This window comes from Ruditapes philippinarum, unplaced genomic scaffold (genome assembly GCF_026571515.1).
Source record: "Ruditapes philippinarum isolate M1 unplaced genomic scaffold, ASM2657151v2 ctg5244_1_1_1_1, whole genome shotgun sequence".
Taxonomy (NCBI): domain Eukaryota; kingdom Metazoa; phylum Mollusca; class Bivalvia; order Venerida; family Veneridae; genus Ruditapes; species Ruditapes philippinarum.
In genome coordinates, this window is record NW_026866343.1 from 13,847 (window position 1) to 73,904 (window position 60,058).

Consider the following 60,058-nt stretch of genomic DNA (forward strand, 5'->3'; position numbering starts at 1 on the left):
CTACTCTAACATATCAAAATAATTGATCATTGATTACTTTCTCTTATCGTTTTAAGTAATTTTTATTAATTTATATTGTCATTACAGTATTGAAAATCATTGTCTTGAAAAACAAATACGTATCACATAAATATTTATTGTTTCGATATTTTATTCAATAGCTGTGTTGACTGTACAGAAAGATCAGACCCACAATGTTACTGGTGTAATGATGCAGCAATGTGTATGTCACCAAATTCTTTGTGTAAAAGTCAATTGATAGATTCAGTAAGTTTTTATACATTGTTTATAATGAAACATAATTTGCAATGTGCTAGAAGATATTGGCATATCATGTAATACTTGTATGAAATAATGATATGATGGAATCCAATAAGGTATAATGGCTTGCTGAGCTACGATAAGCTTATGCTGTAATGATGTACAATGATATATTGCAATTTCTAACACGCTTCACACTATTTCCCTATCAAACAGACAGGGAAATTAAATGCATTATCACACGATTTATGATCAGGCTAAAAAAGAAATGCTTACAGGTCATATAACGGCATAATTATATGACGCCAATATTTCAAATGACGTCTGTGAAATAACTTTTTCACGCAATGTAGTTCAGCATTTCTTTTCAATTCTTTGTTTTATTAGCTTGTTAGAATAGAAATAGATATTAAGAGATTAATACACGACATAGTAGGACCGGAAGGTGATATTCGACCCGCAAAATGAATAATGGCCCCAAGGGCTTCAGCCCGAGGGCATTATTCATTTAAGGGCTGATTATCACCTTCAATGACCTTTATTAATTTTTTCACGTCTTTTAATGTTTTTAATACACTTGATATATCGAACAGAAGCAGTTCTGTAGATTTCAACTATACTGTAGGGTAAATCCCGATAAATATAGACATACATGTATTTTGAATGACGTTCGTTAGGAATAAAAGTTAAGCTATCTGTTATTCGTCGATGTAACCATTTGTAAAATATATTCCTCGGTCATTATCGTTTTGAACCGACCAAAACGTTGATGTATTAATATGTTTATGCTTCATATAAAAACTGGTAAATACGGTCAGGTGGCCCGTAAAATAGGGCCATATTAATTAATGATAAGGAACATACAGATACTCTTGTCGTTTTTTTTTTTTTTACAAAAATAGGAAACAGAAAAAGAACACATCTGCATATATTCACAAGATATATGATTTCATTGACAATAGAAAATTTCATAGGGCATTACAAAATATGTGCAATTAAACATCATTTCTCTAATATTAACATCTAGATCTAGTTTAAATTTTCCAACTAATTTGTTCGTTAAGTACAAGTATTACTATAGGGAAAGTAATTCATTTGTCTTTTAAACTTGAATATCAAATACACAAATATCGGATCAATCACTGGCTGATTCTTTCATAAACTTCAAGAGCCTGGTTGTACAGTAATATTAAAACCTCTTTGTCAGTTTATTTCTATAGATTTATCAGTTCTTAATTCATTCAGTATTAATCTGTTTACAAAATTCAGTTATTTTCCCTTTTTTTCAGAACACGGCCTCTTTTTCTTTTCTTTTCTGCTCCAAAACCTTTATGCTTGTAAGCAAGTTATGACTTGTCTGCTAAGAGCGACGCTTTGCTACAGAATGTTTTTCAATTTGTTGTGGCAGAAAAAGAGCGTCTTTGTTGCTGTTTACAGAAATTTCCTCTCCTCCAGGAATAATATCCATAACATCGGCATCACCGCTAGCAAGCAGACTCATTAACTGACCAGGTTTACTTATGTCTAAACTTGAAGCAGGTGGGTTATCAACTTGTTCCCAGAAGAAGACAGATCGTCTCAGTCGAATGAGACGAGACATGAGTGAAATAGGCAGCGCGGTTACATCAAAGGGCTCATTGATTGGAGCTAGCAGATTCACTTTCTCTATGGAGATATTGCCTAGTCTTAAAGCAGGCTCTGCTGGTAGGACAATTGGTACGTAAAACTATTCCGAAACGATTACAGTCTTGAGCGAAGTTATAACTTATTTAAATGACATATTTTCCGATGCATTTATAGGCTCGGGCTCGTACAGCGTTTTCAGAGGAGATATTTGCTGAAGCTAAATCAGGTCGAGTTACCGGCAGATCAGTAAGCTAACTTGGACAGAAAGCCCTTGCGGGCACTGTACGCCTATTTAGAGGTACAATACCACAGACTCTAAAAGCATTATGGACATTCGTTAATGATACAGCTTTCTCCAAAGCAAGTGAGAATGGAAATGTCCATTTATCAACTACATGAAGAACATTTTCCTAGCAAAAAAGAAAAACATGTATCATTATATACCTTTTCAACAGTCGAAAGAATGTGCGGTCTAAGGGTTGTAGAAAATTAGTACAATTGGTAGTAAACTCAGGAGGACAATATTCTCTTCAGTAGCCTGCTGTATTACAGCGAAACTCTCACGCAAGCCATGACTGGGTTATGTTTAATGTTAAGTCACGAACATTTTCCTAGCAAAAAAGAAAAACATGTATCATTATATACCTTTTTAACAGTCGAAAGAATGTGCGGTGTAAGGGTTGTAGAAAAATAGTACAATTGGCAGTAAACTCAGGAGGACAATATTCTCTTCAGTAGCCTGCTCTATTACAGCTAAACTCTCACGCAAGCCATGACTGGGTTATGTTTAATGTTAAGTCACGATTCATCACTTTGACTCAACTGTGTCAGAGTAGTTTTCCAGAACTTTATTAATAACATGCGTGCCATGACAATTCTTCGGGCTTTCTCAAAACTATCCCGTAAATCGGCTCTTCAAACCTTCGACTCATGTTTTTCCAGCTTTCAAATCATTATGACCGGACTTGATCTTACGTCGGTCGCACAATACATGTGTTCCTCTCAATATCTGTTTACGGCCAAGGCCAACTCTAAGTTAACCAGTTGCCATTATGCTACTTACACATTTTCCTTCTACAGCAGCAGGTAACGCTGGTGGTCTGCCATGACTTGTATTCAAACCATGCACCAATCGTCGACCCCGGAACATTAAACAGTTTTGCCGCATTTTGTACGAACATGCCGGCTTCAACAGCTCTGAGGGCGTTTTCAAGGGATGCTTGATCATATCTCATAGTTACCTCTATTATATAAGTATACTTTTTCGGCATACTGAAAAAGAATAAATGGTTAGAGATGTTGGTTATGCAATTAAATTTGTCAAAAGGCATAGGGAAAAATGGCGTACTTTTGACAGGCTAAGATATAATGACAATGTAATATGTTTTATTGAAATGGGTTTGATTAATTCGTTTATTACACATTAAAAAGGAACTGACTAAGATGTGATAAAATTTACATCTACATGAAGTAGCCATGTTGTTATAGACCATGTTTAGGATACTGTTTCAAATCTAAATAGCGTGTGCAGTTATTATAAAATATAAATACATTTATTTTTAAAGAATAGTTAATTGTTTTTAATTAAAGTTAGTTCTATGCATCTGGAGAGAACGTCTTCATTTTTCTTTTACATTTGAATATCGTAACTGCTCGCCAATCAAGTGGTCCATATTTTAGTACTGAAGAAAAATGCGTAGGGAAAATACGGACGATTTATTTTTGTAAATAAATATTCATTTAATCTAGACATTGTACAAGTTCATTTTTCTAAAGAATATATGTCATTTAAGAAAAACCTATTAGTCTAAATAGTTAGATAATGCATTTAAATTAACTAAAGGTTTAGACCTCAATACCAAGGTGACTGCTATATCTTCGATTTGAATGTTGAAAAAATAATATGGAATCAAAGATGATTCTTTCAGAGAAAGAATATGACGTCATACATACCTTATGATACCATCACTAACATGAATATTAAAAGAAGCGACACATGAGGATATGTGTAGCGCTGACAATGATGATATGCAGGTTAATCGCGTTTGTATTAACCGGGATTTTCCCTACAGTATCTTATACAGATTTGCTTTTCTTATTTGTATCCAACAGAATTTAGAAACACGATTTTATTTTCTCGGAATGAAATTAAGCAAGTATTTTGTTTCTTTATATTTCATTAAAGCTGTGTTTGTAGAAATTTCGCCTATGTTCTTATTATAAAATCATGCTTTTTATTTTTACAGCTAGCTGATATTTTGACGTAAAATGTGTTCACCGGGCCGATTATGATTATCAGTATTCGGCCCCGGGCTGCAAAAACATAATCTGTCACGTGACACTCATAATCAGTTGAAATCAAATCATAGGCAATTTTGTTTCTATTTATAGTAACAAGTGTATTAATTATTTTTCTTGCATTATACTTTCGGCGTTTGTGATGATATTCCTGCGCATTTGAACTCGAACCGTATATTGCATATACTTGGACATTAGAACCTTTTGAAAATATCTGTAAAATACACTCAACTTAACCTTCATCAATATATGGCAGACATTTTTGATAAATTATTATGAATAATTGAATTTTTCAAAATTGCTACAAATTTTCATTTTGATCTAAAAAAAGAAAAAGACTTAGATTCATAAAAACCTGACATTTAAATAATTTAAGTACGACATTGATCTTTAAGTGGCCTTGACAGTCAGAGAAAATAATTATTTTCTTAAACTGCCATTACTTTGTTATTTATTTTTGTACATATGTAATTGATATATGAACATAACTATAACACTTTCAAACGGATTTATTATATATTATTATATGAAAGACCTTGCTTAAACATTTGTGAGTGATGGCTCCTGTGTTTGAAATTAAAGCTGTATGCAAGAATATAATTATGTTACCTTCAGTGATATCTTAGGTCATTGTGATTTCATAATAGCAGTTTGTTGTGCATTGCAATTATTATGTTGTATCATCTTCCAGAAAAGGTTTTGTCCACAATTGATAGATTCACGCGGGCGCATTTTTGTTCATACTGGCACGTTGACCCCTGTGCTCTTTCAAGGAAAACATCTGCCAAAGGTAGGATTATTGTTTTAAAAATGAAAACATTAAGTACCATGTATAATGTAGGTTATTATCTATTTAATGATATTGTATAACATTAAAGACAACTAAGAACAATGATATAACATGTTTGAATAGTTTTATAAAGAATTAACAATTAAAAGTAAGGAAACAATTTCTTTTAATAATGGAAATTAATGTATACTCTAGGCAGGGAGAATGCTTCCTAGTTTAGCCATATATTTTGACAAAAGCTGATCAACTATTATAAGAATCATCATACTTTGAAACAAAGTAAAAAAACAAACACAAAAAACATCAAAACATTGATTGCATGAATTCACTTGTGCTTATTCATCAGAACTTGGGTGATATGCTTGTAATTAGATTCGATGAAATATGATTGCATGATTGTTTTATGATTATTCGAATTCTATGTTTATTTCTTTGAACAAAAGAAGTCCAGTGTAGCTTTAGCATTTTTTAAAACTCATTAAACGCCCTTACTGAGTCGGTCCAATTCACAAAATATCAGTAAAGTAACTACCCTTATAATACAAATTAACACCACATTCTTCATCAACAGTAAGTTGTTATCGTCTGATAACATATTTCCATGAACATGTACTCATTTGTGTTACAAAATGTGTATGTGTTTTCACGGGCGTCCGTGGCAGAGCGGTTAAGGTCGTTGACTTCAAACCACTTGCCTTTCATCGGTATAGATTCGAGCTGCGCCATCGCCTTGCAATTCTGTTGGAAAGCAATCTTGCTAGCCTTCAGGCTAATAAAGATCAGCTAACGGGTATTATGATTTTCTCATTATTCGATAGTCCTAAAACCTAATAGGTTTCACAGCAACAAGTACAATCACACTATTAAAAGAATAAAACATTAACATCTGTCACAGAGGTCAATGGCCTCCTACTGTTCAACTGTGTGTGTGTGTGTGTGTGTGTGTGAATGATCGCCTGATCTAGTGACTGCAACCTAATTGTTTAGTTAGCAGAAAGACATTTCACATTTTGTAGCAAAATACGATCGATCTGTGCAATAATTCCGGCACTGTTCCTAGATATTAAAACTAATCATAAATCTATTTACATTCAGGCTAGGTAGATAGAAACAGTCTGCATTTAACTACACTTATACTTCATTTCTGTCATTCATTTTCACACTGAATTGAAATGAATTTTCTTTTTAGCATTTTAATATATGCAGGCTTTAGTTATTAATGATAACTTTAATGTTATATTAGTCTGATTTCCTTAATGATATTGATCGTATTTTAGGTCTCCATCGCGAAGTTTTGCTTCTAAAAAATTAATAATCACAGGACAGGCACAATTCAAAATACACAGTCAGAATGTATCTAACAACAGTTGTTGAAAAAAAGCTCAGTCGTTAGCATAGAGCGGAATGGAGAAAAAAGAAATCCCTAAAGATCCCCCAAAACGGCAAAATGAAAAATGTTACAGACTCGGTTTGATTGGTCCGGTCGATAAATAGTACTAGAAAGTGCAAGGTACTGCCCAAGACCCCAGCACTGGCTTATGCAGAATACAACATTTTACTTGAAAATAATAAACTTTTGAATTTAGAAATATCTGTAGATGTGTCCGTATACGGTCCTAATCATAGAACCTACAATGGGGCAATCTAGTGCTTTCCATGAAATGTTGCGAATGGTCCCCAATGTGTTCCCTGAATGAGTAAACAACATCACAAAATACAAATTCAAAAAGCAGGCAGCATATCCTTAAGGTGATTATACATGCCTTTCTTATCTATACAGCGTATTCGTTTTTTATTTAAAGTTGGAAAATACTAGCAAGTTCTACTACACTTGTAAGATGTTTACAAAGGCCTTCAGAGCGTTTGCAGTCAACGACTCAGTCTTCTGCATTATAAATGTAAGCTTTCTCAATTTCATTAAAACGAACTTCCAAAGAATTCCACAAGTTATAGCTTAATCAACGATCCAATCTTCTGCATTATAAATGAAAGCTTTCTCGATTTGATCACAACGAACTTCCAAAGAATTCCACAAGTTATAGCTTAATCGCGACATTTCTGAAATCATTTAACATCTGGTCAAAGTTTGATTGTCATATTAAGTTCACATTTTGCTTTAGTAACGTAGATAAACCTTTAAATAACTTAAATTATAGTTTTTCTATGTGACATTTTCATATTTTCGTGATCATGTAAAGGCATTGTTGTAGGAAAGTTATATTTTACAAACAAATAACTGAGAATTTATTGTTTTGCAGGCACCTCATTTGTTGAATAAACCGCTTCAAAATGAATCAACTGAAATTTACTATGGTTCATCTGGTAAAGCAACTTTCAAATTAGAGGATCAATACAAACATTATGGTATTTTCATGCTTTTGACTTCTATAAAATTGAAGTGAAATTATAAAAAGAGAATAAGATTTAAGTAACAAAAAGAATTTATTATATTGTGTAAACTGTTAGGTCGCGTTTCCTTGGGTTTGTAATGGTTTATGTACCTATCAAGCAGTAACAGCTGTGTGGAGTTTGATTGCGAAAGTTTCCATTTCTTATCTATTATCATGATGTATTAACGGGTAAGGATGGACTATCGGTTAACTGCATTGTATTAAAAGAAATATTCAATACCCCCGAAAAATGGTTGGCATATAATGTTTTGCCCTTGGTGTTTCGGCTGTTCGTCTTTTGAGCAATTAAAGAAAATTTAAAGTACTTGGTAGAAATAACAACCATGATTAAAAAGAAAAAAAAAACATGTACAATTTTGGCAGAAGAAAAACACAAGTAAACCATACAAGTCTCATACATATATGCAGCTCTCCAAATTTTAAATTATATAGGAGAAACTTAATCTCGTCTCCTTTGTGTACATGTGGCGCTACTGACACTGACTCTCACTTTCTGCTTATTTGTCCTTAATTGGTATCACTCCATACGTCAGCAAAGTACGAACATAAAATCAGATTCTGCACTTGTCCATGCTTCATTGAAGCATTAAAGCGTTTCGATTCATAATTTCCGACATAGCATTTTTCAACTTCTTATTCCGGTGGCAAACTGTGTGACACAACTGTTTTATTATCATTACATTCATTTTTATACAGTTAAACTTTTGCACATTTCACTTATTTCACCAGTGTTATTTAAGACGGCAAATAACCAGTATTATCATAACAAACAAAACGGTTACAAAACACCTCTAATTTTATGTCTATTAACCTTAATTGCCTTTATTACGATCAAGGTGTTAAAAACATGTGTCGCCTACTGTCACATTCAGAACATGTCAGCCCGCAACTTTTGTTGTCTTTTTGTGTTCGACCGAGAAGGTGTGATTTTCACTATATTTCTGCCGAAGGGACCAGAGATCAGGTTAGAGAGATGTTCCAGAGAAATTTTGCCGATACTGCGCGATGAGTTCGAGCGAAGGGATGTATTCGAGCGATCCGAGTTCGAGCGCAGGAAGTTTAACTGTATTTGGCAGAAAATTTACCTCGAAGAATTGATGCCCATAGTGATGGTTTGAACTTTCTCAGGACAAAGTCACAATTTCCTGTTTAAACCGTCGAAAGGAACTTTAAACTAACGACGGAAGTATAATTAGTAATAAGACGTCATCCAGAACACATGTTTGGGACTGCTGCTATATTAAATTGCTTCGCCAAGCGGATCACTTAGTTTACATAGACTTATATAGTCAAACACATTTATTCTAATTCTATGCAATTATTTAAAATGAGCTAAGCTATTTGGCATGTCTTGAGGACTACTACCAAAATGGATAAAAACATTCTCCTCGGATCAATATTGTCCCACCCCACGGGCCACTTATCTTATAAAGACTTATATAGAAAATATATTTTAAATCTTAAATGTCCAGAGCCAAATTGACAACTAATCTTAGATAATTGGCATGTTTCACCACCTGGCATACCTTTCTATTAAGTGACAAAAATCGTTAGCCTGGTGTTAAAATTAGCTCTGACTGGGAACTGAATCTTAAACTACAGCAATTTATGTAGAAAATTTCTCTTAAAAGTCTATCTAAGTTTTCCTTTATAAAATATCACGTTTATTTTGGAAACGACTTTGCTTTCTGGTGCATATTGCCCTACATTCGCGGTGCTCTGGTTTGAACTTAGAAATAAGGGTTTTTCGAGTCGATTTGAAATATAATATTACAATTTTCCTTAATTGCATTTTTATTCCAAAAGACAAAATCTTAAACATATAATTTGCCTTCATAATGACTTTTCTTTCCGTTGTAAATGTTCATATCCGATATTTCTGAGAAAACATGCATAAAAAAGATATTGTTTCGATTGGGAAGTTTACCAAAGTATATACATGTACATGTATTATAAAACGTGACTGTATATGAAGTATATTTAGAAATCTTACAATTTTAGTGACGGTTTACAATTGTACAATGTTGGCCACAGATTGTACGCAATGTAAAGCACTTAACAAAACACGATTTCTTTGTGACTGGTGCACCAACACCAACAGATGTGGCTATAAAGATCAAAATTGTTCATCGGTAAAATGTCCGGCTCCTTCTATAACAGACGTAAGTGTCTAGACATTTTAAAAAACAAATCGGTACGTTATCGTTTAGTATATTACTTGCTGTTATTACAGTGTTATTTTAGTTAGTTGGATATTTATTCGGGGGTGAAAGAACATCATCTGGATTTGTTATGAATGTTTTGTTGTTGTTTTTGAATTAATATTGAAAAATTAAATATTTATATATAATCTAAATTGTATATTTAGAAATGGACCAATTTTATTTTGCCGTCCGTATTTATCAAAAAGAGCATTATATAGTTTCATCTTGAAAAATCTACCATTTCAAATAATTCCAGAATGTGTATCTAGTTTACAGATATTTAAGCCATGACCGACTTATTAGTTAAGATGTAGTATTTAGTTATGATTGATAGTTATTAACTATTTTACAAAATGCACTAATATTATCAAAGGTCATTCCAATGGACGGTCCTGTAGATGGAGGAACAATAGTTACTATTTACGGATTAAATCTGGGCTCAAGCCTGTTGGATATCAACAGCGTCGAAATTGCAAACATTCCTTGCAAAATAAACTACGATATGTCGCAAACAAATGACACACCCAACGGAATTTTTGAATCAAAAATTCCAAATCGGTAAGATAACTATTATATGACTCTCTTATTATATTGGACCAGGTCTGTGCATTTCTGATTACCCCACTTGTCCTCTTTAAGCTTAATCAGTTTTAAACTTGACAAAAATGATAAAAAATATACTTTACTCAAATTATTTCACTTAAGATAAGATTGATATAAAATGCTGTTGATATTTTACACTCTTTTTCAAGGATAATATGTTTGACTGGATCTTCCAAGAACGAGACATCAGGACCTGTCATACTGTCAGTAAATAGTCGAATGTCTAGCTCTACTGTCACATTCTACTATCGAGTATGTATATATGTGATATTTTTCCATATTAATATAGCTTAAAATACCCTTGCTCTCATTTATCAAACTTTCCCTGTCAATATACTGTTATATCTCAAAGCCGTAACATCTGGTTAACATCTCTTTAATTCAAAGGTCAGCTTGTTTAAAATGAAAGATAGAGATTCGCCTTTAAACTAACTGTTTATGACATTGATACCTTTTGAAAGATTTTGTTGTGTAGTATGGTGTAGTGGATATCTCTGGATGTCTAAAATGAGTTGCCCCACTTGTATTATACTTTCTACTTTTACATTCACTCGGGGGAACTGCTTGGGTCTATTGGGACCTCGTACTTGTTTATTTTAATTGATGAATAACATTATTATTACTTTAAATTGGAAATGACTGACTATAAACTGTATACGTTGTACACGAGTCAATACGCTACGCATTTCCCGCTTAATTTTGTACATGTTACTTTGACCAGTGATGTAGAATTTTATTATGAAAAATGTGGTCATTTAATGGACGGGGGGATATCTGATAAGTATAGCAAAAACATCTGCGAACGTGTTAAAAATCAGATCTGGACTAGTTTGAGTTTCAAGTTCGCTATAACTTTTGTTTACATGATAGTTTTGTTTGAAGCATGTACCAGATAAAGCGGGGGGAAACTGGATTGTCTGTTTTCATATATATATTTCATTAGCAGTCATTTACATGTATAACAATAAAGAAAATAGATAAAACATAACTTTTTCGAGTAAGGATTGTTATTAAAAGAATACCTTTGCAAACTGATATAACGTAATCAAGTTATTTTATACACTTTTTATGAAATGTCACTCCGTAGGTTCCAATTGTGACGGACATTTTACCACATTACGGACCGGAAGCAGGTGGGACCCACTTAACTATATTCGGCAAGAATCTAGGAATTGGAAATAGAAATGTAAATGTAAAACTTGGCAATTTCCCATGCTTAAGACCTGAAGTGAGGCCAGAAGTTCCATTAGAAAATATGTAAGTTAAATGTTTTAGAACATTAAAGCAGGAAATAATTTTTTTTCTCATGTATCAAACGATTTTAAGATACAGAAAAAGAAATGCAATTATTCGTCAATCCATTTGGTAATTTTACAAATAGTCTACTTACTCATAGTGTAAGCCATACCTTTCCAGGTGCTATTCTTTCTGTCAAAAATATAGATTGCTGTCTTTGACATACTACTCTGTCGTTTGAGACAAATCGCGATTTTGACATTCCCTTGTTTTCTAAGGTACGGCGAGCACTAAAGTTTCTTTGCACTCATTTATCGCACAAGCTACAATATTCTTTTCGCTTGGCCACAAAATGTAAATTCATTAACCATACACCACGCCAGAAAACACCAATCATTTTATCGCGCACTAAAGGTTCAATGTATTTAATAAACCTGCCATAAAAACATCAAGCAACACAAAAGGCACTAAAAGGTCTAGTGTATTTAATAAACCCCGCCTAAAGACATTAATCAAGTCATCGCATCATGAAAGGGATACTGTATTTACAACGCACTATTATACATTTGTCAATACATCAAACTCTTTCTTCACACTGCAAAGTCAGCATTTACTGTTTATATATGTCTTGTTATTTTTTTCAGGGCATCAATAAACTCTACAATTGTTTGCACGGTTGGTAAAAGGGGAAATAACACAGCGAGCAAGAAAACAGTTTATGTCGGAATGGATCGCCGCATTCTTATTATACCCGATTCATTTACATATGTCCACGATCCGACTCTACAGCCTTCAGTTCCCAAAAAAGCATTTCTAAGGTATGTTTAGCTTCTAAGTACACAAAACTTAATATTATAATGTTGGATATATGCAACTTAATTTGTCAATCGCAAAGAGATGGAAAGCGCTTATCTTCTGAAAAGTTAATCATTTGCAGCTCAGATTAGAGTGTTTTATTGTACAAATTCAAATTGATTTGTCTTTAACTGCTTTACTGAATATGCTGCAACTATAACAATCTTTTTATTGCTTTTTAGAATGAATTAGTATCATTTAGTTTTAATATAAAACATCTTGTTTTTTATTGTTTAGATTTTCTTTGGTAATTTAACATTTTGATGACTAACATTTTCGGTTATGACTGTAGTCCTAATCAAATTCAGATTGAAGATAATTAGTATAACTAGATTGCGTTAAATGTCACTGTTTGGTCTTTCTTAGTGGAGGAACTAAAATTACAATTGAAGGAACACATTTAGACAACGCCAATAGTGCAAGATTAACAATAAGTTTCATGCAAGACATTGAGGTAATTTTATTTACTATTTTACACTAGACTTATTGAAATTAACTTTAATTAGTATTTTAATTCTTTGCCCAAGTTGGTTAATGCAAAAAGTAGCCTCTTGATGCTCATATCACACAGCCCGACGGAAAATGTAGCTGATGTTATATTTGTACTTATGTATACCTTGAATCATATTGTGGGTGTGTGGTTTACCGAGTCTGCAATTTTCATATCATTTTGTTGTGATTAATAGTTCCCTTTTCCTTAATCGCCCTTTTTCTAGATTTTTATAATTTACAACAGCAGGTGTCAAGTACCGTGTGGCAAGTGTAAAGATTTGTCACTTTTTTGCTCCTTCGGAATCATTGATTCCATCACTGAAAAAGTTGAAAATCGAGTAATTGCTCAAGTCGTTCTGGGCATGAGGGATGTTGTACTTTCTCATTATCCCTCATGAACAGACCCAATCAAACCGAGTCTGCAATATTCATGTTATTTTGTTGTGATAAATGCAAAAAGAATCACCCTTTTCACTATAATCAAAGAAATTCAATACAAAATTTCATTTCTTTTTCAAATTTTAAACTTACTTAGGACTGCTGTTTATTTATTCGCCTCAACTGCTAATGATGAAACCAATCCTGTGAGGCGTTTAACATCATAATGGTACAGTTCTTTACGTGCAAAATCCACGACAAAATCGTCATTTTGAATAGGCTAACAGTTTTTTGAAATATGTAAACAAAAAGGTTAAACTATTCAGAATTTATAGTCTGTTGTTTCAATAAATCATAATCATTCATGTTCCTTTTTGTTTATTTTTAAAATTTTTTTTTTGGCATTTGTGAATTTGTAACTGTTAGATAATAATTATTTAGTTTTGCATAAAGTTTTAAACATTGTCAGTTATACATCAAATACCTTTATACTCAACATGCTGTTTATATTACAGACTGGCGACTGCATTATACTGTCAGAAAATTTGGCATCATGTGAAACTCCAAAAGCGCCAAAAACTCTTGAAGAAGAATTATTTAAATTCGAAAATTCAACTGATCGTTTTTTAAAACATGTTACAGTAGTGTGTTCTATTTTTCTGGATAACGTTGAAGGCAATATTGAAATAAAATACTATCAAGATCCAATTATCAATCAGCTAGCTGAAAGTGACCATGTCGTAAAGTTTGAAGCCGATGAAAGGCTTCTGAATATTACTGTACGTTTTGATCAATAAATAAATATCACTATCATCTTTCAGCGTTCGATTTAAAAAAAAAAATTTGTTCAATTTTCATACGTTTGAAGATAAATCAAATTCAGAGAAAATTGATATAAATGCTTTGAATATATATGTTTAAATAGATTTTATCTTAATGTCTTTCTCACAGTTGCCTTAATTGAAATCTAATTTTCATTGAATCATTGCTGTTATTATTATGTTAATTAAATTGTACATTCCCTGAACATTATTGCAAGAATTATGTTTGGTCATATATTGCCGCTAATATAGCTACATTATAGCTTTTAATTGTGAGTTTAAAAGGCAGGCTTTCCATTCCTTTTGCATTTCAGGGTAATATGCTGAACCTTGTTGCGACAAAATGTGATATAATTGTAACAGTCGGCGTAGAATTATGTGTTGTAGTGGAGCTAAATCTAACGTGTATAACATGCATTGCTCCTATAATCGAACCAAGGAGTAGAATACCAAATGCAACACGACCGGAGGTTAATGTAAGGAAAATTCTTTACCTGATAACGTTTTGGCTTTTTAAATTATAAATCAAACAATCAATTACCGGGAGCTGTTTTAATTTAATTTCTGAAATTAAAAAAAATATTTAAATAAACTTGTCAGTGTTTAAATTATTTGTAAGTGCGTATGTAGCTTTATATTCTTGACAGTTCATCGTGTAAAACTGTTGTATTCATTTCCCGTGTATCACTGACTGTGTAGAGCTTGACATACTGAATTAAATATCTAACGTGATGAGAATATATATCTGTGTAAGTCCCGAACGTATTAGCTGGAAAAAAACTGAATTTTGTTCTGTATATTGTCAGTTCAATAGGAGTGTACACTGAAATATGAGAAACAGCCACATCCTTTTATAGTTGAGCATATAAACGCAGTAAAAACGCCACTACTACAAATGTGACAGTGCTAACGTAATAGAAAACGAAAATCGTGTGCCTATAAAACTACCGACACGTTTACCTTCTTGTCTCCTGGTGCTCTGTGATGCTTTATGTAACCATAACGTATTTGCTACTATAAACTTGGCACGCTTGTAAAAAAAATATGTGCGTAACCGTTTACTTCTAGGTAACAATAGGAAACATACACAAGATGATTGGATATGTTGAGTATATAAAAAAGTCGCCGGACACGATCAGAAACTATTCAAGTACTCCTATTACTTCCGTTGTACTGTCGGCGACTGGAGCGGGTGCTGCGCTCATTTTTATCAGTGCAACAGGTAAAATTATCGCATATACGTGTACATAATTTCCTTCTTCGTTGATTTTTTTGTGTATATGTAAATTGAATTTAGCTATGTTTTGAAATCCATCGAGATTTTTACGAAATAGTAAAAAAAAACACGGAATCCCTAAAGGATGCCCAAAACGGCAAATTTGAAAAGGCTGCAGACCCGGTATGATTGAGCCGAGCATTAACGTCATTTATGTGTAACTGTTTATTTACTGTCGCCACTTGGAAAAATGTTAGTCAAAATACTCCCGTGAACAAAATGTTTTTAATTACACGTACATTTCTTTTCTTATTTAGCACATGTTTATTTCATGTTTGCAATCGATTACTGTAAGATATACTTAAACCGATGTGTTCGCTGCTTATTTCAGAGAATACATAAACGATTTTAAATCAATTTTGCATTCTATAAAGTGAGATGCATTAACGATTTAGAGTAAATATTCAATGGAATACAAACAATTTCTAGGTAGTTTGGCACTCTCTTCATAATCTTTATAACGGCGGGAAAAGACAGTGGGTTGTTGGTTATGCAGCATTTGTACGGGCGTTAAAGATTTCAGGTAAACGAAAGGATTGCATTATAGGCAATACCGAAAGAAAGTCATATATAATGTCACGTTATTCTGTCAAATTATCTCAATAAATTACATATATTTCATTTTTACAGCTGTAGTTTTGATATGTCGACAATACAGAAAAACAAAGTCAAAATTAAGAAATATTGTAAAACAGAACAGTACGAAAGAAGAAATTCCTTGTGAGTTACGTTTGAGCAGGTACATTAATTCAATACAATTCAATATTTTCAGTTTATGTTTTTGTTAAGGCTGTAATGGATTTTATAACTCCGCATCATCTTGTTATTTATAATTGATACAATTATGAAACTACGTGTGTTGCATTAAAAGTGGTTATGAATTCTTCAGGGAGTAAATTAAGTAGTGAAGTTCATATTTGGTATCCTTTAATTAGTGTCTGTTTTTCCCTCTACCAAAGTACGATTAATCCAAATTAATCCGTATCGTAGTTTTATATTTCTAGATATAAACTCTAAATTGAATACCAAAGTGATAAAGTCACTCTGCATTATTGTCAGTTATTGTGTATTTGTCGTTATTGATTACCGGTTAGGCCGCCGGTGGGGGGGGGATGGGCAGCATGAGAGATGTCGTATATTACATTGCCTCATGAGCATACTCAACTAAACTTTTGTTTAGGTACATTCCTCCAAAAGTATAAAAAATATCCAATTTACATGTAAACTTGGAGTACTTGTTTAGTATCAACTTTACAATGCATTTCGGTGTGTGTGTGTGTTGGGGGGGGGGGGAGTGGTAGTTCATCCTGAAAGCCATTTTTGTTAAGTTATTTCTCTTTTTATACTTAGTATACTAGCTTATATTTAAAATTGATTGTCCGCTTTTACACTCCGAAACCTAGAACTTAACTATCAAGATCATTGTCTTTTATATCTTATTAGCAAAACAGATTTTAGGGGAAAAGCAATACACCAAAGCATGTGAACATTCAAATAACATGGTCCTGGTATTCAAAGTTATACTGTTCTCTATTTGTGTCCATTTCACCGCTATTTATATCCTTATACATGTAATTTTATCTTGTTTATAACAGAATTGCGGGTTCGTCGTGTGAGATGAACTACTCCGAGGTCTACAATGACCAATATGAATCTGACCACTATGACACTATCGCATCAGACAACATTCAAATGGATAGATGCGAAACTAATGATAATTCTCTAAATTGTCCGCGCGAGAGCGTTTTGGAGGCAAGAACTTCAACCAGTGAACAATCCCAAACGACTAACCATATTACTGTAGAAGTTCAGCTAGAAGAGGCAATAGCAACGAATGTTAAATCCGAACCCGAACTAGCTGGCGATCAGTTGTATTTACATGTTATTAACATTAGTGACCTTTCGGACTAGCTTCTTGTTTTAGAAAGTTTCCGACAATCCGTTCACAGACAAAATGCTGGAATACGAAACGCAAGCTTAAATTGTTTTTTTTAATTGTTTTTTTATCATTGCTGTTTTTCGCGACTTTACTAGTTTAAGATACACTCAAATTTGATATTTGAAAATACTGACAATTTCTATGAAAACTCTTTTTAAATGTAAAATAAACATCTTCGAGTACACACAGAGAAAAAAATATTGTAATGCGTTTTTAACTCTACACACTATAGTTAAACATAATATGGATACCTGTCGTCATCAAAAACACGCACGTGCACACACACACAACAACAACAAGAACAATCATTTTTATTAGAAGCCACGTCACAATAGTAACAATGTGACTAATTAACATAAAATAAAGAGTGGGTTACATGATCATACTTTAAATGTTATTTTTATGTTATTTTCAATTCATGGGGACAGAAATGATATTGTCAACAAATCCTGCAATGCTGTTTTTTTTTTAATTATATATATTTAGGACTTATTGTAAGTTCAAACATGCACATGTACAATATATTGCATTCTCCTATTCTGATTACACATATTCAGTAAAAATTTCCTAGATTTCAATAATTTTTTTCAGTAACGTACAGTATTTTATATTGATAGGTATAGATATATCTATATAGTATATCTAACAGAAACAGGCAAGAAACATTTTTTTATATCGAGTAATGTTCCAATATTTATATGACGTAGTATATGTATGTATATTCAATATGTAAACAGTTTGTAAAGAAAACATTTGTGTTTGAATTATACTCTTTCAAGAACATAAAAGGATATTAACTTTTGATGGAATATTTATACATGTATAACGGTGTAAATACTTCTTTTCTTTTCTGTTATAATCATCTGTGTTTATTTTCAATCATTAGGGGACTATAAGAGTTGTAATTTGCCCGATATTTCTTTTCCAATTATGACAATAATTATCACTGTTTATTAATCAAAACAAAAGCTTCTCAATCATTATGTCCACCCAAAAACCAATGATTCATAGGCAAATAAACAAAATGCTTGTCATAGGTATGTGTCCTACGAAAGACGTAATCAAATGTTATATTTAAAGGAATCAACCAGGAAGTCTTGGATGCGTAAAACACATAGGTCTACAATATTCTGATTTTAAGTAAAAAGAATCTTAAAATGATTTATTATTGAATTTGATAGAGATTGATTTAAATTTCAATAAATTATCGTACAGGTGCCTATTTCTTTATCATCATTTTGTCGCAAATATAAGTTACTTTCATTTGGAGGGTTTTGAAGCCACAATATTGATAAGGCGATTTCCAGCTTTACTGATGGAAAAAGACTTCAGATGCTCTTCCGTATAATACCCAATTAAGTCACGTCTGTGTAACTGCCATCTTTCTGTGTGCCATCTTTGGAAGCCACAGCGACTTAAACACCTTGGCCATGGAATGCAGGACTTTGAAAAAGTCTACTTGTGTGGCGTATTTGTATAAAATTTACAAATCAAATTGATACTGACATTGCAGTTGCAGATAATGATAATTATGTCACCTGATAAAATGATACAATAAACATTCTGTGTTTGCATCATGTTATGTTCCAGTTGAAATCATTATCAGATCCATTCTTATCAATTAAGGTTCATTATCATTTTCACGATGGAAAAAAGTCAATGCCAAACTTGTATTGTACTGTTTTCATTTTTCGAGTCCAAAAATCCATATCAAATTCATATGTTACTCCGATTATTCTTTTTATTATGCTTTCATTTTATAAGGTATGAAATATTATGTCAAACCTATGTAAAATTCTTTACCTAATCTTCGTTTACAACAAAAACTTAAAAAAGAAAGAAAATAATAAAATAAATCGATATGTTGATGAATAAGTATGAAATATTTACACACGAGTATATATAACTGACATATAGGTCAATAAAGTTAGGTAGGGATATTCCTACGTCATCAGTAAAAAGGGTGTTGGAAATTACCGATTGCGTTACAAGAAAAAAAATTCTTAACTAATTATTTGTGGTTTTGGTGGTTGGCCTGTCCGTGCCCTTGTGCCCTGTCCTGTTTTTGTTTGGGGTCCTCCTGGGCTCCTTGCCACTGGCTATTGTTGCTGGGTCGGGTGGGGGTTGCGTTCATTGAACGCCGCCTTTCCTTGTTGATCTTGTTTATCATATTTTCTAAAAAATTTTCCCGGCCGAAGACAGTCTGTTTTTAGTTTGATTTCCTGTACAGGGAAGAACTGATTATAAGAAGAGTTTTATTGGTCGTTTTAAAGTTTAAGAAATTAAATGAAATCTAGGAATCTCATTGGCCATTCTAAAATAAAATGCCAAAAAAAAGTTTTAAGCTAAAATGCAAAGAATGAAATGATAGTGCTTGCCATTATGTAATAAAATGTAAAGGATAGTTCTAAAATAAAATGTACATGACAGTTCTTTAATTAACTTTCTAGTTAAATTGCTCAGATGTTTAATTTCTGTTTAACCATATCTCTTGCATTCAGATCTCATTACATTTTCTAGGGAACAGTTTATTTTACGTATGAAGTTACTGAGTATATTCATGGAGTTAAATACATGTATATGTCTGTGGTATATTTTACCCAACAACTAACCCAATTCAAGTCAAGTCAAATAAATTTTATTTATAAGTATTTACGATACATCAACAATAAACATAAGATCTGGTGAGCTTTTTACACCGACTAGCTTAAAATTTTGTTCAAAATAATGAACTTAACAGGTACGGGTCCTTAGTTTACGATGTTCAATAGGTGTCTATATATAAATATAAATATGATTATTGATGTGTTCAATTGATATAATGTTTATAATTTTTTTATATATTTTTGCATATTAAACAAGTATTTATAAAAATAATTGCCTTACCGACTTCGTATATGTTGGTGTTCACTTACCAAAACACGACAGGTTTGTTTCAAACACCATGGAGCTAAATATAAGATTGTTTATATATCTGTGGAAACACATACGGTACATCTTAACACAGGTGGCAGTATCAGTGTTTGGACACCCCACCCCTATCTGCCCCTGGACCCCTACTACAACCCTGAAAATAAAAATAATTGAACACTCTAAGGCTTACTATAAGGTACCAAATACAAAACCACCGATGAAATTATATAAAAAAAAATTGTCCACTATCAAAATTATAGTTTTAGAAAATAACTATAATTTTGATAGTGGATTTTTTTTTATATTATTTCATCGGTGGTTTTGTATTTGGTACCTTATAGTAAGCCTTAGAGTGATGAATTTTTTTTTCAGGGTTGTAGTAGGGGTCCAGGGGCAGATAGGGGTGGGGTGTCCAAACACTGATACTGCCACCTGTGCATTTTAATAGAGTATTCCATTTTTCAAGATTACTAACCCTACAAGTATGTCATTGAACATTATGCAAGCTATGCTAACACTTCTATATTACTTTGCATGGAAAAATAAGAACTACCAATATGAAAGTTAACCAGTTTTATTTCGGCCGAGATACCTCTTGTTTCATATCAGCACAGTTTGCCAGAGATGCATATAATAAATATTTAGTGTCCCATAACCTTTTCTTCGGGGGGGGGTGGGGGGCAAAATTTAATAATATATCGCGGAAAGTAAACTTTTTATTATATTAAATGTGAAAAATATTCAATTTTTTAAAATTTGTGACAACATAATTAATGGCATCATCATTTTGTTTACATTTACGACAACAAATTGCTTTTTGGCAGTCACCTTGTCAAAACAATGGAAAATTCACAACTTTCTTCCCACGATAAAGACGTTTTAACGAGGATTTTCAATCCAAGTTTGCCTTATGGTGATAACGTTGAAACAGATGTTCCACTTGAAGAAATTCCAGGTGATGACAACGCTTACAATATGTGAAATACGTTCGCCAAATTCGGAGAAAAATGCCCATTGCTCTATGCATGAACAGGCACTTGGAGTGTAGACCCCCTGAATATTAAAAACGAAAAGTATTATTTATAACAAGAACTAGTTTTTTTAATTTTTTGCTGGTATTAGTATAAGACGGTTTAGTGTCTAACACTGAACAAATATGAACAGAATTTCATAACAACACTGTAACAATATTTTACCCCGACTCTAATTTCCTGAAGATACCAAGCTTTGAAATGTAAACATGAATTTCAAGCATTTATGTTATCGCATGTCATTTCTTTCTGGTGTCAACCAATCGAGGTATATATTCTTCTAATAAATAAATTTATGTATTGATCGTACATTATAATACCTTAATTTCTTCCAAGTTTTGCACATTTAATTTGATTTCTCTAAATGTGAAACATGTTTGTATGCAAATTCAGTGGAAAATCATAAGAAAACAGAAAATTTCATATAAAATTGAAATGAATAAAAATGCACGTTGTAATCATCACTGATTATCTCACGCATCTGCGCATGACCAATATTTATGCAAGTGAAAATACAAAGGTAAACAATTAACAATATATAACAATTCTATTTCTGTTTACTTTACTTTTACATTTAGTGTTTAAATATCAGTTTTACTTGATTATGATTCTTAATAATTTCACAGTATTCACATGGTTTGGATGTGATGAATCCGTGATAAAAAGAGTGCGCATGTTTTATTCATTACAGAATTTTTTCAGGATCTCAGCATAAAATGAAAGCGCAACAGTCAGTGCCAAAAAACCAATCTGGTCGTCTCACATCAGACATGGTGTTTACAAGTGCGGATCAACATGGGGATCCATGCACATCACCCAAAGTGTCTGTGTGCTTAATTACTCAAGATGAGCTTTCGTAGTTATTGTTTAAGTGCCAATTGCCCCTTGATTTTGCATTTGATACTGATTTTAAAATGCTACCTTTTTTTCAAATCTCATTAAGTAATGTTGGTACATAAAGAATCGTGAGAGCCTTGTTCTCTAAACATGTATTAGACGTTTCACCCTTATTATTAAAGTAAGCTCGTGGAACTGGCCCAAAGGGTAGGTTCTCGTTTCACGATATCCTTTTCCCAAAATGGAATTATTAACCCGAAAATTGGATTGAAGTGAATTATGTTCTCTGACAGGTTGATTCAATTTAGGTATCATATAAAACATGAAATGGCTGTAATGCGAAAGTTGAAAAATAGTGTGTGGTTGTGTTGTGTGAATTGTGTACCCAAAAGTGTGCAGTTCTAAGTGTATTGTACTCAAAAAGAGCTCACTTTTTGGCTTTGCCTTATTCATATTGCAAATAAATAGTTTATGATGGTCAAGCCCAATTTTAATAGATTATGCTCATCAACACTTTGGCATGTCTGATTCAATGTGTACATATTCTTGTACATGCTAGAAATTACTTCAATACAGTACAGAAAATAACTCTTTATGTACAAATACAATTTGTCAATATCACTTAATATTTAAAAAAATAGATGTCTGGTAATTGAGCCTGTCAAAAGTCTGCTGTTAAAAATGGATTTCTTTTGCAACTCATTCTGGGACTCGTTGATTTTGCTATGGGAAATATTGTTTTCTAACGTGTATCTTCATACTCAGTATGACAACTTTAAGTAAACATCATTTAATCAATGTGGACAAATGAGTGTAATATGTGGAAAATTTCAATAATATGAATGAATATTAATTTATTATATTGTGTTTTATTTAAAAAAAAAAGGAATTGTAGACAGAATTATGATAAATCTTTCCAAATATAAGTACCCATGACATCAGATTGTTAACAAGCGAAATGCCATTATGAATTGTTTTTCAAGTATAGTACAAAAATTTCAAAGTTTTATTCTGAAAAAAAAGCCTAGTTTGTGTATTTATACCACTGCAAAAATGAGAGACAGATGTTATGATGTGATTCTCATGCACTGACTCTGCTTGTTGGTTTTTTACATGCCAATAAAATACTATGGATAGGCATGACTTGAAGGTAGTTAGCAGGATGGGACGTTCCAGCGTTACTGGTGGAGGAAGACCTCAGGTGCCCTATTGTGCATTATTTCAGGCACGAACAGGCACCTGAGAAGAACCACCGACGTTCCGTAAGCTAGGTGGATACCTTCCTGACATGAAATAATCCAAAGTCCCTGTCGTAATTCGAACCCACAGCGGTAAGGGGCAAGTGGTTTGAAGTCAACGCTTAACCACTCAGCCACAGACCCCACTTACATTGTAATCATGCTGAAATAAACATGTTTATAAAAACTAACCATAATATGCTTGTTTGTTTCAGAGGTAGAGACAGATGAAGTTAAGGAAGCTAAAAGACTTGAGATTGAAGGTGTCAAAGCAGCAGAATCAGGAAATATTGACAAGGCACTTGAGTTGTTGAATCAAGCTGTAACCATAGCACCAGACCATGCTTCAAGTTATAATAACAGAGCTCAAGCTCTAAGGTTACATGGTGATGTGTCAGGTATATAATGGTGTTCTTTTTTCTTCAGTCTTTGCCTGTGGTCTATAATAGATGTTTTCCTGAACCTGGGCCTTCCCCAGCTATTTTGGGAAAAGGCCTCTGGCTTAAAGTGGCATTATGCCCATCCAAGGGTATATAGTGAGTGAACAGGTGAAAGTAAAAATAAGATTTCATTTTGCCACAATTCCTATTAATCTAATGATCAAGTTTGCATAAAAAATAAATAACTCCAAACGAAATTTCTGTAAATATCTATTAGGATTTACCTATAACCCTTAGTTTATAAAAAAGAGTTGGGCAGTCTTTTTAAATTTTAGACAGATTTATTATTTTATCCTAAACCTTTTTCCAATATCAACTGTTGGTCAAACACCATTTTGACAGCCAATCTTTTCAAATATAAAGTCAATTCAGCTCAATTTGACCATGAAAATATGAGTATAGTGTGGGAAAAATTATAATGCATTTAAAGAAATTTTGAAATTAAAAAAACTCTTTTATACATGCCTTTACATTTTGGTCATGTGTATGATCATATACCGGTAATCTGTCACTTCTTTTGAAGAAACAAATCAAAACAGTTCAATTGTTGTCAAAAGTTGAAACAGTTTAATTTTTTTGCTGCTGTTCACAGTTTGGCAAAATAATATGTGTTTTTTCCATCTAATCGAGGGTTCAAAAAAACTTGTACTGTATAGCTTCATGGTGAACTACTGTTCACAATACAGAGGTCAATGCCTTGCTATTATGATCAATATACTTCCCAAGTTTTATCTGTAGAAGTTTGTTTGTACCTCAGAATATGATAGAAAAAAACCCATATTTGCTGAGTTCTGAAGTATCTCTATTTCTATTATTCCTGTTGATTTTATTTGAAAATATCAAGATGTGTTGTTTTTCCCAAAAATTGAGTTTTCATGCATATAAAGAAAGTTTGTAGTTTCAAGTCTGCTTCCTGTTATATACTTATATATAATATACGCTTGTTATTTTAGAAGACTGATTTTAACAATTTATATATTTTCAGGGGCTTTACAGGATCTAAATAAAGCCATAGAGTTGAGTGGGGGACACAGGAAGGTAGCTTGCCAGGCGTATACTCAGAGGGGAATTATTAAACGTCTTGAAGGTAAAAATCATTAAAACATTCTCATCATTAAAAATACATGTCACATCTTTGTTTTGACTATTCTTTTCTGGTAATGTTTGCATTGAGTTGTAGTAAGTGGTCTGCATGCCTCTCGTGAGAGTTATTTTCAGCTCACCCAATAGCTTTTACAAACAAACACATGCAAATGTTGTTGAAGGGAAAACATTTATAACAGACGAGCTGTAATACTGTGAATAGTTATGTTGACAGTGTTAAGTATCCTACATAAACACCAAAGATAAAATTGAACACAACTTGTGATTGTATGCCCTTTATTTATCTCCCTTTTTAAAAAAAAAAAAACATTTATAAACAACAGTTGATATCTTAAAACACACATGCTGTGTATTAAGCTTCAATGGCATGCATACATGTAATTATGAAATACCTATTTTTAGCATCATAGCTACATGTATATATTAGACATATGTACAACGTAAAATGTGGGTCAAATTGACTATCATTTGAATGATTAATATTTGTGACAAGGGAGACAACTTTAGAATTATGAATACCATTTGTGTCATGGTAGACAACTGTCATTTGTGACAAGGGAGGCAACTTAAGAATTATAAATGTGATTTGTGACAAGGGAGACAACCTTAGAATTATGAATACCATTTGTGTCATGGTAGACAACTGTCATTTGTGACAAGGGAGACAACTTAAGAATTATAAATGTGATTTGTGACGAGGGAGATAACTTTAGAATTATAAATGCCATTTGTGACTTTACAATTATAAACGCCATTTTAGACAAGGGAGACAACTTTAGAATGTAAATGCTATTTTAGACAAGGAAGACAACTTTAGAATTATAAATGCCATTTTAGACAAGGGAGACAACTTTAGAATGTAAATGCTATTTTAGACAAGGAAGACAACTTTACAATTATAAACGCCATTTTAGACAAGGGAGACAACTTTAGAATGTAAATGCTATTTTAGACAAGGAAGACAACTTTAGAATTATAAATGCCATTTGATACAAGGGAGACAACTGTACAATGTAATAAGATTTTTCTATAAATTGATATTAATAAACGGTCCTAGAACAAGATATTATCATTTTTATTACAAACAAAGTTATCAAATAATACGGAATGGCATATTTTCTTTAGGGGTTATTTAATAGGAATATCTGAAAGATATATTTTACAAGTTTTACATTGAAAGTAAATGGTATCATGTGATACAAATTTATTGTAGGTGATGATGATGGCTGTAAAGAAGATCTGAGGAATGCTGCAAATCTTGGTGGACAGTTCGCTAAACAGCTTCTTGTAACCATGAATCCGTATGCTGCTCTGTGTAACCAGATGCTTGGTGAAGTTATCGGAAAATTACGGAGTGGAGAAGGGGATTTGCCGATGGAATAGATTTCATGATCGTAATAATTGTTTATGATTTGGTTGATATTAAATCCAACAATGAACAAAATAGTTCAGACTATGATGTGGAAAATGAAATAAAATTTTATGAACTGATATTTACAACAACTGTTTAAGGTTTGCTCATTTATTTAGAACTGAACTTATTATTGTGCTTAGTTTTATTATGAGAATGGTCAGTATTAAGCGTATAAAGAGATGATAAAATTTAAAACCAAATCTTTATAAAAGGTGCTGCTATTATCAACAGTTGTATATTGTAAGTGTACATTGAATCTCAAGATTTGTTTATTTTATTTGTACATGTATTAATTTTTTATATTCTTAAAAACCCTCTGTGCATTAACACATCGTAATAACACTTCAAATTAAGACATCGGAAAGAAAATGCATTAATTTTAATGTCAATGTGATACTATAAAGTCGAGTGGATGTGGGCAGATTAGGATGGAAGGTAGAAAGACTGTCTTATTTTAAGGTTTCATTAGCTCACAGAATTGATTCTTCTAAGTTAAACAATATTATATAATTTTAATCATTTTCAACCTAATTAAGTCATTAAGTCAGTTATATTTTAAGATTTTATGACACCTTCTTAGGGGATCAAAAATATTTTCTAAATCATTTATATTTTGTATGGGAAGCAACTGGCTGGCTCATTTTCCTACTCCTTATACTGTATATTTTCTCAAATTTTACTTATTGATATGAACTGACATCTGGAATTTTCTTTCCTGGAGAGTGTAGTGTTTATGTAATATTAACTTACTTGTTTGATTTTGTTTTAACTGGGAACAGTTACTGTTGTTTTAATTGTCAAAAGGAATCTCATTTTCAAATTACTAATTTTATACATGTACATGTATATTGAAGTCATTGATAACATAAAACTGGGAGATTTTCATTTTAACATATATAACCTTTGTTTTGAAAATCTTTATTATTCTGTAAATGTGACTAATTTTGTTATTTTTTTAAACCAGTATGAAATGGTGTTATGAACACATTGATAATTTAAGGTCTTGGTGCATAATGGTTGTAATTCCTTTTTTATGTTCTATGAAATTACAATTTTTTCATGCCAAGCTCTTTGTTATATTTGACCTGGGACACAATATGATTGGACAAATGGCCACAGACTTTATAAGAGCGTTTATAAATTTTCCTGTTTATTATTTGTATGCATACTGAGATAATCAAATGAACTTGGAAACTTGGCTTAAAAATATCGCAAAGAAAGAGGTCTTATGCTGGTGTCAAATTGACACCTGATTGATTTGATTGATAATGCTATTGTTAACTTGCCTTTATTAAAAAAAATTAAATTGAACAATTTTCATAATGTCGATTTAGATTCATAATGATTGTTAGAATTTTCTGCCAGTTTGCTTATTTTGCTCTTATTTAAACTGTTTACTTAGGACAAAAAAAGATATTTCACAAAAATCAACATGTTTTCAGCTGAGTGCAATAGCTGATTAACTGCTATTGAATTTAGAAGGACTTATTTCCATTATTGCACTAAGGCCTGATTGGACAAAAATAACAATACAGGACTGATCTGCAGTTGCTTGTTATATTTTATCGCAGGTTTGACATGTCTTCCATTCCATTTGACACTTTGTGTCCTTATTAGCTCGACTATTCGATAAGAATAAGTAGAGCTATTGCAGTCACCCGAGCGTCGGCGTCCGCGTCGGCGTCCGCGTAACCACTTATGTTAAAGTTTTTGTAATAGTTCAAATATTTTCAAAGTCCATAGACATATGGCTTTGAAACTTTGCACACTTGTTCACCATCATGACCCCAACCTGTAGACAGGAGAAGGTAACTCTATCAAGCATTTTGACAGAATTATGCCCCTTTTTCGACTTAGAATTTACGTTAAAGTTTTTGTAATAGTTCAAATATTTTCAAAGTCCATAGACATATGGCTTTGAAACTTTGCACACTTGTTCACCATCATGACCCCAACCTGTAGACAGGAGGAGGTAACTCTATCAAGCATTTTGACAGAATTATGCCCCTTTTTCGACTTAGAATTTATGTTAAAGTTTTTGTAATAGTTCAAATATTTTCAAAGTCCATTGACATATGGCTTTGAAACTTTGCACACTTGTTCAACATCATGACCCCAACCTGTAAACAGGAGGAGGTAACTCTATCATGCATTTTGACAGAATTATGCCCCTTTTTCGTCTTAGAATTTATGTTAAAGTTTTTGTAATAGTTCAAATATTTTCAAAGTCCATTGACATTTGGCTTTGAAACTTTGCACACTTGTTCACCATCATGACCCCCAACCTGTAAACAGGAGGAGGTAACTGTATCAAGCATTTTGTTTCCTATCAAGCACTAAGAATAGTCGAGCGTTGCTGTCCTACTGACAGCTCTTGTGAATTACATGTATTTATGTATGTCTTTCTTTTATTTTAGTTTTTGCTTCTTGTAAGCTACATATCCATACATCTAAGAACATTTTTTCTCATGCTGAAAATTGTTTTTCTTTATGATCTTTATATTTTTGGCTACTTAGTATAGTAAGAAGGTAGAATTGCAAACAAATCAACACATAATTTATGATATTGATCCAATAACATAACCATTACATTGTTAGTAGTAACGGATAATTTCAAATGATCCAATAAAATAACCATTACTGTGTTTGTAGTAATGGATAGTTTTAAATGATCCAATAACATAACACTTATAGTACTAGTGTTAGTAGTAATGGATAGTTTCAAATTCAAACGGTTAATTCGAGTATATATTATAGAATTTTTTCAACATTCCTAGTCATAAGGTGAAAGAGGTTTATTATGTATCATTTATGTTTGTTTTTTGACATCTAAGTCTTATTCATGTTCATTGTTATGTGCTGCATTTAGTTTGTTATTTAGACGCAAGAAAGACTGTTTAGTATGAAATTGAAATTTGAATCAAGGGAAACAATTTAGTGAAGAATTGTCTCTTGAAACAAGGGACACAATTTAAATAAAGAATTGCATTTTGAAACAAGGGAGACAATTCAAGTAAAGAATTGCCTTTTGAAACAAGGCAGGAAGGCAGTTTAAGTACATGTGTAAATAACAAAGGGGATATCCGCGCAGTCTGATCAGGATCCATGCTGTTAGCTAACAAATCCTATAACAAGTAGAGAAACTGATATCGAACAGCATGGATCCTGATCAGACTGTGCGGATGCGCAGGCTGGTCTGGATCCATGCTGGTCGCAAACGCATTATGTTGGTTTTGTCATAACGCGGCTCAAATGGAATATTGATTTTTTGTGCAGTTCATAGCCTGATTTAAGCACTGCAACGCTTTTCATTTTTTGTGTCATTTTGTACAATATAAATGATTATTTTGGAAAAATAGGGTGAGAGATTGATTTATTTCCGAAAAATAGGGTGAGAGATTGATTTGAAATTTTTTTACACATGTAACTGGTTCAGACTACACAAATCTTGGGAAAAAATTTCCAGTCCCCTCATGTCAAAAACCTCAGTGGATTCTCTTTAACTCTATTTATTATCCCATCTACAAGTTTTTAATTAAACTCTAAAATTAAATTTAAGCCTCCTATGAATAATTATGCACATGAAACTGTATATGAGCCGCATCATGACAAAACCAACATAATGGGTTTGCGACCAGCATGGATCCAGACCAGCCTGCACATCCACGCAGTCTGATCAGGATCCATGCTGTTCGCTTACAAACCCTATTACAAGTAGAGAAACTGATAGGGAACAGCATGGATCCAGATCAGACTGCGGGGATGCACAGGCTGGTCTGGATCCATGCTGGTCGCAAACGCACTATGTTGGTTTTGTCATGACGCGGCTCATATATCTATACTTATTATATACATGTATATGTTTGTTACTGAGTATGAAAAAATATTTTGTAAAATAAAATTAAAACAAACTTGTTGTTCTTAGGTTATATTTTACATATGTCATGTGGAGAACTGAAATAATGATTTTCTACATACATACAAGAGAGTCAAGTTGAGCCCTTGATACTCACCTGAACATCATCTCAAAATGATTATAAAAATGGGATGTTAACTTGGACATAACATTATACATATTGATGAAAGTGTTCTGTTTTCATTGGTTTAGTATGGAGCTATAAGGTTGTAAAAGAAGCAATAAAATTCAAGTTACACAATATGATGATGTTTTATTAAATAAATAACAACAGCACAACAACATATAAACAACTGAGCAACAATGTTCATGATGGAAAATTCATTGATCATAGAAGCTTAGAAATATATTCGTTTCTTTTATATGTAAAAATGTTTATTCAGAATACCTGGGTTAAATTAAAGCTATGAAGCCGATTTCTCAGCTTTGAGACAAGACTAGGTTATTTCAGACATTAGCAGGCACATTGGTGTTCACCAAATTTACGAAATATAGCCGGACAGCTTCAACCGGTTAAAGAATTGTGGATGGCTGGATAATATTGAGACTGAATGTCGCTGTCATTTTGTGATCGTCGTAGGCATAATTGAAAGTGGAATAAGGGGCTTATAAGTGAATTGTACAGTGGCAAAGAGGGGGCATCGGATTTTTTTTCTCACTTGCGCCTACAATACAGTTCTTAAAATCAGAGATATATTATGAAAATTAATATCCCTGATAAAAATCGAAAAACCTAAAAAGAACTGAATGCAGAGGCCATTGAGAAATTAGTCTCTTGCTGTAAACATGGTGTGTACCTATAACTCATAAACAATTCAATGCAAAATATTCTTTTTACCGTATTTCAAATTGGCTGATACATATGCAGTACGTTACTAACATTTACACTTCTCCAATCTGTGTGTAATAATCTGTGTGTGGTTAACGTTGTTCGGAAATTAAACTTTACGGTTTAAACTTTTAATGCTTAAAGTGCAACTAAATATCATACTTCTAATGCTTACTGGGTAACTTTTAATGTTGACTGGGTAACTAAAAATTCAAAATTTTAATGCTTACTTAGTAATATTTATTGCTTAGTGTTCAAGCTTTTAATACTTACTGGGTAACTTTTATTGCTAACTGGGTAACTAAAATTCAGTCTTAATGCTGACTGGATTAGCTCCTGACCTTATACATAAAATAAAAGAAATTCGAAAAGTAATGTGCAAGATCAGTCATTAATTTTGATGAAATGAATTTCTGTTTTGATATCTTTTATTAGCTACTACAGCAACTCAATTCTCATAAAAATAAAACGAAATAATTCTTCCCTAATTACGAAAAATCAAGGGTAGAGATGGATTTGAGATTTAAGTGTAAGAGTAGTTATAATTTCACCTTTCTGTTTTAGTGGTTTCATATCCATGTGCCTACTAGTACCTTGAAAAATAATGTCTGGTCATCTTTACCCATTGCACAAGACTGTTAATACAGACAGTCAGGCAAGTTACCACATGACCGTAATAGTTCCAGTGTACGGTGAAACATAACCAAAATAAGGTCAAAGGTCAAGGTGATAACCTGACTTAACTGCATTATTTGGTTAACCTTTAACCTCCTGAATTTATGTAATAGATTTGTCCTGCAGTCCATTGAAAGTTTTAAGCATTTCATTTTCAATATACATAAAATTGAGCTTCCAACAGTGTATAACCCAAACAGCAAAGATATCAAAGGGTAAACAGTTTAGAAAAGAAGGTCACGACTCTGAAGTCTGTGTCATTAAATTATCTCCCTTTTTGAGAAACAGCTATTAAGCACAAAGAATTCTCAAATATATGAGAACGGGTAAAGTATATATAAACATAACCATTTGATGAAGTCCATTTCCTAGAATCTATGTTCACAAATGTACATATGTTCACACATATTCACATATATTCACGTATGTTCACATATATTCACGTATGTTCACAGGTTAAAGTAAAATCTACGTCCAGGAACTTTTAGTTTCTGGGGGTCTTGGAGTTGTAAAATTCTTTACTTGATTGCCACCACCGCAACATAAAAAGCGGTACCATCTGAAAATAAATGAAATATTCAATATTCTTAAAATGTGTAACAGTTAAAGCAAAATGTGACCGAAGTTTTGAAAAGGATTACTCTTTAATTAGTTTCAAACTATTTTCGCTTGTAGAAAACAATGTTATAGGCAAACTGATATATAAAGAAGAGGTGGTCTTATGGTAATGGCGTTTTCCTCTCTGAAAAAAAATAATTAAGGGATGACATAGTATAATTTAGAGAGAATAGAGTTCTAACTCAATCGAAATCCTTGCAGAGTTATGAGTCTTGTATAATGACATAAACTTATGACCTGGAAGACATGTGTTATGTTTACAGTAAATATATGCATTGGTTGTTGTGAAATAAAGGTACTTCAAAAATCATTGCAAAATGTTGCATCAACCCCAATGTCCAAAGTAAGATGTGTCCACAATGTCCCCATACTATAAGAAGCCTCACTTACAGTTGTGTTTGTCTTTTATTCTGCTTTATGCTTTCTTCCTTCAATTCATCCTCTTTTGTTCTATTTTTGCGAGAATATTTTGGAGTTGGCAGCTCCTTGTCTGACTGGGCTCTGGACAATGCCTGCATCCATAATCTGTTGATACAAATATTCAAGATTTTAGAAACGTTTAAATATAGTAACTATGATTAGTATTTGTCCGAGTGAGGTAATATGATCTTATACCTGTAAAATAAAGACAGAGTGAGGTAATATGATCTTATATTTGTAAATTAAACACCGAGTGAGCTAATATGATCTTATATTTTTAAATTAAACACCGTGTGAGCTAATATGATCTTATATTTGTAAATTAAACACCGTGTGAGCTAATATGATCTTATATTTGCAAATTAAACACCGAGTGAGCTGATATGGTCTTAAATTTGTACATGAAGTACCGAGTGAATGGTATGGTGTTATACTTGTAAATTAAGCACCGAATGAACCTATATAATCCCATACTTGTAAATCAAGTACCTACTGAGCTGATATGGTCTTATACTCGTAAATTAAGCACCGAGTGAGCTGATATGGTCTTATATTTGTAAATTAAGCACCGAATAATCTGATATGGTCTTATATCTGTAAATCTAGCACCGAGTGAGCTGACATGGTCTTATATTTGTAAATTAAGCAACGAGTGGGCTGATATGGTCTTATATTTGTAAATTAAGCACGGATGAGCTTATATGGTCTTATATTTGTAAATTTAGCACCATGTGAGCTGATATGGTCTTATATTTGTAAATTAAGCGGGGATAAGCTGATATGGTCTTATATTTGTAAATTAAGCACAGATGAGCTGATATGGTCTTATATTTGTAAATTAAGCACCGAGTGAGCTGATATGGCCTTATATTTGTAAATTAAGCGGGGATGAGCTGATATGGTCTTATATTTGTAAATTAAGCACGGATGAGCTGATATGGTCTTATATTTGTAAATTAAGCACGGATGAGTTGATATGGTAAATTAAGCACCATGTGAGCTGATATGGTTTAATATTTGTAAATTTAGCACCGAGTGAGCTGATATATTCTTATATTTGTAAGTTAAGCACCGAGTGAGCTGATATGGTCTTATATCTGTAAATTAAGCACGGATGAGCTGATATGGTCTTATACTTGTAAATTAAGCACCGAGTGAGCTGATATGGTCGAAACAGGAGACGATAAACAGGAAATTAAGACAGAATTAATTATATCCCGTGCTTAACTTATAAATCCAAATTATTATATCATGATTTTAACATAAAATTACTTTGCACTATCAATATCTTTAGCACACAGGCTCAGTTTCCTCCCTCCAGTGAAATGTAGCTCAAATAAACAGTTCGTATCAACATCTGCTGGGGGTAACAATGTCCGGCACTGAAAAATACATGGGTTACAATGTCCGTCACGTTATAATACAGTATATAGTTAACATTAAGTTTTGTGTGTAGTATTAGATGTCAATGCAAAATCCTTACGTGTATAATTTAAAAAATCAAGTCACTTAAATAGTGAGACATTTAATGTAAATCAAACATCTAATTGTATATGAAAATTTCCTGACATCTTAAAAATATGAATTTATAAATCATAGAATATGATAACTGTTTGAAAATATTTTGTATTTTTTTCAGCTGTCAAAAGATAATATGAAAAAGGTTAATTGGTAAGAATTCTTTTCTTATTTTTCTTTTCTTTGGTGGTGCAAAGATCATTCGATATTTTATCATTATTAATGGGTACGCTAGTTTACCAGCACAGAGTACTAGACAGAAAATTTTATTTTAGATCAGTGTTCTGTATAGATATTACTGATCTAAAATCTTTACCTGTTTCCCAAATTTGATGACGACCAGATCCGTTTTTAAATTCCATGTTTTCTGTGGTCTCGAACTTCTTTTACTGCTAAAATATTTCAGGTTTCCCCCCAGACTGACAACTAGCCAGGTCTTCTTCCAACGTTTAAACAACGGTTCTTAAACATAAATAGATAAACAGATAATTAGATTAAAACAAAAGAAAACAAACTAAAAAAAAAAAAAAAAAAAAAAAAAAAAAACAACAACGAAACAAACAACGATCAACGAAACGAACTATCATAAAACTATTTGCAAAACTCGGCAACTTGATGGGACAATTATTATCAAATAATCGATAAAAAATCCTAGAGAACTGTTGTATGAATTGCTTTAGTCTATTTTACTAAATATATTTATATGCATATAAACACAACAAAAAACGAAGAAAAATAGAACAACATAATAATAATTTATCAAAAAAACCCACTGTATTCTAATCAAAGAAAGACATTGATACTTAATTTCGACTAAAATATTAAATTTTTCGTCAAGAACGGTTGTTTAAAGCAATCGAATATTTGTTTTGATTTCATAAAAATTAATCAGTTTAAAAAGAAATGCATGAATCGCTCATTCTGCTCGTTCGATGTTTCATGCTCAGTTCGACACCCAATATTATTAAAAACTCTTAAACAATGAGAGAAAAACACCTATAAAACATGTACTCACTTTGTCTAAATGTCCATCCCGCTTTAAGAAGCACCACATCCTTTTCTCCTGTCACTAGAGACGCCATAATTGTCACATTTCACGTGCACAACATTTTAAAATTAATCACCACATGTGCAAGTCTAGCTGTTTGAATTATACATCAGAGATATCCAAAATCCACTACAATAAGTATAACTAGTTGCTTTGGTATTTATATCAACCACTGCAATAGAAATTTCTATTTTTGCATTCTCGTTTAGTTGAATATATAATTTATCTTCATATCTTTTCTTAATATGAAAAAAAAAAACAACAAAAAACAAAAACAACAACAACCACACAAAAACACGATAATTGGAAGTATTGCACAATGTTTACGCAGTTACTCTAAACGCAATAACAATAAATTATCTGGCTAGAACAAATTAAAACTTGACTTGTAAAGCAAAATCGAACGTTCGTTGTAAGAAATCCCTTTCATTCATTTAATAATTTAATAAAAACTTCTCATAAGCCGATATAAGAATATTTGTTTTTTAACACGTTCTGATTCCGATAAGTCGAATTTATTTAACATAGAGAACACATTCTGATATCTAATAAAAACATAGCTTTTCAGACTTTAAATGTTCGATTTGTATAGTAGCCAGCATTTATCCAATATTAACAACCATTGGCTAAGAATTCTACAAAGCATATATTATTTTACAAAGTAATTATATCAGTTTACATTTGTATAAGCTATTTTCTATATTGTAGTTTATATGACATGTCAAATTCAATATTATACATTTTTTTATAAAGTCAACCTTTAACCTGCCGTATATGTATTTGCCCTGTATTGAATGTTGCCTTGCTTTAAATCCAAAATTCAAAATCAAACTACAAGCTTCATAGATCCCGGTCAGAGTGCATGGATGTGCAGACTGGCCTGGCATCATACTAGCGGCAAAGGCTGATCATTTCGGTTCCAACAGGGTGAAAGAAAAAGTAACACCTTTAAAGCATTTTGAGTATCTCCAAATTTTACAAAAATACAAACTTACATTTGCATATATAACACTTTTAGCACAGATGGCGTATTTTAGTTACATTCCCAGTACATAATAAAAAAGTTCATGTTTAAAATGAGAAGGGGAAATCAATAATTACTTAAAATTGTTACAAATGTTAATCCATGTGTGGATTAACCTCAAACCAAATATAATCAGCTTAATTTAAATATACAGCTTTCTTTATAACTCTGATACACTAAAATATCGAACTTAGCTAATAAATACTATTAAATAATCTAAATCTAATTCTAGATCGGTCAAGATTTAGCCCGCCTTCAGGTATAATAGGTGGTTAATATCGGTGGTTCTAAATCACCCTGATACCAATACCAGCAGAGGCTTTGTATTGTTTGATGTGGTAGTGCTGTCCAGCTGTCGTACGGTAGGTAGGCTGGTTCCTCGTGGGTACTTATGCTATAAAAATCGCACACATCACACGCAACATACCGAACGTTAACAAATTAATTAATAACACATTTTCGTTTTAGCATCACTCCATCGCCATTCACCCGTTATCCATGGTATACATTTGTTTAAATACATCCAGATACTAATACTCATTCATTTGCATAGTCATTCTATAACATTAAACATTATGGAAACTGTACAGTTTATGTGTAATAATTTATGCTTGGTCCATATTTGATTTGATTGTATCTACAGCAGAGCTTATAGACTATTCCATGCTTCACAGTGTTTGTGGTCCTAAATATGTAATAGTAGCCCGTAGTTCTTTTCGACAGCAGTTCCATTTTAATATGATTAAACAACGTTTGCAAATGCCTTATATCAATAGAAGATCTCATTTCATTTTTGGAGTCAGGTCTTCAGAAGAAGTGTTAAACTTTTCTTAAATCCACAGTAGTCAATATTTTTTTTTTTCATGAAGTTTTCATTTTTATCCATATATGACTTTTAGCAATCACTTTTATTTGCAGGTCATAAGTAAGAAATACAACATGGTCTTGAGGGCGATATACAAGTTTACGGACTGATTGGTCAGACTGAGGAAGATATATGGCGAAGCGCAGCTGAGGGACTCCTGTAAGGTTTGGTGGAAATCCCACTACTAGTTTGACCTGTGAAAGCCGGACAAGATTTTTCTTCGTGGCCATTTTGTGCAGCGAAGCGGAACGTCCCGGCGATATCCACAAGTAGGGATGGTACTGATCACTACTGTAAAGTTTGGTTGAAATCCCACCTGTAGTTTGACCTGTGAAAGCCAGACAAGATATTTCAATTTTATACCTCTGGCGGCCATTTTGTGCAGCGAAGCGGAAATTTTGCTGTGTTGGACGTACTTTATAGATTCTGTTTGTCTTTACTTTTTGACATGGTGTTGTTGGGGTTTGATTTTTTTTTGCAATCAGGAAATTATAACGAATCTAAATTGATACTATTGGATCTAATAATGTTTTCAATTGGCACATAACATTTTGCAATCACGGAATGTTTATTGTAATATTTTATAAGGTGACATAACTATCATTATCTATAACTGCAATATCAGTATAAACTTCATTTGTAAATTTTATACACATTTTATACACACAAAAAACCACACACAAGTAATTTTTCAAAGTATTGCAATACAAGAGTCGCTGTGGGTTCCAAACCCCTAAAGGAATCAGGATTCATTCAATTGAGGTGTTCAGAAAGGTGGTAGTTCTATTGACGTGCCTGAAGTCATACACGGAGGAACTGAAGTATTTTTCCACCAACAAAGCTGGAAAATCGCCATGTCGTTATCAGGGCTATAGCTGCCAAAATAATGATAAAGAAGAAAAAGACATCTATAATATACTATAAGATTTATTCAAATCTAAATCCATTTCAATAAAATTTAATGATAAATAACTTAAAATCAGAAATCAGTTTTGTTTATTGTAGTCCCAAGGGTTTTAAACATCTTATACTTCATGGCTATTTCTTTTAAAGATGGCATTTGATTATGTCTTTCGTAAGACAGATGCCTATGATATGCCTTTTTTTTAAAAACAATAAATATCTTTAAAAAGATGCTCGGCCGAAGTAAACAAATCTGGAAACAAAGTGATCCCTCGGAAGCATTAATCACAACAAAATTACAAGAGAATTGCAGACTCAGTTTGATCGAGTATGTACATGAGAGATAATGATTACGTGCAACATCCCTCACGCCCCCTAGCACCGGCTTGAGCGGTACTCAATTCTCAACACTTAATAGTGTTGGCATCAATGATCCTTAAGGACCAGAAAAATATAACAACATAAGACTGCTTAACTTGCATATGTTATTTCTAAGTTTTCGAAACATATAGAAATGTAACAATGACATAGGAATTTCTTGTAGCTAAGAAAATAAAACATTTTGTGAACAGAAATTAAATTATAAGCATATTGATATCAATTGTTGTCTCTTCAGAGTATGACAGCTTCTATTTTGCAGTCTTTATTTAGATGTCGCTATTACTTGCTTTTACATGTGACTATTCAAATTTTGTTATCATTTAATATTGACTGTATTATTTAAAGACTCACATATAAAACATTGCAAATAGAAATTGAAAAATAATGGAAACTATATACTACCCAACTTTTGCTTAAATAAGCACTATGAGTTAATCTTTATTTTATCACAAGTATAAAACAGATTTCTAAATTCTGATTCAGCAATGTTTTGAGATAGTCCACTGACATGAATCCGTGTTGACTAATCCTTTATAATTCGTCTAGGTAGAATGGAAATCATGCATCCCAATATTTTCATGTTTTTGATTTGGTGTACAATCACATGTCTTTTGTTATACCGGCGACATTACCGGCTTATTGTCATTCAGTGGCTTAGAATTCTTACACCTGTCACTTCGATATGGCGAATGCTAACATTAGGCGGCATTTGAGAGAAGCAGAGTAATAGAAGGCTGTAGGGATGGTGCAGCAGGGTGCCACCTTCCGCCAGGTTTACGCGGCGCTAGGTGTACACCACACCGTCATCACCAGAGCCTGGGAGAGATACCGGCCACATGGTATGAGAAGGCGCTGCCAACCTGTCATAGATAGTCACGGGTCACACACACGTATTAAGTCTAAAGCCGTAAACAAAAATACCAATTTAACAAATTTGAAAAACACGCTGAATGTTCTGAAATCTTCAAAGAGGGGGTCATCATCTTCTTTAGCACGAAATTAGTGTAAAACACATTTATAGGATTAAAGTCGTCCTTCAGTTGAAGTGATAAAACATTTAATCAACATTTGAAACCTTTCGCACGGCGTTAATAAAAAAGACGTATACATTTTTTGAATACCAGGTCATTTCATCCTCTCAGTAGTCAGAAATTATTACACGGTATTGATGGACGTGCAGAAGCCGAAAACATAGGACTTTTTCAAGAAGTGCACAATTTCATCAAAAGTAGTAGAAGATTTACCTAATTTTGTTTACACATATACTATATTTATTTTCATATTAAGTTTATTAAAATACTGCTGCAAATCAAGGTTTGGTGCGTTTATTATAGTGGCAAATTGTTAATGGCATATATTTTTTTCCATTTTACCTCATTAAGTCATTTTGTAATTTTCTTTGTTTTTTTTAGGTTAAGCGATTCTTTTCTACCAGTTAAAATACATGAAATTAATATCGCTTATCATATAAATAAATATCTCAGATTTTCTAAAAACCACATTTACTTACTATGTTACCATTAAGCCAACAAGATAGACCTTCAGGGGAGGACCCTAGATAATGTTGGTTTAACTTTTGGTCCAACCTTTTTGTATGTACATTATATTCATGCTTAAGATATCGATGTTAGATTGTGTAAATTAATCATGTACAAAATATGCAATAAATTATTATTTAACTAAAAATAAAATTATCCCCAAAAATATTCACACTTAAACATATGGTGCTTAGCAGAAGTTGAGTATATATATATAATCAACAAACTACTTATTAAACGTTTAAAGATGTCTGTTATTTAATGCAAACAGCTATGATAAAATAGGAAAATATAAAACTTTGTAAAACTTTTGTTAACCGGCCTTGTTTTACAAACAAAAATAATTTTGATAACTTGATATAAACTTAAAAGTGGTTCATAACTCCATCCACCACATTAATTACTTTTGTGAGACAAATTTAAACTCCACATACAAATATAATTCAATTTGTACTCAATAATTTTAATACACTTCATTTTACCCTCAATGTATATTGTTTATTATTTATATACTGAATGTCATTTTACTTAAACATAAAAAGTTTAATCAAAACGGAATTTGAAAAGGATGTTTAGACCTATAAATGAGAACGTTTTGTTGGTGTAATAAATCCACGTATTTGCAAAAACGTACAGAGGGAAATACTAAAAAACATTGAAAAAAAAAACAAAAACAAAAAACAACAACAAAAAACAACGAAATTAACCTTTTTTATGTACAATAGACAGAATAATCAATGGGATTATTAACTTTGAAAAATGGAACACTGTTAGATGTATGTGTTCTAAAACCTATCTTGCCAAATTCTACGCAGTCGGTAGGCAATTGTATTTGTAAATTCTTGATTAAAGCAGTTGACCTCCAGAAGATAGCAGAAAACTGCCGGCTTGCTAATATTTCAAAATCCCCCCTCAAAAACATTATATAGTTTTAAGAAATCGAAATGACACTTTAAAATGTTAATATTTTAACATTATTGCTCTGAAAACAAACAGTTCGATTTCCACCTCTTTTATTCTTTCATCCGGGTTTTTTTCTAGTATCACGTGATCGTACAGGACAATATCGCGACCTGTGCTCCGGATCGCACGAAATCCGGGATTTTATCAAACATATAGGGATACGAATAACTGCTTTTGTTTTTATATTTGTAGTAATTCGTGGCACTAAAAATTATCATTGTTTAATTATTTCATATATATTATGACCAATTTATCGATTTAACCTTTAGCTTGAAATGTGATAGGGGCCTACTTATGACGAAAATTGATAAACGATCCCGGGCATAACGGATACCGGGATTTTTCCGGATCACTGTTGTGACACGTGACCGCGTTAAATGAATTATCTTCTCCTATTTATATTGGCTACTGCGTTATGAACGCAGTAGATTATGGAAAAGAAAACCCGATATATTAACGCTTTTGTCAACATTCTTTCTTGAATTAAGGTGTCAGTAATGATGGATTTATACAATAAACCTAACCAGATCAGTATTTACCATTTACTTGAAATTTTATTTCATTTTTTTTTTCATTTTACCATCTGGAGGTCAGTGGCTTTAATGTACAAAAATATATGCAAATTATAAACATTATATCAATAGAACACATTAATGATCATATAATATATTGGACACTTATAGAACAATTATAAACGGAGGGTACCGGATAAGTTCGGTTTTGTTTGGTTTCGATATTTTCATGTTCATGAGTACACTTACAAGATATTGAGCGTTATTGGTGGTCTCGTTGAGTTAAGGAATTATTCTGTGCATTTTATTTTATAACTATCCTTTATATTTTTTTATTATTTGCCTTATAACTTATTTGCCACTGAAGTGTGATAGAAAAGCTGTTATTTAAACAGTGACAATTATTGTCATAAATAGAAAGAAATATATCGGACAAATTACACCGATGATTAAAAATCAACGGTTGGAAACAATGAAATAAACAAAACGGAAAAGGAAATAAATATTTACATTGTTATATACATGTATACATATTTAATAAAGTCCGATATCCTTTTATGTACAAAATCATGATTCAAGCACAAAGAATTTCTATACACACTATTTACAAACTGAATATACGTGCATATATTATGTCATATAAATATTGCAATATTATTACATGCATATATTATGTCATATAAATATTGCAATATTATTTTATGCATATATTATGTCATATAAATATTACGACATTATTTGTAATTAAACATTTCTTGCCTGTTTCTGTTAGATATACTTCATAGATATATCTACGGGTAAAATACTGATATTGCAGAAATTTATTTAAATCTAGGTAATCTTTACTGAATATATCTAATCTGGATAACAGAAAAAAAACTATGTTTGGGAAGCTTCATTCTCTAGCTATTACTGGTCATATTGATTTTGTCTCTTCTTAAAAAACTGCTAGTATTTTCTAATGACAACATGTTTTTTCATACATTGTTTAACTAGTGTGTAGAGTTAAAACGCCCATTTAAAAACATCATAAATTTCAATTATCACATTTGATCGTATCTTAAACTAGAAATATCTTACACTAAAAGTCGCGAAAACAGCAAACAAATTATAAAAAGACAACAACAATAACAAAACATGAAACACGATAAAAACCCAAACAATTTAAGCTTGCGTTGCGTATTCGTATTCAATCATTTTGCCTGCTTGTCCGATACTTTTTAATTCAAGAAGCTAATCTGAATCGTCACTATCGTTAATAACATGTAAATATAACTGATCGTCAGTGAGTTCGGGTCCAGATTCAACAGTGGATGCTACTGGTTCTTGTAGCTGAACTTCTGCAGTACTATGGTAAGTCGGGTGCAGATAGTTTTGGGATTGGTCACTGTTTGAAGTGCTTGCCACAGAAACGCTCTCGCTCGGACAATTTAGAGAATTGTTATCAAGTTCCCATCTATATATTGAAATGTAGTCTGCTGCGATCGTGTCATAGTGGTCATTGTAGACCTCGGAGTAGTTCATCTCACACGGCAAACCCGCAATTCTTTGATAAACAAAATAAAATTATAAATAATTAAATAATGAACAGTTTGATTAACAGGACCATGTTATTTGAATGTTGACATACTTTGATGTATATAGTCTTTTCCCCTAAAGTCTGTTTTTGCTAATAAGACATAAAAGACAATGACTAGGTAATGAAGTTCTAGAATTCGGAGTAAAAGCGGACAATCAATTTCAATGTAATTATGGGAAATAAGTAAGCAAAAATGGCTTTCAGGATGATATATCACCCTAACCACCCCGAAATGCACTAAACAAGTACACCAAGTTTACATGTAAAGTGAATATTTTTGAAACTTTTGGAGAAATGTACCAAAAGAGTTTGATTGAGAATGCTTATGAAAGGCAATATAATATGCAACATCTCTTACGCTCCCCATCCCCTAGCACCGGCCTTACCAGTAATTAAATACACACTAACTGACAATTATGCAGATTGACTTTATTACTTTGGTATTAAATTTGGAGTTTATATCTAGAAAAAAATACGATACGAATTAATTTGGATTAATTGTTACATTGGTAGAGGGAAAAGAGACAATTATCTCTCAATTAAAGGATACTAAATATGAATATCACTACTGAAAATATTGCATAGAATTTATGTACCTGCTCAATCGTAACTCACAAGGGGTTTCTTCTTTCGTACTGTTCTGGTTTACTAGATTGCGTACTCTTGACTTCGCTTTACTGTATTGACGACATATCAAAACTACAGCTGTAAATATGAAATAAATGTTATCAAATGAGACAATTCGACAGAGTAACACGAACCAATAAAAATGTCATTAACAATGATTTTTTACGGTATGCCTAATGCAATCCAATTTTTACTGAAATATTGAACAAATACTACATACCCAACAACCCATTCTCTTTTCAAGATTATAAAGAGAGTGCAAAACTACCTAGAAATTGTTGTATTCCATTGAATATGTACGCTGGATCGTTAATACAAGTCAATTTATAGAATGCAAAATAACTTTAAAGTCATTTATGTATTCTCTGTAATTAGCAGCACACACATCGGTTTAACTTAAATATTTTACAATTATCGATTGCAAACATGAAATATACTTGTGCTAAATAACTTGTATCCATTAAATAAAAATAGAAAAGAAAAATACGTGTTATTTCAAAATTTCTGTCATGAGTGTATTTTGATAAACATTTATCCCAGTGGCAACAGTAAATCAACAGTTACACACAAATGGCATTAATGCTTGGCTCAATCAAACCGGGCCTGCATCATTTTCAATTTTGCCGTTTTGGGCGTTCGTTAGGGATTCTGATTTTATAAAATCTCGATAGATTTCAAAACATAGCTAAATTTAAATTCCAATGTACACACATGCGTCTACACAAACACCAAAATGAATAAATGAGAAATTATGTATATGTGGCAACTTTACCTGTTGCAGTGATAAAAATGAGCGCAGCACCCGCCCCAGTCGCTGACAGAACAACGGAAGTAACAGAAGTACTTGCAGAGCTAGAAGAACTTCTGATCGTGTCCGGCGACTTTTTAATATACTCAACATATCCAATCATCTTGTGTATGTTTCCTATTGTTACCTAGAATTAAACGGTAACGGTCATAAATGTTAACGAGCCTGCCAATGTTATAGTTGCAAATACGATATGGTTACATAAAGCATGACAGAGCACCAGGAGACAAAAAGGTATATGTGTCGGTAGTTTATGGGCAGAGAAAGATTGTATATGATTTTAGGCTCCTGTGACGTTAGCACGTTCACATTTGTACCAGTGACTTCTTATTGCGTTAATACTCAACTATAAAAGATGTGGTTGTTTTTTGAGTCCTTTTGTTATATTACAATGTATATTCCTGTTGAACTGACAAAGTACAAAACAAAAATTCAGTTTTTTATAGCTAAAACGTTTGGGGGAAATTACACAGTGATATATGCTCATCACGTTAGGTATTTAATTCAGTCTGCGAGGCTCTACACAGTCAGCGCTACACGGGAAATGAATACAACAGTTTTATATGAAGAACCGTCCAGAATATAAATATTCATACGCACTTACACATACTTTAAATATTGACAAGTTTATTGAATTAATTGTGTTTTAACAAGTAAGGAATTAAATTAAAACCACTCCGATAATTGAGTACTTGATTTATAATTAAAAAAAGCCAAAACGTTTTCAGGTACAGAATTTTCCTTACATTAACCTCCGGTCTTGTTGCATTTGGTATTCCACTCCTTGGTTCAATTATAGGAGCAATGCATGTTATACACGTTAGATTTAGCCCCACTGTGACACATAATTCCACGCCGACTGTTACAATTATATCAAATTTTGTCGCAACAAGGTTCAGCATAAGACCCTGAAATTACAAATGAATGAAAGCATTTTCACTTTCTAAAATTTAAGCTATATTGTTAGCAATATATCTAAAATTCTTGCAATGACGTTTAATTTAATTGTCATAACAATAAAAACAATAATTCAATGAAAAATTAGATCTCAATTAAGCCAACTATGAGAAAGGTATTAAGATAGTACAGGAATGAATTTAAACATGCTCATTCATAGCCATCATATTAATTTTCTCTGAATCTTAAAAGTTGTGACAATTGAATTAAGCTCTCAATTCAAGTTTTTAAACCTGAAAGAAATATCAATTTATTGATAAAAACCTACAGTAATATTCAGATGCCTTTCATCAGCATTAAATTTGACGACATGGTCACTTTCAGTCAGCTGATTGACAATTGGATCTTGATAGTATTTTATTTCAATATTGCCTTGAACGTTATCCAGATATATAGAACACACTGCTGACACATGTTTTGAAAATTGATCAGTTGAATTCTCCAATTTAAATAATTCCTCTTCAAGACTCTTTGGCGCTTTTGGGATTTCACAAGATGCCAAATTTTCTGACAGTATAATGCAGTTGCCAGTCTGTGATATAAACAGCATGTTGAGTATAAAGGTATTTGATGTAGATAACTGACACTGTTTAATATGTAATTTAAAACTTTATGATTATTATTCATTAATTATCATAGTCTTAACACAAATGCAAAATAAATTAATAATAATAATAAAAATAATAATAATAATAATAAATTAAACAATAATAATACAAAGGTTTAAAATCTTGTTAGAGAAGTATTGAACATTTTTACATTTTTGTATCAGTTATATAGAACAACATCAACAAATATGTTTTCATCAGTTAAAACAAACGTTTTACTTATTTCATCTTTACTTTACTTTAGAAGTAGAAAAAACAACCATAGCAGAAACGAAACTAAAAAAGCCTATTTTGAAAAAAAATGTTTACTTTTAAAAAACCACCCATAATTTTAAGATTTTTTACCATCCAATTTAAAAAAAAAAATTTTTTAGTTTTAAAAACCAAACCCTTTTTACCAACCATTTAGCACTTTAAAATTTCTTACTATTGAAAAAATATTTATTTTTTGTTCAAGTTTTGGACTTTAAAACTAAAAAAAATGAATTTTTCCGTAAAGGAGGTTTATGAATTAGGCATCTAATACTTTTAAAAAGTGAGAATTTTTAAAAATTTAAGTATGTTTTCACTTTTAAAGTTTAACAGATACACGTCATGAATTTTTTGAATATTTCCAAAATTTTTGTTTTAATTTCTTTTTGATTTTTTTTTTAATCGTTTATTTTTCGGGTGGAAAAAAAATAAATTACTATAAATTCTTAATACGTTTAACCTTTTTGTTTAAAATTTTAAAAAAAGTAAGCCTTTTTTAAAACACAAATTTTGGGCGGGTTTTTGTTTTTAAAAGGACGGGGGTTGTTTTTTGCGGGCGAAGGCCGGGACGCCTTTGAGTTAATCGGGCCCTACCGGGTTAAATTGACAAAAAGCGTTTGGGGCGGGGAAAAAAAACAGGGACCTAGTTTGTAAAAAAATTGAAATTTTTACAATCTCTTCAATTTCTAACAAACCAGGGTTTTTTTTTGCTTTGTCCTTTTGGGGTTTTTTATTTTAAAGGGGTCCTAAAAACAAAAAAGCAGGTTTGAAGCAAAATTTTAGGGGAAATTTAAATTTTTATAGGGAAACCCTTGGAATACATTTTTTAAAAAAAGGGCAATAATTGATTTTTGATGGATTTAAAAACTTGGAAATTTTCCCCAACACAGTCGGGTTGGTTTTCAAATCTTTAAATTTGGGGTTTAAAAAAAACGAAAAGTTTAAAAACCCCGGGAATAACTTAAAACCTTTTTCAGGGTTGGATACGGGGGGGTTTACACCCGCTGTTTTGGGGGGTTTTAAAAAATAGGGAAAAAGGGGGAAACCCCTTTCCCAGTATTAAATTTTTAACCCAAAATAACATGGAAATTGCAACTGGGTAAAATACTCATTTCCAAAAATTTGATTCAAAAATAAATTTTATAAAAACAAAAAGTAAACTTCAACAAATTTCCCGGGGTTTTAAATGTGTGATTATTTAGCACCCCAAAAACTTTTGCTCAAAAAAATTTTGTTAAAAAATTAAAAGGCTTTTTTGGGGGAAAGTTTGTATTTCCAGAAAATATTTTTTAAAAAAAATTACCTCAAAGTTCGTATGTAAATTTTTTTAATTTTTGAAATATTTGCGTTTTCTAAATGGTTTTTTCAACTTGGGAAAAATTTTAGTTTTTGCATTTTTAAAAAGACAAAAACCGGGGAATTGGGGGGAAATTAATTATTTTTACTTTTTTTGTCTAATTTGTTTAGAAGCGCTTTATAAATTTAAAATGTTTTTTATCAAAATTTTAATTTCAAAAAATATTATTAATTTTATATCGGGGGAAAAAAAACCAAGGGTGGTTTAAAAACCAAGGCACCCTCTCTTTTGCGACGAAAAATTTTGGGGTATATTCCAAATTTTTCTGAAAGCGTTTAAAATTTCCTTAGAAAGCTTTTTTGGGGGTTGGGAAAAGGTGAGGAAATGGATCGGGACTACCCCTAATGAAACCGGGGGGGGTTTTAATTTAACATGCGGCGATCCACCCTTTACCTAAAATGTTTTCTTGCTTGCTGTGTTATTTTCCCCTTTTATTTAACGGGCAAAAATTGGGGGAAAATTTTGTTTTTATGCTTTTGAAAAAAGGGGGTAAAGAAACAAGAGGGATTATGAAACAGATTTAAACAGACCCTTGCATTGGAAGAAAAAGTTTAAAGTTTTTTAAATTAAAGTTTAAAGGGGGGGGTAGTTAAATTAAATTTTCCCTTCGAGTGCGATGACTTGAGGGTTTTTTTTAAAGGGGGGCCCGGCAAATTTTTTTTTCTTTAGTTTTGGAAATTTTTATTAAATTTCTGTAAAAGCCCTAAATGAAAAAATATTAGGGCAGTCAAAGAACCCAAAAAGTTATAATTTGGGCAGGGGGGCAGGGGAAAAAAGCAAAAGGGGGCCGGGGTTTCCCTATAAAGAAAAAAAATTTTGATTTCCAACCTGGCCCCCTTTTTAGGGAGCGGTAAAATTTTACAAGGTTTGGGCAAAGGAACTCTGGAAACGTTTAAAGGGAAAATGTCAAATGTAAAGCTTTGACTTGTTCAATTTATACCAAAATCCAAAATATTTTATTTAACTTAAAGGGTTGGGGTTTAAATACCTGAAATTGTATTAAAAACTATTTTTTGGGGATTTTATTTTCGTCTTTAAAATTTTTTTGGTTTAACCCTAAAAAATATTTTACGTTCAAACCCCAAAATAATTTTAAAAAATTTACAAAATTTTATGGTTTACTTTAAAAAAATTTTTTTTAGCGGATTTGAAATACATAAAAATCATTTAAATTTTGTCATTATTTTTGCCCTGAATTTTCCCTTTTAAAAAGGGGGTTAAATTAAAATAATAAGGGGAATTTTAGGGGTTTGGGATGTCTTGGTTAAAGTTTTTTTGGGGGGAAAATTAAAAAAAATTTTTCCCTTCAGGGCTGGAAAGAACTAATTGGTATTTTTAAGGGAGGTGTATATGGGGTTTTAAAGGATTTACAAATTTTTGGCCCAAACGGGAAAAGGAAATTAGTTTTAAGGTTTATCCCTTATGGGGGCAAAAGAACTGTGTGGGTCGGCCAATTTCTTTTGAAATATAGATGTTTAAGGGTTTCCCAATGGGCTCATGTAAATTCGGAATCCTTTAAAACCCTTAATATTTGGGTTTGGGGGGGTTTTTCAAAAAAAATGAGGGGGAAAATTAAATTTTTAAAATTGTGGGAAAGTAGAAAGGAATAACACCTTGGGTTAGGGTGGTTTCATTAAAAAAGTGATATTTTTAAAAAATGGACCATTAATTGGGTATCTTTTTAATTGGATGGGGGAAAAGTTTGAAATTTGTTTTTTTTTTTTTATATTTTTTAAAATAGTTTTATTCTGAGAAGAAATAATTAAGTTGTCCTTGGTTTTATAAAAACATTTAACTTTTTCCAAAATTTTTTTTAATTGGGAAATTTTTGGCCTCATTTTTGGTCTTTTAAACAGGGAAATTTTTCAAATTTACATTGACATTTCCTATTTCCCAATTTCCCAGATTTTTTTCCGAATTTTTAGGGGTTAGGGTTGGGGCCCCTGCTTCCCGGGGCCCTAATTTGGGGGGGGTAAAATGTTTCACAAATGGGGAAACCACGGGGGTAAATTTCCCTAGTGTATTAAAAAAATTTAATTTAAATAAACTTTTCAAAAATATCCTTTTTGAAAACAATCCTTTTTCTCAAAAAAAAGTAAACATGTTTTTGGGGGCAAAATTTCATTTTTTTTTTTAAAAGTAAAAGACTTTTTTTATAAATATATATTTTAAAAAGACAATTTCAGAGTTTTTTTTTTTTTTTTTTTTGCACATGTTCAAGATATCCCCCAAAAAAAATGCCACATTTTTCTAATTAAAAAAAACATCACTTTGGGAAAAATAAATGTACCAAATTAAAGGGAAATTTGGATTTCGAGTACTGTATAAAGCTTTTAGTAAAACATTTTCCAAATTTAAATAATAATAAATTAAATCATTTATATCACCCTTAAAAAAAAGACCAGGTCCCCCAAAAGACCACATTGTTTTAAATGTTTGAAAATTATACAAGTTGGGGGAACAAAAATAAATCAGGAGATTTTACAGGGCCATACCTTTTTAACAGATACCCCAAATTTTTCAAAAGATTTAATTCAAGGGAAAATTATTTTTTTAAACGGGGTTCTCTTTCTTTGTTTTAAAAAAGCCGAGGTTTAATTTCCAAAGAGATGTTTTTACCTTTTATTAGATTGTTTGAAAAATTATTTAATTAAATTTCAAAAACGGATTTGAAGGAAAATTTTTTTTAATAAAGGTTATTAATTTGCTAAATTAAAATTTGGGGAAAAATATGAAATTTTACCCTAAATTTGGTAAAAGAATTTTGACCCGTAGAGCTAGAAGGTTTGTATTTTCTTAAGTTTTACAGGGCCCGATGTCTCTTCTTTGGAAGATTTCCCGTTTAAAAATTTTTATCCTAGAAAAGGGAATGAAACTTTCCCCATTTTATATCCAAATTTTTAAATTTTTTAAATAAATTAAATATATATTTAAATTTCAAAATTTTAAAAATGGTGGGTTATGTAAAGAACATGACCTTTGCAAATATTTAATTTAAAAGATGACGCAAATAAATCTTAAACAATATATAATCATAAACAGCGTCAGTTATATTACCGATTTGGAATTTTTGATTCAAAAATTCCGTTGTATGTGTCATTTGTCTGCGACATATCGTCGTTTATTTTGCAAGGAATGTTTGCAATTTCGACGCTGTTGATATCCAACAGACTTGAGCCCAGATTTAATCCATTAATAGTTACTATTGTCCCTCCATCTACAGGACCGTCCATCGGAATGACCTTTGATAAAATAAGTGCATTTTGAAAAACAGTAAATAGCAATCAATCATATCTAAACTAAGAAGTCGGTCACGGCTTCAATATTTGCGAACTAGATTCAAAGTCTGTGATTATTGTTTAAGAGGAAACGCGCTTTCTGATAAATATCAACTGCCAACCGATCCATATTTAACTATACAATTAAGAGTATAAAATTGATATTTAATTTTGCAACATGAATTCAAATTAATAAAAAAAGAAACATTCATAACTAATCCTTACGATATACCTTCACCCCGAATAAATATTTAACTAAAATAACACCGTTATAACGACAAGTAATATACTGAACGATAAAGTACCGACTGTTGTTAAATATGTCTAGACACTTACGTCTGTTATAGAAGGTGCCGGACAGTTTGCCGATGAACAATTTTGATCTTTATAGCCACATATGTTTATACTGGCACACCAGTCACACAGAAATCGTGTTTTGTTAAGTGCTTTACATTGACTGCAGTCTGTGGCCAACATTGTACAATTGTAAACCGTCACTAAAATTGTGTAGCTTGACAATAAGTAAGATTTCTAAATATACTTCAAATATACTTTATATACAGTCACATGTTAATAATAGATGCATTTAATTTAGTAAAATTCCAAATCAAAACAGTACCATTTTTGTATATATATTTTCTTTCTCTCTCAGAAATATCAGATTTGAACATTAACAACAGCACGAAAAGTCGTTATGTAAGCAATCTATACATTAAAGATTATGTCGTTTGGAATAGAAAACACACTTAAGGAAGATAGTTATGATATCTCAAATCGAATCGGAGTAACTTTATTTCAAAGTTCAAACCAGAGCATCGCAAATGAATGCAAATTTGTTCAACAAAATAAAAGTGATCTTTTTTTTTTATTAAGGATGGCACGGTGATAGTATAAGTTAAACATGTAGGCACTGAACATTGTATGTTGGGAGGAAAAGATTTTTAAGATAAATTTACAATATAAAATTCTGTAGTTATGTAATTTAAGTGAAAAAGTACCCAGGCAAGGAGAATGATATGCCAGAAAAAATTTCTAATCATTTTAGATGCAATTTTGATACGACAAACCTCAATGACAATCAATGTCCCATGCACGAATAAGATAGGAAGACATTTACATTATGATAACGAAATTACTAAAGATGTGTCTAAACTAAAAAGAAAACGTAAGTTAATATTTGTAAAAGTGCTAGCAACAACATTTTAAGATATTGCGTTTCGAAACTACATCCAAAATAAAAAAAATGCTCTACTTGGCATAGCGTTCTTCGATTTTTGAAAAACATCTTGACTCATGTAAGGTTAAACCTGCACTCTATAGATCGTTTCATTATGATTAATATTCTTCCAAATCGTTCAAATTTCCTTTCGCCTGTTCAATAGATATAATGTGGACACGAATATTGAGATTCATACATAATGCACCTTGTGTTACCTTGCCCAAAGGAACCTCAAAAGCTCTGCACAACGTGTCATTACGGTAAATATTTCTGCCAAGTAGTTTCAATTTTCTTTAATCGCTCTAAAAGGGAAAGAAGGATTACCAGGTGCATAACATTATATCCAAACACTTTTTCGGGGGAATAGAATTTTTACGAAAACGATGCAGTGTCTCGATAGTATCCTTCCTAACCCGTTTATATATTGTTACGTATGCAACATATTACATGCATATAATTTATATCTGACCAGTTGGTATTTCCAATATTATCATTGTTCTATTTTTAGAACATAAACTACATGTATGTACTAGAACTTTCTTAACTGTTGTAGAAAACTCATGCATTATAATTAGATAGAAATTTCCGGAATGATCTTTATTGTTGAAGTTGCTAGATTATGATTACTGTAGAAAATGGAAGACTATTCTAGAAACTTCTTAGCTTAATATATATAGGAGACATTTTTCTTTCGTATTACCTTTTAAGTCATCAGTGATCTTTAAGTCATCAGTTACCTTTTAAGACATCTATATATTTGGAGTATTTTTCAACTTGGATATTAAGTGATTTATTGGAGCTTGGATTATTTTAAAATAGTTTAAATTATTCTTGTGGATTTTATTGTGTGAATTTATTCTAAAGTGTTCTTGGATTTTACTTGGATTTAACTGTGCTATTCAAAAAGGGATTATTCCAGGATCAGATAAGACATTTGAAATTTATATTTTTATTTGGACTTCAGGTATTTGTAAACATAAATTGTTCTTTATTTTTTCTTTAATAATTTTTCTGTAATAAATTTGTTATTGTTACAAGTTTGTTGCTGGCTTTTCTTTTCTCGTTACGCCTGGCTCGTAAGAGTATATGATGATAATAAAAAAGAAAGGAAAACTCAGACTATCAAACTCTTACTGCTGTTACTACTTTGATAGGTACAAACCCAAGGAAATTCGACCGGGACAGTCTACATAGTATATAAACTAATTTCTTTTTGTATTTTAAATGTTTTTTAATCTTTTTATGATTTAACTGAAGTTATGTCAAAAGATTTATAATACCATAATGTTTGAATTGATCCTCTAATTTTAGACTTTCTTTACCAGATGAACCATAGTAAATTTCAGTTGATTCATTTTGAAGCGATCTATGCGACAAATGAGGTGCCTGAAAAATATTTAAGTCTCGAAAGATAAAACATTTCTTATATGTTTCATATTTTAAATTCATTGTGTTTTCCTTTTCAACTACTTTTCTTATATTAGTTTTTTTTTCAGAAATAGCTAAGCGTTTACAACAATGCCCTAACATAATCCCGAAAACATGACAATTATTTAAAATATTAATCGACGTACTTAAGCAAACATGAACTTGATATAATTATCTTACTTTGACTTGGTGTTCAATAATATCAGAAATCCATGACTTGTGGAAATCTTAGGAAGTTCGGGGTGATGAAATTGATAAAACTTACATTTATGCTGCAGAAGATGGAGTCGTTGACTGCAAACGCTCTGGATGATACTGTAGAAAACATCTTACAAGTGTAGAAGAACCTGCTTGTATTTTCCGACTTTGAGTAAGAAAAAAATACCCTGTTTAGATAGGTTATGCATGTAAATCACACTAAAGATATGTTGCCTGCTTTTCAAATTTGTTTTTTTTCTGACAGTTTGTTTTTGACGTGCAGGCTTCATAACCGTTGATATTTACTCATTTAGGGAACAAGGGTTTTTCTTAATTGTGGATCATACGCTGCTTTTCATGGAAACGCACTAGTGTGTCACATTGTATGTTATATGTTAAGGATAGTATCGACAAATATTTCCAAATTCAAAAGTTTATCATTTTTATGTTATAATTATGTTGAATACTGCTTATACCAGTGCTGGGGTCGTGGGCAGTAGCTTGCACTTTCTAGTACCATTCATCGACCGGACAAATCAAACGAAGCCTGCAAAATTTTCATTTTGCCGTTTTGAGTTATCTTTTTGGATTTCTTTTTTCTCCAGTTCGCTCAATGCTACCGACTGAGCTTATTCCAATACTTGTTGTTAAATAAATTCTGACTGCATCCAGAAATAAAATTTTGAATTGTGCCTGTGATTGCAAATAATAACTATTTCAGAAGCAAGAATACCAAGAATACGATCCGTATCATTAGGGGATATAGCAGACTGCCATGTGCTCAAAAGATTAAGGATAGGTTTTAACATCTTGGGATTCTCCCGAGGTCTATGAACCGGTCTGCGACTGTTTCTGACATACTCGAGGACTTTCAGAAATCTTGTTGCCAATCGAATTAATCCCATTTCTGACCTTCGGGTATTGTTCCACAAATGCAATTTCTCGTTTAGCTCCCCTTAAAAGCAAGTGCTTCAGAACCCGAGGATCGCATCTACTAGTGTATCGATCAGAAACAAACAAATAACAATTCAGCAAAATGATATATCTCAGATCAAAATGTGTCTTTTTGACAAATAATTGGTATTCATGCACGAATAAGATAGGAAGACATTTACATCACGATAACGAAATACTGAAGATGTGTCTACACTAAAAAGAAAACGTAAGTTAATATTTGTAAAAGTGCTAGCAACGACATTTTGGTATTATAGACACTTTCATTTAAGACCACATTCAAGTTGTCGCCCTTTGATGATGTCATTGGGGAATACGATGGTCAATGCCGATACGATTAAGAACAATAATAGAGGAATATAAAGATCTTAATCCTTTCTCTTGTAAGATTGGCAGATTGAAATTGCCAAAATTTTGTGCAATTGAATAAGATATTACATAAAAAGGATGGTGAAATGAATAAAAATGTTTACTATAATAAGGTTAACGATTTGTTTTAATAGCAGACCATATTGCTCGGTAACTGATCATGATTACCATTTTCGTTAGATTCTTAATAATGAAAATTTTACCAGGCAGTTAAAACTTGCTAATACCAGAGATATAGTTAATGTATCTATGTCTCTGATATTATACAATACCCAAAATATATTTTGAGTTTCAAAATATGTAAGGATTCTGTAGTTTCGAAAAACGGCTGCATAATAATTGGACACATGGAAGAATCTGCATCCGTTTCGAGCAGGTTTTTTAAAGTCAACGATATAAAAATAAGACGGTTCCGGACGCATCTTGGTAATTAGGGTTAGAAAAATCGCATTGTTTGTTTGATTCGGTTTTACGACACACCGACACAGTAAAGAGCATTTCCTGCGAAAAAAACACAATTAGGTTGCAGTCACTATATTAAGGATTATTCAGACCCTCCTCTGTGCGATATTTAAGGCCCAAACGGGCACCTGAGTAAATCCAACGACGTATCTTCAGCTAGCTGGATAGATGTCTCACATGACATTATTTCAAGACGGTGACCCAGTTTGAACCTAAAGCTATGAAAAGCAAATGGTTTGAAATCAATTACCTTAACAACACTGTCACAGACATCCCTTAAAATTCATACACAATTTATAACACAAATGATTGCAAGTATGATGAAATATGTTTTTAGAAGAGAAAACAACGCCTAATATTGTACGTCGAAGTTTTTAGCTGTCTTCAAAGCAATACAATATCATAAAACAAGTGTAAAATACAATAAAAGCCTACATTATACCTGGTACTTGATGTTTTCGATTTTAAAACGATATGTTTTATAATGCAAAATTCCTACCTTTGGGAGATATTTCCCTTGAAAGAGCACAGGGGTCAACGTGCCAGCATGAACAAAAATGCGCCCGCGTGAATCTATCAATTGTGGACAAAACTGTTTCTGGAATAAGATACAACATAATAATTGCTATTATGAAATCATAATGACATTAGCTATATCACGGAAGGTGACATATATCCTTGCCCAAGCCAGATTCCAAACACAGGAACCATCAGAAGCAGCCTGGAATCACAAATATTTTAGTAAGGTCTTTCAAAGGAAAAGGTCAGTTTCAGTTACAGAAAATAAATGTTTAGTCCTGAATATTGTTTTGACCAAATATAAACTAGGTCCGTTTAATAGTGTTATAGTTGTGTCTAAATATTAGGCAAACATCTACAGAAATAAATAAAAAACAAAAGTAATTTAAGCAAATACTCTGATTGTCAAGGGTCACTTAAAGATCAATGTTGTACTTGAATTATTCAATACGTCAGTTTTGTTATGGATGTTAGTCCTTTTTTTTAAAAATCAAAACAAAATGTTGTTTTAGAAAATTCAACCATAAGTAGTAAATTACCATTGAGCCTATTTCAAGATATTTTCCAAAGGTTCTTATGTTCAAGTCTATGCAATATACCCATTTATAACAAATTTCCCAACGTTCCGATGATCTACCTATTAAGTCAAGCGGAGGGAGGTGGACTTGATTCATACAGAGATTTGCTTTATACGGACAATGGTTTTCTTATACATGTATGATCAAAACTAGAATAAAAATGTATACTGTCGCGTGTTCGTCACGTCACGAAGTTTCATCGTTTTAATCTGAACATATCCGTATTTTGATTTTTTTTTCATATCATGTCACTACATGCTCATTGATTACATGTTATCTTTTTTATGACATTTTATTGTCACAGTATGAGATAAATGTGCAGCCTGACCGAGACTCGAACCCGGGACCCTCGGAATACCGTACGGTGGCTCTACCGACTGAGCTATCCGGCCGCTTACACATCTTCTTCCCGTAGTAGTGAGCAGTTCTAAACCTCGACATACTCCCCTTCTATATTGAAATTCGTCCTGGAAATTCACAGAGTTACAGAGCAATGTACATTAAACTCTGAGATATAAACAGTCACGATCCCCCGTTGGCGCCAAATGTCACAGGGTGGAAAAAAATGTGCAGCCTGATCGGACCCTCGGAATACCATACCATGGCTCTACCGACTGAGCAATTGGCCGCTTTCACATCTTCTTCTTTTAATAGTGAGCAGTTCTAAATCGTGACATTATAATGCATATCATATTTAACCATGTTTTTCGTTTTATTGTAATATAGAAATATGTTATTGTTATTCAGGAAATAGATATCAATTTTGAGTGCATTGTTGTAGAATAATTCCCGGGTCCAGTTCAAATATCAGAAATATTATCACAAATACCGAAATTATAATGAAAGAAATATAAATATTAATTTTCATTTTACCATGCTTATAATACAAGGAATTGAAAAAATATTCTGAACTTCATTGGGTGTAGAAGTAACCTATCTGACGTCATTTTGATTATATGGAAATAATGCGTACGCGTCATGTAAGACGTTATATGACGTGTACGCATTCTTTTTTATCCGGTTCATCTATTGTGTAATAATAAATCTGCTAGCACATTGCAAATAATGTTTCATTATAATCAATTTACAAGAAAAGCATTGATGCAAAGCATCAAAGGGCGTCCAAGCAAGAAATGCAGAAAGTGAAAATGAACTAGTAGACATATGATGTCATGATATTCTTATAAACTTTTCAATGGTTAATTGGTTTTTACCAGAATGAACGGACGGAAGACATTGTTCATTATGAACTTTGATTGGCATGCTAGAGATTAGAATATTACTTGTTATTTCTTTATGATCGTGATTATAAATAGCAACGGATATACATGTATACAATCATTTATAATCCATATGTGTAACGCATGATCAACACCACACTTGTGGAATTGTCCCTTATTATGTAATCGCTATTAGCGAAGACCCCCACTTAAGGTATCTGTTCATTCACACTTAGTAAAAATATGACACTGGTTATATTACCATGTCATGTTGGGCATTATTGTTTATTATACAATAATTGTAATATCTATTTTAATAACAAAAAATACAGATTTTATAAATATTGTTTTCCTCTCTTTTTTGTGTTTTTATGTGCTATTTTAATACTGAGTTTTTTACGTTTACTACTCTTTTTTATTAAAATTGTAAAATAAATTTTAAGAATTCAATTGTCATATTATAACGACGATTATAAGTCAAAACATAACTGGAAAAAGTCAGTAAATTATGGTTAATCTTTCAATATATAATATTGTTTATTCTTAAACCATGTACATGTACATTTGTATTTTTCTTTATCATTTTTTAAATTATCAATCAATTAAATAATTAATAAAATCTAATTTGTAACTTTGAATAATTCCTCGGCCTTAACTAAACACGAATAACAAATTAAATAAAAAATTTCAAAGTTGATAGTGTCATATTAAAACCATGAAAATGTACCTTTTTTCACAATTATTGTACATATTTATTGTTTTTATCTCATATAGATAAAATGAAACATGCTATTGTTGTTGTTGGGTTTTTTTTTCGAATTGTATGTTTATGTATAATAATGATCAATAAATTTGAGAGTTGATCTATGTTTATTAATTATTGTAACCAAACTCAGTGACAAACATTCATTTTGGAAAAAAGCTTATTTATCTGTAAAATATTTGTTCTGTTCTGTAACGATATCAAACATCTACTCCAAAACCGGGAGAGACCGGACAATAAACGTGTGGTCACTAGTATCCCGGTCAAAATAGACCGGGAGAGACCGGAATTACCGATAGGAGTACATCCCTCTATAAATAGATTTTCTGAATATTTAGGTCATCAACGCATCATTGTATTTTAACATACCATGATAACCCACTGTGTACTACAAAATGATAAATAAAAAAACCGAAGAGACGGAAAAGGTTATTGCATTTTTTGAAAATGTTTGCATTGCGAAATCCTCCAGTTCGCTATTCATTGTACATATCGCGACATTAATAATAATCAAGCACCTTCATACCGATCGGAATGATCGGCTTTTATTATGACCGACTAAAAGGCTCGAGAAGTTGCTGTCGCCCTTTCACAAAATCTGATTTCATTCCATAAAGGGGCGCCAATAAAATATGATAAACAAGATCATCAAGGAAAGGCGGCGTTCAATGGACGCAGCCCCCACCCGACCCAGGAACAAGAGCCAGTAGCAAGGAGCCCAGGAGGACAAACAAAAACAGGAAAGGGCACAAGGCAGAGCACGGGCAGACAAACCACTACCTAAGAATAAATAATTAGTAACTGATAAGGAACTTAAAGAAAACAAATGAATGATTGAATATAAGGAGGCCCATAAAGTCGAAAGGCACAAAGGAAGGGGACATGAGACCCGGGGAGGGGGGGGGAATAAATAAAATAAATAAAAACTAGGGGCAAAGGGGAAGATACTTACCGTAGACGAGTATCTTCCCCTAGACGAGAAAACAACAAGAGACACAAAAGTGTCACTAAAACAGTATAAAACAACATAGACAAACATCTGAGGAATACAGAGGGGCACCGCCTTGGAACGGTCCCCAGCAATTATACTGCTGGGGAGTTTAAACCGTGAAAAAAACTTACTGAATCTATCAATTGACTTTTACACCGGGAATTTGGTGACATACACATTGCTGCATCATTACACCAGTAACACTGTGGGTTGGATCTTTCTGTACAGTCAACACATCTATTGAATAAAATATCGGAACAATAAATACTTATGTGATGTTTATGTTAACGAGTAAAAAAAATATGGCGGCCTAAAGACATCTTATTTTTCAGATGATTCCTTATTATATTCCTTTAACTTACAAACGAGACTTGTTGCAGCCTTATCGGAATAAAGAATTGTTGTTCGCTATAGCTTATATTCCGCCCCTGCGCTTATTGTTTTTACAAACACTGAAATATTTTACAAGAATTTTCAATGTGGACAATTATTCTGCGGGTAACATTCACGCAAA

At 32.1% G+C, this 60,058-nt stretch overlaps 3 protein-coding genes across 3 annotated transcripts; 2 read left to right on the top strand and 1 right to left on the bottom strand.

Moving 5' to 3' along the window:
* Window positions 1-6,333: 6,333 nt before the first annotated feature.
* On the top strand, window positions 6,334-18,370 carry LOC132732210 (plexin-2-like). The gene is made up of 13 exons (XM_060718601.1): window positions 6,334-6,873; window positions 7,234-7,339; window positions 9,388-9,548; window positions 9,964-10,148; window positions 10,343-10,445; window positions 11,281-11,450; window positions 12,074-12,247; window positions 12,651-12,738; window positions 13,670-13,933; window positions 14,290-14,451; window positions 15,044-15,197; window positions 15,882-15,990; window positions 16,847-18,370. Exons 1-13 carry the CDS (start codon window positions 6,814-6,816, stop codon window positions 17,160-17,162), a joined length of 2,052 nt encoding a protein of 683 aa, XP_060574584.1. The 5' UTR covers window positions 6,334-6,813; the 3' UTR covers window positions 17,163-18,370.
* A 2,518-nt stretch (window positions 18,371-20,888) lies between these two features.
* On the top strand, window positions 20,889-30,054 carry LOC132732211 (tetratricopeptide repeat protein 36 homolog). The gene is made up of 4 exons (XM_060718602.1): window positions 20,889-21,058; window positions 23,425-23,607; window positions 24,635-24,736; window positions 25,967-30,054. Exons 1-4 carry the CDS (start codon window positions 20,944-20,946, stop codon window positions 26,134-26,136), a joined length of 570 nt encoding a protein of 189 aa, XP_060574585.1. The 5' UTR covers window positions 20,889-20,943; the 3' UTR covers window positions 26,137-30,054.
* A 1,833-nt stretch (window positions 30,055-31,887) lies between these two features.
* Window positions 31,888-35,594, bottom strand: LOC132732212 (pleckstrin homology domain-containing family B member 2-like). The gene is made up of 5 exons (XM_060718603.1): window positions 35,159-35,594; window positions 34,460-34,605; window positions 33,898-34,007; window positions 32,596-32,730; window positions 31,888-32,146 (listed from the first exon to the last, which is right to left on the bottom strand). Exons 1-5 carry the CDS (start codon window positions 35,223-35,225, stop codon window positions 32,056-32,058), a joined length of 549 nt encoding a protein of 182 aa, XP_060574586.1. The 5' UTR covers window positions 35,226-35,594; the 3' UTR covers window positions 31,888-32,055.
* Window positions 35,595-60,058: the final 24,464 nt, after the last annotated feature.

What these genes read in the sequence shown, in the direction of transcription:
- LOC132732210 (XM_060718601.1), top strand. Translation starts at nt 6,814, where the DNA reads ATGTTTACAAAGGCCTTCAGAGCGTTTGCAGTCAACGACTCAGTCTTC. An exon ending in CCCAAAAAAGCATTTCTAAG is followed by an intron (nt 12,248 to 12,650) that starts GTATGTTTAGCT and finishes GGTCTTTCTTAG; the next exon opens with TGGAGGAACTAAAATTACAA. An exon ending in TGTGAGTTACGTTTGAGCAG is followed by an intron (nt 15,991 to 16,846) that starts GTACATTAATTC and finishes TGTTTATAACAG; the next exon opens with AATTGCGGGTTCGTCGTGTG.
- LOC132732211 (XM_060718602.1), top strand. Translation starts at nt 20,944, where the DNA reads ATGGAAAATTCACAACTTTCTTCCCACGATAAAGACGTTTTAACGAGG. An exon ending in GTTACATGGTGATGTGTCAG is followed by an intron (nt 23,608 to 24,634) that starts GTATATAATGGT and finishes ATATATTTTCAG; the next exon opens with GGGCTTTACAGGATCTAAAT. An exon ending in AATTATTAAACGTCTTGAAG is followed by an intron (nt 24,737 to 25,966) that starts GTAAAAATCATT and finishes AATTTATTGTAG; the next exon opens with GTGATGATGATGGCTGTAAA.
- LOC132732212 (XM_060718603.1), bottom strand. Translation starts at nt 35,225, where the DNA reads ATGGCGTCTCTAGTGACAGGAGAAAAGGATGTGGTGCTTCTTAAAGCG. An exon ending in TCATCAAATTTGGGAAACAG is followed by an intron (nt 34,008 to 34,459) that starts GTAAAGATTTTA and finishes TGTATTTTTCAG; the next exon opens with TGCCGGACATTGTTACCCCC. An exon ending in AATAAAAGACAAACACAACT is followed by an intron (nt 32,147 to 32,595) that starts GTAAGTGAGGCT and finishes ATTTATTTTCAG; the next exon opens with ATGGTACCGCTTTTTATGTT.